Here is a 68,659-nt window from a genome sequence, read left to right on the forward strand (position 1 = left end):
CATTCCCCCGTTCTCTTCCTCTGGAACTTTTCATCCATTCCCTGACCCTGTGCTGCTTTCAGGTGCCCTGTGGCTTGTGCCTCTGAATCCCTTCCCAGGGAATCTGGGCCCTGAGCTGCAACCTGAGAGGACACGGGACCTCCTCCCAGAGGACTCCTGACCCCTCCTAAACACCCTGTGTCTCTCCCCTCCCCCAGCAGGTCACGAGCACCTTCGTTCCCACCCTTAGATTTGGGCTGAGAATGGAGCCCTGTGGGTGGTCACCCAGGGACCTGAGTTACAAGTGATTTTGTTGCTTCCACCTCCCATAATCCATTCCCACCAAATTTCTTGCATTGAAGACTTGCCCTTTCAAGGCCGACTTCCTAGCTTTGGGGCTCTTACCCTAGCAGGAAACCCTCTTGCTAAGGGTTTGCTAACTTCTCTAAGACCTGCTAACTAAGGTCTTGCTAACTTCTATGCCAAGCTAACTTCTCTAACTAGACCTGCTAACTAAGGTCTTGCTAACTTCTATGCCAAGCCAGAGAAGAGAAGCAGGAATGGGGGACTCAGCCCAGGGTCCAGTGCTCACCTGACAATGGGACTCTCCACACAGGCTGTCACCACAGCTGGCCCTCTGGGGGACAGTCTAGGGATGGGATAGTTCTGACTGCTCTACATATGTGGACTCAGCCTCACCATGCCTCCCCCCGAGGCCTGCGGTTTGGCTTCCTGGCTTCCTACACCCTGAGAACCAGGTATCCAGGCTACTTGGTCTGTTCCTTCACAGTTCCTGGATAGGGAGGCTTGACCCCTCCAGGGGCTGAGCATCCTTTTAGACACGAATTCATCAGAACCAACACCACTGAGCATGAGAGCACAAGCGGGAGGGCAGGGGGAGGCTGTCACTTCTTGCATCAGGTCATGGGTCGCAGGAAAGTAGAGACTGCCCAGCCCTGGGTTCCACGGGGCCAATTCAGGCCCCGGCCCAGCGCCATCCCAAGCCAGGAACTGCCCTCAAGCTCTGTCCTGGTGCAGTGTGAGTGCTTTTGCCTGATGGAACCCGAAATGCCAGGGTTCCACACTGAAGCCCGGGAAGTCCCCTTTCTGGCCGGTTTTCTCTGAATTCTGCCATCTGGTGTCTCAGCACTACAAGCCCCCCCCCCCCCCCCCGGGGCATCCTAGAGCAGCCAGCTGGTTTCTAGGCCTTCATCTAAAAGGCTGGTTACCTGGTGGAAGGAGGGCCCCACGTCTCTGGGATTTGTCTACTGGACAGGGGCCTCGACGCAGTTGAACCCAGAAAGCAGAGGTCTGTCAGTCCTGTCTCCATCCCCTTTAGGGCCGTAACAGTTTTTCCCTGGCGGAAGTGCCCCCCCCCCCCCCGCTCCCTTCCCATTCAAGGCCCTTCAAGGTTGAGGGGCAAAGGAGCTTGTGAGTTGTCCCCAGTCTTGTGATGCTGGAAGCGGCTCTAAGCCAGGAGGAGGGGTCAGGCTATTTAGAGATGTGACACCTCCTCCACCCCTCCCACCCCCTCCCTGGCTGTTTTAGACAAATCCAAGCCCTGCTGGGGGAGGGGACCCAAGGGACTCTGCCCTCATCCCTCATGGGCCTATGGGTATGACCTCAGAGGGCTCAGGGTGCAGCAGTGGTAAACTTGCTTCTTTATAAAAAAAAATTTTTTTTTTAACATTTATTTATTTTTGAGAGAGAGCACGAGCAGAGGAGGGGCAGAGAAAGAGGGACACAGAATCTGAAGCAGGCTCTAGGCTCTGAGCTGTCAGCACAGAGCCCGATGAGGGGCTCAAACTCACAGACCGAGAGATGCTTAACTGACTGAGCCACCCAGGCGCCCGCACTTCTTTATTTTTTTAAACCAATATCTTGTTCCGTCTGCTCCAGGGCTCTTCTGTGGCACAAGTTGAAACCTACTCCCAGGTTTCCTCGGCTTTCCCTTCTTAAGACGGGAAGGGAGCTCAGGTTCAAGAGCTTGAGGGAGGAGCCCAGGAAAGCCTAGCCAGGGGAGGGCCTTCAGGGGCACTAAGGCCTGGCGTGGGCTGGGGGACAAGGAGGGGGCCGGACACTCTGGGAGAAGGAGGCTGGGATGGCCTCCCCCTAGGGGGGAGAGGAAGGAGTTCAAGGCTCATGTGTCTTCCTCAAATCTGGCAACGACATGCCTCTCTCTTCACGAGCCACGACGAGGGAGTGGGCCGAGAATCCAAGGAGTGGGGGCCATCTCAAGGCTCCAGGGTTGTAGGAGAAAGCGCTGATGCCTGTTCTCAGGAGGGGCCAAGGCCACCCCCCCGAGCACCCAGTTGAGACTGGAGTCTAGCCAGTGGGCAGGGCGAGCAGGCTGGAGGGGCTGGTCCTCCCACCACCCCTCTACTGCAGAGGAGAGAGCCTCCGCCACGGGGTGTAGACTGGCACCCGAGGAACCCCAGGGTGGGTCAGTCCGGCTCTCAGAAGCGCTGGATGCGGATGTGGACGAAGAGTGTGGCTGGTGACAGTGAGGCCCCGTCCTTGGAAAGCAGGTGGATGTGGCGGTACCCTGTGGGGAGGGGGACATGCCTCAGGTTCTCTGTCCCCGACCCCACCAGGCCTGGGCCGTGGGCTCACGGACCACATCCCACCCCTGGGCTCGGGGGGCAAGCTCTCAGAGGGGATGCAAAGCCCAGGTGAACAGGGCCTTGGAGGCCCAGACCCCCATCCCTGTCCGTCCCCACCAACCTTGCTTCAGGCTGTTGAGAGGCAGTGTAAACTGGCCCACAAAGTCATTGGGGGAGGTGGTGTCATAATCTTCTACCACGAACCGGACCAGGACCAGCTCTGGAGCCCGCAGCTGGAACTGCAGGGTCTGCCCCCAGCGGGGGTTGAAGCCTAGGGTGCAGGCCTGGCAGTCAGGAGCCAGCTGGCCCCCAGGCCCACCCTCCTCCCCCCGGCAGGCCCACCCACCATTGTTGAGCACGTAGTTGGTCTCCTTTCGGGCACAGTCTGCGGGCACCCCGTGGATCTCGACACGCACCAGGGGGTCCACGATGGAGTTTGGCTTCTCGGTGTTCAGCTTGGGCAGCTGCTGCGCAGTCAGAACCTGAAGGGGATGAAGGGGAGCTTCGGTCCAGCCCCCTGCCCCCCGCCAGGGCCCATGGCTGCCTGCCCCCTCTGTTAGGGTGGGAAGCCCCTTGCCCTCGGCACTCACCCTGAGCCTCCCCGCATGGGACTGAGACTCAGACCGCCCTCACACCAAGCCGTTCGGGCCGGCGCCCTGCAGACTAGGACCTCTCCAGAACCAGCTGGGACCCCAGAGTAGGGCTTGGTCCAGGCTGCTGACCTGGATGGTGAGAGTAGTTCTGGGGGGTCCAGGACACTCAGGGTCAAAAGTTGTGTCGGGCTGTCGCAGGCAGGCAGGTTTCAGGATGTAGCCGCACTGCCCGTTGATGAGGAAGCGGCCAGCATTGAGGTCCATCTCGTAGCCTGGTGTCTGGAAGTTCAAGGCCACTGTGGACACAGCAGGGTCAGGGCAGGGGCTCTTAGTGGCCCTCCTCTCACTGCTCAGTTTCAGGGTCTCACAACCCACTCCCATCGTGGCTTAGGGGTGCATCATAGCAGCCAAGGGTCCCAGCCCCCGTTGTCACCGGCCCTTTATCCCTGGTATCTCCCACGGCCAGAGGGTTGGGCTGGGCATAGGCCTGGGCCAGGGCTGGGCCCAAGGAAACCTTGGGTTTCTGTATCTCCATTTCTGCCCTCAAGGGGACCATATCCCCCTCCTTTGCTCCTTTGTTGGGGCTCAGCCTCCAGAGCCCACTCTTGTCAGTGTTGACTTAGTGGGACTGACAGGTGTGTGTGTGTGGGGGGGACACATGGGAATGGAGGTTTTTAACTTTTGCCTTCATGAAAAATGTGAGACTTTACACTGTCAGGAAGAAATGTGTCTGATTTGTGTTTCCCCACCTACTTTCCTGACAATTATTTTAATAACTGTTATTACCAAGAAAACACATTTTTCCACCTTCTGAAAAGCTGTATGGCCCCATCACTGCCTGGGCCTCTCATGGTTCCCTGGAGGCCACTCCCTGCTCCTGCTGCCCCCACTCACCAAGCTGACAGCCTGAGTTCCACATCTCCTGGGGGCTGTAGTTGGCGGAGTTCATCCGCAGCCCCAGTGGGTAGACACGGGTCAGTTGTCGGGTATTGTGCCTGACGAAGCTGTTCCCTGGGGGAGGAAGTCGGCGCAGGATTGTGATGGCCCCTGGGGTGTCCCTCACCCAGCACCAGGGCCTGTAACCTCCCCAGCCCCAACCGCAGGGACAAGCTGGGAACAGAGGCTGAACTACCCCCACCCCGCCGGCTCCCCCTGCCCCAGGGCTGAGAGGACCTCCCAGAGGAGGCTACCGAAACCCAGAGAGAGCCAAGGACCCCTCCCACAACGCAGCACTGCATCCCAGCCCCAATCCCCCAACTCAATGCCTGGAACGCGGGGCCCCAGGCTGACAACCCGGCTCTCATCCCGCCTTGGAGGGGTCTGGGGTGTTCGCAGGCATCACCTGCTCTGGAATTCTCTCTCCTGTCCGCACACCCGCTGTGGGACTCCCCCAGCCCCCACCACGGCCCACTGATCACCCTGCACCATTATCCCTGCCTGTGTCTGGCCCTGCCACCAAGCTTGAGCCCAGTAAAGGCAGGCAGCAGCCTCCCTCCTCCCTGGGCCCTCTTCCCTCCATTCATGCTGGCCCCGGTGCTGCCCACGTGCTGGGTGCTTGTTCCCCGAGCCCCGATCTGGGGGCCTCCTGACCCCTTCACTGCCCTGGAGGCCCTCTCAATCTCCTTTCCAGACACCAACTTCAGGGTACCCCCCACCAGGAGCCTGCAGGCCTCCACGGGGCCTCCTGCCCCCAGATGCCCCACGTCCCAACTCCTACCTGCCTCTCGGATGAGCTTCTTGGCCTTGCGCTCACTGAGGGAGCTGACCTGGCAGGGCTGGGGTGGGACCGGGTTGGGGCGCAGGGTCCGCAGGCGGGTGGCACAGCAGTACACGGCCAGGGCCGACAGCTCAGGGGAGATCTGCTTGGCCTGGGAGATGAGCTTCAGGGCAGGGTTCCGGCCCCCCTGTCCTTCCCCTCCCCATGCAGCCCCTCCCTGCCCAGGCCAGGCCGGCCCAGCCAGGCCCACTCACCCGCCGCCTCTGTTCTGTGGCCTCTGCCTCTTCTTCCTCTTCGTCTTCCTCCTCCTGGTCGGACAGAATTCGACCGTCCTCGCTCCGAGCAACTGGCAGCTTCTTCCCCTTCACCAGGACCCGGCCCTTCAGCTGCTGGAGAGGCCAGTATGGAAGGATGATGCCCTCTTGCCCCTAGGTCAGCCATTCAACCCCCACTATGTGAGGGGCTGACTGGGGGTGGGGAGCAGGAAAGAACATAAGTGATGTTTCTAATAGGGAAAAATGGGCAACGACGTATAGACCCATCATCATGGGACTGGCTAGTGACATCCCTCCAAACAGAAGACCACACGGCAGCCCTTACAATGGTTGAGGCAGCTCAAGACTGAAAGAGAAGGTGCCCTCTTCAGAAAATATCTCACATGAAAGAAGTAACTATAGAACACGAACACGTAATCATATGATCTTCTCTGTGTAACATTTGAAAGGTAGCTATGTACATAGGTATATACACATGGGAAAGTTCTGGAAAGACAGACGAGAAACTTAAAGATGGTTACTTCCTGTGAAATTGGACAGGGGCAGAGAAAAACCCATTTTTCATTGTATATACTTTTGTACAGCTCGATTTTTTTTTTAATTTTTTTTTTCAACGTTTATTTATTTTTGGGACAGAGAGAGACAGAGCATGAACGGGGGAGGGGCAGAGAGAGAGGGAGACACAGAATGGGAAACAGGCTCAAGGCTCTGAGCCATCAGCCCAGAGCCCGACGCGGGGCTCGAACCCACGGACCGCGAGATCGTGACCTGGCTGAAGTCGGACGCTTAACCAACTGCGCCACCCAGGCGCCCCCAGCTCGATTTTTTTAACCATGTTTCATGCTAATAAAAAAATCAAATCTCTCTCTCTCTCTCTCTCTCTCTCACACACACACACACACACACACACACACACACACAAAGGTGAATCAACATTCTCTGCATATTTGGATCGCGAGGAGGAGGAGAGTTTTCTCAAGGAGCAGGGGAGAAAACACAAATGTCCTGAGGGGGCAGAAAAAAGGTTCTGGGGTTCGGGAGGAAAAACCACCTCAGGCCAGAGAGCTGAGGAAATTTCTAAGGCCACGGAAGAGGTGGTTTATCACTGAGCTAGAATTCTAAGCAGGGGCGGTGGGCAAGAGTAGATGGCTGGGGGGCGCCTGGGTGGCGCAGTCGGTTAAGTGTCCGACTTCAGCCAGGTCACGATCTCGCGGTCCGTGAGTTCGAGCCCCGCGTCAGGCTCTAGGCTGATGGCTCGGAGCCTGGAGCCTGTTTCCGATTCTGTGTCTCCCTCTCTCTCTGCCCCTCCCCCGTTCATGCTCTGTCTCTCTCTGTCCCAAAAATAAATAAAAAACGTTGAAAAAAAAAATTAAAAAGCCTTAAAAAAAAAAAAAGAGTAGATGGCTGGGAAGGGAGCTTCAGGTGGAGGGGACATGTCAACCAAGGTTTGGAGGTAGGAATGGCGGAGTCTGCAGGGACTCTGTAGGTAGGGAGGCAGAGTGGGGTGGGGGTGAGGGCATGGAAGGCACTGGGTGCCAGGTGAGGGGGTGGGGTGGCGGTGAGGTAGGGGTGGGGAAGGATGGAGGGGGGAAGCGTGACGAGACCTCGGGGTGGCAGATGGCCACTGAGCGCAGGGGCAGAGGAAGGCTGAGGCAGAGAGAAGTGAGGGGTCCTGACCCAGGGAGGTGGCACAGCAGTGGGGGGTGGTGGACAACAGCCGGGTCCCCGCCCCCTACCCAGCTGGGAGTCTGGGGGGCACTCACTACCTCTGGGGATGGCAACTCTTCGGGGTTCTGGGAGTCCAGCGCTTGTGTCACCAGCACGTCTCCCAGGATGGTGCGAAGATGGCGGGCCATGACAGCCTGCTGCTCCAGCCCGCAGTGGTTCTCAAGGGACAGGATGACAGGGTATGGGGACAGCTGGAGAGGGGGAGGGGGCAGCAGCTCAGAGCCACTTCCCCGTCCCCCTCCCAGGCCCCCCCCACTACACCTGGACCCCAACCCCCTTCAGGACAGGCAGGCACAGGCACACTGGGGGCTGAGGAGGTGGAATGTGGGACATACTCTGGGGCCAGTGTGTCCATGAGGGCACATCTCCGGTCTGTCATGGCTTTCCCTTTGGGAGGGAGATGTGCCCTCCACAGAGGGCAGATCTCCGGTCTCAGGGAAAGGGTGGTATGTCTGGGAAGCTGAGGGCAGCTGCAGAGATGGTTTTGCTTTATTTTTTATTATTTAAAAAAAATTTTTGTTAACGTTTATGTATTATTGAGAGACAGAGCGTGAACAGGGGAGGGGCAGAGAGAGAAGGAGACACAGAATCGGAAGTAGGATCCAGGCTCTGAGCTGTCAGCACAGAGCCCAAGGCGGGGCTCGAACTCACAAACTGCAAGATCATGACCTGAGCCGATGTCAGACACTTAACTGACTGAGCCACCCAGGCGCCCCAAGATGGTTTTGTTTTATAAATGCCCTTTATATGTTAATGACATTGACCATGTTTATGTTACAAACTTTTCCCCCCATGCCAGTCTTTTTTTTTTTTTTTTTCTTTTTAGGTTTACTTTTTTTAGTAACCTCTCTACCCAACATGGGGCTCGAATTCATGACCCTGAGATCAAGAGTTGCACGCTCTTCCCACTGAGCCAGCCAGGCACCCCCAAGCCCATCATTTTTGAGGGTAAGATCTGTGTATAGCTTGACATAAGTTACAATTTTATGCAGATTCCATGCCCAGCTTCTCTGTCATGGCTTTCCCTTTGGGAGTTAGGATTAAAATGTCCTCTCTTGGGGCGCCTGGGTGGCTCAGTCGGTTAAGCGTCTGACTCCTGGTTTTGGCTCAGGTCATGATCTCATGGTTTGCGAGTTTGAGCCCGGTGTTAGGCTCTGTGCTGCCCTGCGGAGCCTGGTTGGGATTTTCTCTCCCTCCCTCTCTCTCTGTCCCTGCCCCCTGCTTGTGCTCTTTCTCTCTCTCTCTCAAAATAAATTAAAAAAAAAAAAAAAAAAAAAAAGGTCCTTTTTACTCCTAAAGTTTTCTGCTAGACGTTTTGTGATTTTAACACATTTAATAAACATGAAAGTAGGGGAAGGGAGCCTCTCAGCTTTCTTCTACCCCACTGGCCAGCTGTCTCAGCAACACTTGGTGAGTGAGTGATTCTCTGGGCAAGGGGGTTTTTTCTGGAAGGACTGAGGATGGCTGGGGTCATCGGGAAGGCTCTGGGGCTGGGCATGGGGGTCCTCGGAGCTCACAGTGAAGGCGTGGTCACGCACAGCCTGGACCACATCTCGGAAGAGGATCTTAGAGGTGAGGGTGTGGCCGTGGTAGATGACGGGCTCCCCTCCTGGCCCCTCCCAGCAGTCTAGCTCCACACAGCGGCACCCCTGCGCAAAGGCCCTGTGGATAGACAGACGGACAGGCAAGGTGTCCTGTGGGTGCCACAGGGCACAGCAACCGGCAGACCGAGCCAGGTAGGCACCCCCCCTCCCCGCCGGAAGCCCACGGTGAGATTCGAGCCCCGTGTCACCCTCAAGCTGGGCTCCCAGATGTGTTCACCCCACCATCCCTGCTATGGTACCTAACATAGGCCTCGGTGCTGCTGGGCCCCCCGATCTGAGAGTCAGTCAGATAGGTATTGTGCGAGGAGGAGATGAAGTAGTGGGAGAGGGGCTGGTCCATGTCCTGGAACACACATGTGTGGGCTGGGTCCAGAGCAGCCCCTTCGGGTGACAACAGGTACATCATGAAGCCATCCAGTGTCATCAGCTCATGCTGCTTGGCTGCGGGGATGGGCAGAAGAGAACGTCAGGCCACAGGGAGGAGCCCCACGTCTGGCCCCATGTGCCCCCAAAGCTCACTCTACTTAGTACTAATGAGCACCTATCTACAGACTGGACTCTACTCAAGCGATGCTACTGACTTCTTTGAAGTAATCTCTACACCCACCGTGGGGCTCGAAATCACAACCCCGAGATCGAGAGTGACATGTTCTACCGACTGAGCCAGCCCAGTGCCCCCTGAAGTCATGCCACTTCATCTTCAGCCAAACCCTGTGAGGAGGGTGCACTACTATGCCATTTTACAGATGTGGCAACTGAGTCTCCAGGAGGCGAGGTAGCCTGCCCAAGATGGCACCCACTGCCAGTAATCGCAGCGCACGCTTAGCTAGAAGCCCAGACCTGTCAGATGCCAAGACAGGGCCGTGTTGACCCCCACCCTGTCTGTCAGACCGCCACCTGTCTCATTGAGCTCATAGGTGTGGATGAGCTGCTGGGCACGGGCCAGCGTGGCGCCATCCTCGCCCTGGTCCTCCAGGAACTCCAACAGCTCAGGGGCGCTCAGCACGCGGTCCTCGCCGGAGTACCGATGGAAGATCTCCTCCAACTCGGGGCGTTTCAGCAGCCGCCTCAGAAATTCTTCAATCTCAGCCCCCTCCAGCCGCTCATTGTTGGAGTGGTCGCACTCCTAGAAGGCAGCAGGGAGGAGCTCAGAGGAGCGGGGGGGGGGGGGGGGGGGACATCCTGGGAAAGCTGGCCTGCATGGACACCTCTGTCACCTACAATGCTAGGAAGGCAGATGTCCCCCATTTCACAGGTAGAGAAACCGGGAGCTATCGAGGCTCTGGGTGTTGCTCAAGCTCACACAGCTGGTAAATTGCAGGGCTGGGATTCTAAGGAAGGTCGCTTGGGTTTATGCCTGTCCCGTATGCCCATGACCTACCCCCCCCAAAAATCCAGATGTGGGAGGAAAAGCAGTGGCCCAAGGGCAGGACGAGCCGTAATTCCCCCTCCCGTGCATGTACATTACCATCCTCACAGTCTCCAATTCACACCCAGGGTCAAAGGGCAACAAATAAGTGCGACTGCACGTGGAGCAGTCCACATGGAGCTGTGGGCCTCCGTGTACAGGGGCCATGGCTCTTCTGTCTTTCAGGGTCTCAGGCTGGTCACATAGGCGTCTGCCACGTGCCCTGGCTGGGCCATCGATTTGGAGCCCACCCCCGTGCACCCCTGTCTGTGCTCCCACATGTGGAGGGGCCACATGGGCCACGGCGGAGGAGGATGCGCGCGTGTGCCTGTGAGCTGACTCCTACTTGCACTCCCATGTGCAAGCCGTGCGTGGTCATCTGTGCAAAGGCTGCCTGCAGACTCCGAGCAATGAAAACTATAGCTCTGCTGCTTCCTTTGGAGGTATGGGAGGACCCTCCCTGCCCGGCGCCCCGCCCCTCCTCCAGCTCTGCCTGAGGGTGAGGAATGTTCTGGGCCGGTACTCCCATCCTGGCCCAGCCGCCTCGGCGGAGGGTAAAAGGCTAACTAGGCCCAGATGGAGCCTTCCCACAGGGAGAGGCCACTCTATCCACAAAGGATGGTGACTCAAAGGTCAGAGTGCGGCAGGAGCCCACCTTAAAGAGGCGGTAGGCATACATGTCGTTCATGTCCACGTTGACCATTCTGAGCAGGCTCTTGATCTCCTTGAAGCTCATCTTACTGTCCTGGTTCGAGTCGGCCCGGTGCAGATAGGAGTGGATCCAGGTGTGGGTGCTCAGGAAATACCAGCAACAGCCTGGGCACCGCCCCCAGCCAACCTGTTACCTGACAGGGTCGCCACCACTGCCTGGCTCTGGGGACTCCCGGGTCTAGGGGCTGTACTTCCCCTCAGCCTGGGGACTCCCTCCCTACACGGGGCCAGGACCGAGCTTCCCAGAGACGGAGGCGGCGTCACCAGCCTCTGTTCTGAAGACTAGGGGCCCCGGGCTCAGCCCACGGGGTCCCCAGACACGTCTCCCCCCTCCCCCACGCCCGGCCCCCGGGGCAGGATATTGATCGAGGCGCTCGCGCTGGCTCATGGCGTCGAGGCGCGCGCGCAGCTTGGCCAGACCGCGCACCCAGCGCTGCGCCTCCTCCGGGGTGGCCGCCGCCAGGTCCAGGTTCTTGCGGCGGCCCTTGAAGGCGATGGTGAGGCAGCGCGCCGGCGGGAAGGCGCCCCCGAAGCGTCGCAGGCCCTCGGACTGGTGGCCCTCGCGGACCGCCTCGATGTGCTGCACGAAGACTGCGGGAGGGCGAGGAAGGGGAGGGGGTGGGGAGGACGGGGCACGCGCAGCCGGGTCAGGGCGGCGGGACCCGGCCGCTGTCCCCAGCCCGCCCCGCGGCCGCGCGCCCCGGCTCACAGATGTGCTGCGACGGCGCGCGCGGGATGCGCCGCTGGAACCACACGCTCAGGCCGTCCTCCTGCAGCCGGTACAGCCGCTCCTTGTGCCACGTCCGTGAGCGGATCTTGCAGAGCCGGGAGCCCCGCAGCATGGCGCGCACGTCCTCGTCCTCCGTCAGGCCTGCGCGGGAGAGAGGCCGGAGGACGTCGGGGCCCGGCCTCGCCCTCGCTCCCTCCACCCTCGTCCCGGCTGGCAGCCGGCCTGCCTTCCTGCGCCTGGAGCCTTGCAAGTCCTCACAGGCCCCTCTTCCTCTCCTTAGCGTAACTCGTCCCCAGTGGTGGGTTTGGCTATAGTCTCTTCCGCCCCAGGAACTCGCTGGCTTGGTGTGTCCCACCCAGCCGCCCTGGGGAGGGTGCCCGTACCTCCACCAAGCAGCTGCCTCCGGAGGCCCTCAGAGCAGAGCAAGCCCTCAGGCAGCGCCTGGGACTCAGGCCTCCCTAAAGGTCACCCTTTCTGCCACTCCCTTCCATCCGGGCCTCCAGACTTCAAGACCAGAATCTGCCACCAGCAACCTTTTCCCTTGACGTGAAACCCTGACCATCAAAAAGGTAGTCTCACTATCTAACTCAGATCTCTCTTGCTGCCGCCCAAGCTGCTCACCTCTGCTGTCCCCCCCAAGACCAGGGAGGACAGCAGAGGCCACCCTAGCTCCACGGTCATAGGCCAAGGACTCCAGGACCAGCCCTGCCCTGCCCAGCCTGCAGCCTCTTTGCATCCATCCTCTTTGTGTCCAGCTGAAAGCATGGTCTGTGCCACTTGGTAGTCCCCCTCGCCCAGCCATTGTCCCAATCCCACCTAACCCCGCACGTGCTCTCCACAGTGTCCGCTTTCCTTAATGAGAAGAAATGCTTACAGAACATGTACTGCACGCCTGCCCCAACTCATGCATTCACTCGGGAGAAAACAAGTATAGAGAAGTTTAAGTGACTTGCCAGAATTCCAAGGCTACGAAGGAAGGGGTGGAAGCAGGCCTCGAACCCTGGAGGTCAAGTTCCAGCACCTTTGCCCATGGCCACGACACTGAATCCCTCTGCTCCTCTGCCCCTTCTCCTTGCTATCATGGGCACCGGGGGTGGGGGGAGCAGAACTCAAATTCAAGGGTCCAGGGAGGCGAATCCCACCTCTGTCACTTCCGAGGTACACAGCCTGGGTGGCAGTAACCTGAGACTGCTCTAAGCCTCATGTTCTCTGTGCACAGAATGAAGGCCACAGTAGTACCTCCTGCAAAATCCAAACTTCAGTCAAGATGCTGCCCTGCTCTGATTTGTCTCATTAGAGGTCAATACCAAGGGTTTACGAGCCAGGGGACAACAGAAAGAGTGGGAATCCGGCATACTGGAAGGAGGAGGGCAGCCAGGAATGGATGAGGGCCCAGAGTTTCCAGAGAACAGGAAGCTGGATTTCTATGGGAAGCCTCCAGATTTTTCAGCGCTGGCAACCAAATCAAATTGAAACAAAAAACCCCCTAAAACACCACGGTATGGGCCAAATGAACAGGACAGTGGGCCTCTCTTCCTCCCTTTATTTTATTTTAATTTTTTTAACATTTATTTATTTTTGAGAGACGGAGCGAGACAGAGCATGAGTGGGAGAGGGGCAGAGAGAGGTGAGTACACAGAATCCAAAGCAGGCTCCAGGCTCTGAGCTGTCAGCACAGAGCCTGACGTGGGGCTCGAACCCGCAAACCACGAGATCATGACCTGAGCCGAAGTCGGACGCTCAACCGACTGAGCCACCTAGGCGCCCCCCTCCCTTTATCTTATCAAGTCCCCAATACTGGCTTTGGCTCTAGGCTTTGTGGCACCAAGACCCCTGCTTGTTGTAAACTCTGGCCTGTGGAACCAAGTCTACATCCCAGGACATTCCTCTCTCATTCTCTTGGAACCTTTGTAGGATCCTTCTTGCTTCTCTTCTTCACACAGGAGTCCTTCAGGGACCAGCTCAGACACCATCTCCTCCAGGGAGCCTTCCTTGGTTTGTCCTCAAATGGGCATTCTCCCTCCCTGATCACCAACAGCACTTTTTACTTAAACTGAAACAAACACCCCACCTAAATTGTAATTTCGGTCAACGTTAATAAACCCAAGGACAGGGATGAAGTCTCATATCTGCACTACAGTGCTCATCCCAGAGCCAGACTCACAGCCAGTGTTTTGATAGGGGAGGCAGATGTACCAGCAATTGGGGGAACTAAATTTATTCTGCCCCCTGCCCTACCCTATCTGTCCTTTCCTTATGGGCCAGGGTTTCTGAACCCTGGCTGTGATCAGAATCAGCTGGAGGGGTTTGCAAAACCCACAGCCCAGAGACTCTTGTCTGGCAGGTGTGGGTTGGGACTTGGGTATCTATGTTTAAAAACCTATCCTGTGACTTTGAGGGTGACTATGACTGAGAATCACGGCCTCAGGGCCAGGAGGAGAAACCTACCATCCAGAGGAGCCTATAGTCCCCCCTTGGGTTAGCCTGTGGCCCTAATGGCTCTCAGGATTTAGACGAGCCCCCTGGGTCAGTGCCCATTTGGTGCCTAGCTAGGAAAGCTGTCCTTTCCAGACAAGGAGCTAGAATGTGGCAGGCACCAAGCCAAGAGACTCACCAGACCCTCAGCCCCCTACACCCACATCTGGGCAGCTTCTGAATTCCTTCAGCCTGAGAAGCAATGGATTGGGGGGCAGGACGTTCAGCAGAACCTGTAATGCCACAGCAACCAAGCCTGCCCCTCCTCTACCTCCTCTCAGTGGGAGAGGAACCCCTATTCCCCTGACAACCAGGCTCTGCAGCTGGGGCCACCTCCCCTGACCCCGCCATCCCTCTGATGCCAAGCCCATAGTTGGGGAGGGTGGGGAGAAGGGGGACTGGTGAATGACTAAGGCCGGAAATGGAGGTGAGTCACTGAGGGCCTGCTTTGTCCTGAGTCTTCCGCAAACAAAACATCGCAAAGGGGAGCCTGAACTTCTGATCAGCCCTCCACTGGGACAGGTTCCCACGTTGAGAGGGCCCTTGCTCCTGACCTTCCTCCCCGGATCCCCAGGAGCCTGTTGGGGGAAAGGGTGACGTTCCAGTCTGCCTGCCCAACTGGCACTGGCCCCTGGACCACACTGCTCCTTGGACCACACTGCCCCCGCCACCCCCACATCCAATGGAAAAGCCAAACAGAATGGGAGTTCAATGCCAGGCCAAGCCAGGTGCTGAGTCCCTGGGTAGGTGACATTATTTCCCCATTGCTTGAGCTTCTGACCCCTGAGAGAGTGAGAGGATTAGGGTGCCAGACAGGAAGGGCAGGACCAACGGAGGTAAGGGGGTGAGGTCAGGCCTCGGGCAGTGAAGCTAGGAGGCACCTGGCTCTCTGCCCAGGCACCCAGTAAACATTTATAGGTCCTGCCAGGCCCCAAACACACAGATGTTTCCTCAACCTCATTCCTACCTGCTTGGAGCAGGTGTGCATCCTGTCTGCCTCTTGTGGTTTCCGTGGGTTATCTATCTAAACATCTCTGCCTTGAACCTGGAGCTGGGCTGGGCCAGTGCTGTGGCCACCTTGACTGAACAGATGGAGTAATAATCATGAAACAACAGCACTAAAAATGATGAACAACAGTCAAAAGATAGAAACAACCCAGAGGTCCGTCAACAGATGAATGGATAAGCAAAACGTGGTACAGACAGACAGTAGAATATTATTCGGCCATAGAAAGGGGGAAATCTGGGGCGCCTGGGTGGCGAAGTCGGTTAAGCGTCCGACTTCAGCCAGGTCACGATCTCGCGGTCCATGAGTTCGAGCCCCGCGTCCGGCTCTGGGCTGATGGCTCAGAGCCTGGAGCCTGTTTCCGATTCTGTGTCTCCCTCTCTCTCTGCCCCTCCCCCGTTCATGCTCTGTCTCTCTCTGTCCCAAAAATAAATAAATGTTGAAAAAAAAAAAAAAAAAAGAAAGGGGGAAATCTGGTCTCACCCTGCAGCCGTAAAAGGACAGTATATGATTCCACTTATATGTGGTACCTAGAGTAGCCAAATTCATAGAAATGGATTATATGTCACATATCCCTCAATAAAAAAAAAAAAAAATTCAGAGACAGAACGTAATTAGAGGTTACTAAGGCCTAGGGGAAGGGAAGAGGGGGGAAATTACTGGTTAACGGCTAGAGTTTTTGTTTAGGGTAATGGAAACATTTTGGAACTAGCCCAACACTGTGAATGCATAACATTGCGAATATAATTAATGCCACTGAATTAGCCACTTCAAAATGGTCAAAGTGGCCAACTTTATTATATATTTTTTGCCACAGTTAAAAAAAAATAACAACGCAATATGCCAGAAACCATTGTATACTTTGAAGGGGTGAATTGTATGATATGTGAATTAATATCTCAATAAAGCTGTTCAAGGGGCACAGAGCAGTTAACTTATCCAGGGTCCTGGGGCGGCAGGTGGTGGAACCAGGATGGATTGAGAGTTGGGGGGTACCTAACCCCCTGAAGGGCTGTGTGTGGCTGGAATGAGCTAATGCACATTGTGCACTCAGTTTAGGGCCCGGCCTACAGTAGGCACTCGATAAATTATAATAAAGGAAAGCGAGGCAGTGGCCCTGGAGGGAAGAGGGAGCCAGGTATTCCCATAAGTCTGTCCTTGTCAGTCTCATGGCCTCCAGATGGGCCCTTCTCCAGCCTCGTTCAGTGTTGTCAGTGGGGCTCAGACACCTTCTCTAGGCCAACCGCTCATCTCAGCCCTCAGAGACGGGCCACGGGGAGGTGAGGAATGGACAGGCCCAGTGTCCCAACTATCACCTTCAGCCCGGGCGGTTTGGTCTGTGTGTGGTCTGAGGCCTGAGCAGTTCTGGGTCAGCGGCCAAGGTCGAGGGCGGGAAACTGTCTCAGTGGCAGAGCTGGAAGGGGCCATGGGAAAGTCAAGTCCATCTCTGATCCTTAATGTCCCTTTTTCATAGATGGGCCACTGGAATTATGAGAGGGTAAGCTGGGTATGCGGACAGGGTAAGTTGTGTATGCGGACAACAGTGTGGGTTACCCAAGGCAAGGGGGGATGCAGGGGCAGTGCAGTGGGTGGGCAGGGGCCAGGGCAGACCAGCAGTGAGGGTGAGGATGGGGCTGCTGTGTGGCTACAGGGTGTGTAGATAAGAGGGGTAATAGGTAGGCAGCAGGGTGTGAAAAGGGTAGGTCTGCAGCAAAGGTGTAGGTTGGTGTGTGCATATAGGGTGTGTGTGTGTGTGTGTGTGTGTGCGTGCGTGTGTGTGTGTGTACGCGTGCTTGCTCCAGTGCACACACAGGAAGGGTACACGGGGCTCCAGCAGGAATGTGAGACATGCAGGGAACAGCAAAGGCCGACAGCTTCATGCCAAGTGGGGGAGGAGAGGAAGAGAAGCTTTTCCTGGTGGCTCTGGGAGGGAGTATCCAAGGCGAGGGGTCCCAAACATCTTCCCGCCCTAATCCTCGGGCCAGCAGGCAGCCCCAGCTCTTCAGGTATCAAGCGTGTCCCCCTGGCCTGGGCTGGCTGCCACACCTGGGGCCAGAGCCCGGTGGAGCTCAGCGCCAGAGTCCATAACATTCCTGGGAGAGTCAACAAAGTCAGGAAAGGCAGGCAGTGCTTTCCCAGTCCCTGGCTAGACGCAGTGCGGCAAAGGTGGCGGCACCCTTCCCGGCAAGGCCAGAACGAGCATGAAGCCCATTTGGGGGCAGAGGTCGTAGGAGGGGGCACAGCATGCCCCCCGGCTCAGACAGAACGGGCCGGGGCCCAGGCCCCACCCCCACCCCCCGCCAGGCCAGGCACCTGCCAGGACCCCCAGCAGCCAGATCCACCCACGGCAGCCCCACTCACCCTGCAGAAGACGTCCTGGGCAGGCCATGGGGAGAGCCCCCTCTTGCCCCTGTGGCAACCAGTGGTGCGTGCAGGCTGGGGAGGAAAGGGAGCAGGATTCTGCCCACTCAGTGCTCTGCTTGCTGGGAGGATTAGGGGCAGGGCGGGGCATCAGGGGCACAGGCACAGACAGGGGCTCTGGGGAGACAGCGTTGTCAAGATAAAATTCAGGGTGCCCAGTTAACATTCGAATTTCAGATGAACAACGAGTCATGTTTCAGTATAAGTTTGTCCCAAATCATTTGTTTGTTTATTTGGAATTCACATTTAACGGAGCATCCTGTATTTTATTTGGCAAGCCTATGAGGACACCTCTAGAGGCTGGCAGGGCCTCTGTGGGGGATGGGAGTAGCAGGCCATCTCCAGGCATCAATCCCTCACTCATTCACTTAGACTCTGTGCCAGGCGCCTGGGTTCAAATCCTCTCGCAGCTACTTCCCAGCTTTGAACTTCTCTGAAACTCAGTTTCTCACTTGTAAAATGAGGCTCAAGGTACCACAAACCTCAGACAATTGTGGGCATTACATGAGCTAATATGTGAAAAGCGCGCTCGGCATAGTGTTATAAATGTGTTAATTAGTATTCATTAATTCTGGCAGTAAAGAGCCACCATCGAAAACTAGGCTTTGGCGGCTGCCTCTCAGCCCTGTGGGCCTTGGCTGGTGACTTCACCCTCTCCACCGGGTCTGCACCAGTGAGGACAGCTGCGACACCTTTCCCCCTCCCGCCCTGCCCCCACCCCCCGGGGTGCCAAGGATTAAGTAGGTTCTGGACTGATGCAAGCTCAGCACTATGTCTGGCCTCACTGAACTCAAGCTCTCTCCAGCTATTCTCTGGCTTCCTGGGGACAGGCTAAGCCCGCAGCACCCCCGACGGGGGGGGGGGGGGGGGGACCGGAGAAGGACCCCAGGCTCCACAGATGATTCGCACTCAGTGTGGGAGTGGTGTTCCCCCCGATGGCCTGAAAAGCCCTTTCTTTTCCTTGGGCCTCTTGGAGCCTTCGACCTCCAGGCCACTCCCTGCCCTGGTCTCTTGAGGGGACCTGAAATCAAATCTGTTCTCTGTTAGCCTAAGGGGTGTGGCCACAGGGGGCCATCCTGGGAGGAGCTGGGGTTGCTGTGAGAGGGGAAGCTACCTAGGTGCTGGGCCTAGGCCTTGATGGCCCGAAGGGCCAGGCCCCAGGACACCTGGGTGTGGTCTCCACCCTGTCCCTGGAGTCAGTAAGGCCCAGGGAAGCTGCATTCCCCAGAAACTGGACATTCCTTTCTTGGCAGTCACTCAGCAGGACAGGGCAGTGGTGGGAAGGGAGGACGGCCCAGGTGACATTCTGACACCCACATAGTTCCTGATGGTGTCACGGTGGGGGATGCCGTGAGCTCCCGTGCCCCTTTACTCAGCCAGTGAGCGCTGAGTCCCGGGCTCGGCGGTAATGATTTGTCTTCAAGTGTCTCTTGCTACTAAACTGTGTGCTCCCCGAGGGCTGAGCGCTGTGCTATTCATCTCTGGCGCCCTGGCCCCTGGCACAGCGCCCGTGGCACACTGATAGGGCTAAGCAGATATGTGTGGAATGAAGAAGCAGGCAGGTATGCAGGGGCATCACCCCAGCCCTCCCAGCAGCCACAGCCCCTGCGGTGGCTGACTCCTGGAACTGCTTCTCTGGCCCAATGCCAGCCCTGGACGTCTCGGTGGCACCTCACCTCCCCACGGCCACCCTCCTCTCGCCAAGGCACCACTGCTCCTCAGCCCAAAGAATGACACTGCCATTCACCGGAGACACCTTTCAGATCCCACCGACTGCAGAGTCCAGCCCAGTCCAACCCCTAGGTGGTTCTGGAATCACATCCGGGCTGCACCGGCCCAAGTCTGAGCACCACCATGGCTTGACCAACTGATTCCCCAGCCTTCCTCCTCTGGGTCTCCCCGATTCCCCCCTACCTATGTACAACATGCCCCTGCTCTGCACAAGCCCTTCCTCCTGCCTGAGGCCCTCTGGGGGCTCCTACTGGCCTTTTAAGGAGGGGCCTTGAGGACACGGCCCCCACCTGCCTCTCCCCTGGGCCTCCCTCCGGCTCTGGGGTGCCGCCGGGGCTCTGGCTGGCTCCCCAGCATCTGACTTCCCTCTCCCTTCCTAGCCTTATTTCTTTGCTTCATTGTCTGGCCTCCTTGCCGAAGGGCCAGAACTGTGTCTATCTTGTTTGTTGCTGAATTCCAGGACAGAGCATACCGTAGGCATCCAATAAATGTCTGCTGAATGCATGAATGATTGGACAGGAGGGCAAAGATCACGTGTCTTAGTCTCCTTAAGGAGAGTGTCAGGCTCTCTCAGACATAGTCAACGCTCTCAATCAATTCCGATCGAATGAGTGACAGGAGGTAGAGTAAAAACAAGTGGGGGCAGTATCTAAGAGAAGGCAAGACGGGCAACTGGCACCCCTGATTCACACTGATCTCTTGGGCAGCCCTGCCCTGTTCCCCCAGCCCCACACCCCACCTCTCCATCATTAACTATTTACTAACAGCCCTTCCAACACACCACTTCAGTTTCGTGGTGCTTTACATTTTTATAAAATATACACACACACCTCATTCAAGCCACTCAACCAGCCAGTCGGTCACACTTTGCTCAGACTCTGAGAGGGTCGCAGGGGCAGCGTGGCTGGGCACAGCCACCATGCCAGCCTTTGCCCTTAGCAAGCTGTGGGGTCATTGGCAAATTCTTCGCCTTCTCCGAATCGGTTTTCTCATCTGTGAAAGGGGAATTATACCGGGTACCTCTCAGGAGGGTGAGGAAAATTGAATGATGCCACCGATGTAACTACCCGGGGCCAGGCCAGTCTCTGGGAGATGCTTAATAAGCCACAGTCACATTTCTTCCCTGCAGTGACTTCCCCCAAACCTGAGCCGGGAACTCTGCCCTTCTGACTCCAAGGGCAGTATTCTCACCAGTTAGACCAGTCCTACCAGTGCTATGTGGCTGCTGCAACCCCTGTGGGGGCTGCAGGGTTGGAGGGCTGGCTTGAGAGGCCGGCCTCCCCCACAGCTCTCCTGCCTTCCTAAGGGCGGCCAAGAACCCGGGATGCCCGGGGGCGCCCGCAGACCCGAGACGGCATAGGGTGTTGGGGAGGCGAGTGAGGGACACCCCAAGCCTGTCTCTCCCACTCTATTCACCAGGTCCTCGGGGACACCCCCCCCCCCCCATCCGTGCCCAAACGCCCATTCCGGCACGCCCCGCGGGCGCCTCCTGGTGGGAAGCAAAGGCTACCCGGGCGCCTCGCTCTTCCCGGGAACGTCGGGTGACCCCAGGTATGACCATCCCCCCCCCCCCCCCGCCGGAACGGTGCTGGCATTCCAACCCTCGCCCGGCTCCACACAGCCCCTCGCAGCTGGGAAACCCGCGACGGCTCGCCCGCACACCCCGCCCCCCCCCCCCAAAACGGACCTCTGGGCAGTCGGCACCCACCCGAGCCGCCCCCGCCGGTCACTGACCCATCTTCTTCAGCGCCCGCAGCCCGGGCCTCTTGGTGTCGCCGTCCGGGGGTGCGAGCAGAAGGGGCGCCGCAACCTGGGCCGCCACCGGGGGCTCCTCGGGCCGCCGGCGGCAGCTCCTCCAGCGGCCGCACAGCATGGCTCGGTGGGGCCGGGGCCGGGCCCGGGGTCTGCGCGCGGGGACAGGGCAGCGGGGAGCGCCGCTCCGGCCCGGCCCCGGCTCTGCGCGCGGTCCCGAGCGGAGAAACTTAGCGGCGCCGGGAGGGAGTCGGGGGGAGGAGGTGTCGGGAGCAGGGAAAGAGGGAGGGACGAGGTCGCGAGAAGGAGGGACGGGGAGGGAAGGGGCGGAGCCGAGGACGGAGCGGGGGAGGCGTGGGGCGGTGGCGGGGAGCTGGGTGGCGACCCCAGGCCGGGAGGTGCCCCTTTGCGAGGTGTGGGAAGGGAAGGGGGCCGGCTCGCGTCCCCTCTTCCTGCCCGAGCCCCGGCTCTTGAGTCCGCCTCCCCATTCTCCTCCCAAATCCTCGGGTCCCGGCCGCACAGATGACGGGAGCCCCTGTTGGGGGGAGGGGGCGGCGGAGGAGGCGAGGATTGCTTTCTGGCACACTCTCCGTTCTCTGCACCCTGACTCGATGTGGACTCAGGACCCCTCCCTCTTCACCTGCCCCTTCCCGGTCCCTCAGGAGGCCTCAGAAGGGAGCCAGACTGGGGGCCAAATCTGCGGGGCGGCTCGTCCTGGGCCAAGGGTCCTCGGACCGGCCCGGAAAGCCGAGAGAACCCCAAGAGCTGAGCCAAGCAGGAGGGCAGCCCCAACTGGAGGAGTGGGAGAGCGGGAGGTGGTGGTTGGGGGTAGGAAGGCTCTGGCTGTGATGTCATTGGATTAACCCTCTCGGCATCAGGTGCCAGCCCCTCGGTCTCAAAGCTGACTGGTCTGGGGGAGATGGGGTGGCACTAAGTCATTAGAATCCCCGGCAGAACTCCGGTTCTGGGTTCGAGGTGTGAAAGCATTAGCGTCCCAGTGGGCGTTCGATTGCCCCGGACGGCCGCCGCACCCTGTGTAGATGTCCGTGACATCAACCCGTGGGTGAGCGTCGAGTGTGGGTCCTGGTGACCGTTTCATGTGTTCACTTACTATATGTGAAACCATCAGAATATTTGTACTCGAAGGGTGGGATGGCAGGAGACTAATCATTTTAGCGTTGTCTGCCGCAATTACCCTAAATTGGGTGCGGAGAGCCGGGCGCACACCGCCACTCGGCGGCGGCCAAGAGCGTGGCATCTCAAAGAGAAAGCTTAGTTTCTCAGGACCTAGATTTGCCACCTACTTGCTCTAGCCCATTCTCAGATATCCTCGACCCAGAGATCTGGCATACTGGTTTGGATACCCACCCCTGTCTGGATATTCTTTCTGTACTTTTGATCCTGCAATTCCTTCCTTCAGGAACTACTTTTCTCATTCTGCTCCTGGTTTACAATTACGTGTTCCAAAACTCAGCTCCAATGTCCCTCCTCCAGAACCCCTCCAGAACCCGCTCTTCCTCCAGGACATAACTCTTTTTTTTTTTTTTTATCCCTAGCGCCTGGCGGGGCGGAGAGGGGAGGGCGGGTCTAAGGAGCTGAATTGGGTTGCTCAGATTTGCAGGACCTGGGTTCGGAGGACAGACGCAGGTTTCCACCAGGGGGCGCGAGGACTCCGCGCTATTTTACTACGTCCACCAGGTGGCGCTGCCTCCCGCCTCTGGTCCTCTACTGATTGGGAGAGCCACAGTTAAACTATTTGCATAACCTTGAAAGGGCCATGCTGAGTGGTTGAGGTATAGAAGCAGAAGCTGAAACGAGCCCTCTCATTGGCCTAAATTTCCCCCCTGCGTCCACATCCCGGTCAGATTGGGCCCGGAGGTCAGTCGGAAGCCTCCGGCTAGTGGCGAGACCGGGACCTTAGTCCGCGTATTAGGCGCTGCAGGGTGAGTGCCGGATGGCCGGGTGGCTGGGGTGGGGGACCCCAGGGCAGAAGGAGTGGAGGACGAAGGTGGGAGAGTGTTGGCCCCGCCCTGACTCCTCTTGGCTTGCCCATTCTCCGGTCTAGGAGTTGGAAATGTGCGTCTAGAGAGGGACAGCGGCTCTTGGCACCTGCCTCCACCCACCCACCGAGGTCCTATCCGCCCGCCTTGGCCCCCACCCGTGCTGCCCTGGGGTAGGAAAAGGAGTCTCAGCTGCAGCTTCTGACCTCCCGGGGCACCTGACTCGGGTGTAGAGCTTAGTCTTCCCCTCTGGAAAGTGGACCAGTGGCTTACAGAGGTGTGTGCCAGGGTGGACCGTGGAGGTCTGCTCATACGGAAGCTTGTTCTTGTAGAGTCGCTCAAAAGTAGGTCCCCAAGGTTCAGAGGCGCGCGGTATGGGTACCGAGAATGAAAGCCCAGAACCGGACTGCCAGAAACAGTTCCAGGCCGCAGTCAGTGTCATTCAGAACCTGCCTAAGAATGGTGAGGGCGCTGGGACCTGCACTTGGGGGTCAAGAAGATTGGGGTTTGCCTGGGGTTTCCCAGGAGGCTCTGATCCTTGCAGTTTTTGACGATAAGTCCCTGCCTGGGCTGCCCTGGGGATCTCCTCTGCCTCCTGTCCCAGTCCAGCTGAGTGGGACCCCTCACCATCTCTGTCCGTTCCAAGGGTGGGTGGTTCTCCCCCCACTTCCACTCTCTTGGAGCTGGGGGTGATGCTCTGCCTTCCACTTCCCCACCCCCTGCCCAGGCTCTTACCGCCCCTCCTACGAAGAGATGCTGAGATTCTATAGCTACTACAAGCAAGCTACCATGGGGCCCTGCCTCGTCCCCCGGCCTGGGTTCTGGGACCCAATAGGACGATATAAGTGGTGAGCCCCCTACCCACCGGGCAAACAAGCCTAGCTGTCAACCAGCCTCTCACAGCGTTCTGCCCCCCAGGGATGCCTGGAACAGCCTGGGCAAGATGAGCAGGGAGGAGGCCATGTCTGCCTACATCACTGAGATGAAGCTGGTGGCACAGAAGGTAGGGAGAGGCTGCAGGCTTCTTTCTGTCCCCAAGGTCCCAGCTAGGTGGCCTATCTTCTACCCTTCCAGGGCTGACCCCCATTAGGTTTCCTGCACATTGACACCCCTGTGGGAATTACTACCTACATGCCATCTCTCTAACCCTGCTTGTCTCTGGTCCCTGACTGGGCACAGGGTGGAGGGGACCCAGTTCAAGTGGGATAGGAGGACAGTGGAAGGAGGGGCAGGCCCCTCTCCAATAGACACCCTGCCCCACAGGTGATCGACACAGTGCCCCTGGGCGAGGTGGCAGAGGACATGTTTGCTTACTTCGAGCCCCTGTACCAGGTGATCCCTGATATGCCGAGGCCCCCGGAAACCTTCCTGAGAAGGGTCACAGGTCAGGCCCCCAGGTTGGGAGCTCCACAAGTGCTGAGTGAACTTTCTTAGGTCCAGGCGGAGGGGGCTGCTCAGGTGGAGGGGGATTTGGGGGTAGAGGGCTCCAGCTGATGTCCCTGTAGACACTCCAACCAGCGCCCCTGGTGGAGTGGGTCTCAGGCAGAGCCCATGGCTCATGAGGAGCAGGGGCTGATCTCACTGGGAAGCTCCAGCCTCTTCCCAGCCCCACCTCTGGGTGCCGTGTCTCAGCAGGTTGGAAAGAGCAGGCACTGAATGGAGATGCCAGGGCTGCCCCAGAGCTTCCCTGCCCCCCCAGGGAACCAGCACTCCCAAATCCAGGTCAGTGCCTGGGGGGAGGGACAGACAGCCAAAGCCAGAGGGTGGGTGGGGAGCTTCCAGTGGGGTGGGTAAGGGGAGAAGGCTGGATGGCACACCTCATTCATGCCCACAGACACTGAGACCTCCTGTGCTTGCAAAGGCCAGGGGGCAGGTTCTGGGACTCTGGTTCCAGGACCTCACTTCTGGGACCCATCTATGCCTCCCATGGCAGTATCTCTTGTGTTCCCAGAGCAGGTGCCTTTACTCCTTGAACACCCCCTCGCCTTTTTCCATAGCCCCCGTCTTGTCACCAGTGTCACCTATCCCCTCCCCAGAGTCCCAGCCACCTAGGGACCTGGACTCCGAGGTTTTCTGTGATTCCCTGGAGCAGCTGGAACCTGAGCTGGTGAGACTACCCCTCATTCCCTGCCTTCCCCACCCCACTGTGCCCTGGCTGCCCTACTCCCACCCTTGGATCTTGTGACTCCTCTCAGCAGGTCTGGACAGAGCAGAAGGGAGCCCCTGGAGGAGAGCCTGACACCAGAAACAGCTCCCCGCTCCCCGCAGAGAAAGGTGAGCCCTCGTCTGACCCTTCACCCGCTTCCGCCATTCCCTGTGATTCTGGTGCCCCCAGGCTTTCCCCTGACTGCCCTCTTGGGGCAGAGGTGAAAGTCCAGCACCGGGCACTTGCCAGACAGCCAGACACCAGCCTGGATGGGCAAAGTCCCTGCCCGGCCCCATCTTTGTAGGCCTCCCACTGGGGACTGTCAAAGGACAATGATTTCGGTCCAATCCCCTTCTAGGATTTCCGTACGTGCCGTGTCCCTTAAGGGCACTTTCATAAATATTATCTCCTTTATTCCTCTGAGTAAGCAGCCCTGTGAAGGCAATGACATTTCCCCCTAACTTTCAGGAGACAAAAATGAGGCTCAGAGAAGCTTCTGACTTGGCCAAAGTCACACAGCTGAGTGGCGGTGCTGGGATTCAAACCCCTGGCAGCCCATTACTCAGCCACATGGATGGATTTTATAGAGATCACAGTTGGCACCAGGGATCGCCCTCTATCTACTATTACTTTTGCCCAGACCTGCCCCAGCCTGCCACCACCCTGTCCCTAGCTGAGCTGCCTCCTGAGTCCCCTTCCCTGTGTGTCTGTGCTCTGCAGAGGGCAGCCCGCTGGGGCCCCAGGAATTGGACACGTGGCTGGTGGGGACAGTTCGGGCGCTGCAGGAGAGCATGCGGGATGTCCAGGGTAGACTGCAGAACCTGGAGAGCCTGCCCAGCGTCGTCGAGCAGGTGAGCCGCCCCCAGGGCCCAGGGCAAGATAGAGGCAGAACTCCAAGGCTCTCTGTTCTGGGCTCCTCGTGGAGCCACTTCTGTCTTTTGTCCTAACTCCCCACCTGCCCACACCTCTGCCTTCTTCAGAGTGGTGTAGTTCTCGTTGGATCAGGGGGACTGAAGTGCTTCCACCCTGGAAGGGAGAATGGGGGAGGCCCTCCTTTCCTGCTCTTGCCGGAACAGAAACTGAACATGAGCACTAATTCCAACAGTTTGGAAGGCCAGGACGTGCCTGCTCTTTGCACTGGGGCTGGGGGGGCCCTGTTGCCAGATTTAGGGTTTGCTCCCAAGGACTCAGCCCTTGTGCCCCTCCCTCCCTCCCCTCTACTCCTAGATCTGCTTGGCCCTCACACCTCTGCTCCCGAGCTCCTGCAGCATCAGTCGCTGCCACCAGTCTCTGAGCCCCAACTGAGTGCCAAACAAACGCGTACTTCATTATCTCATTTAATCCGCACAGCCCTAGGAACTAGTTTTGCTTTTCCTTTCCCTTTTCCAGAAGAGGAAACCAAGTGTCTGAGAGGCTGGGTAATTCACCTGAGGGCACACAGCCCAGAGGAACCTCACAGAGCTGCTGTGAGGCTTAGATGAGGCAATGTCCACCGCACTTCTCCAATTACTATTATTATTATTCACATCCAGTGACGGAGCTGAGAGCAGCCTCAGGTCTGTCTCCCTCCAAAGCTGGGACTCCCCATTGACGGAGTAGGTCTGTTCTTGAGAAGCCTGGGGTGGTGGGGGCAGGAAACGGCTAAATTGCTGGACGTGGGGGATCACCTGGGTGACCCTGAATCCCCTTGACACAGTGGGTGTCAGCCAGGGTGGCAGGAATTTCCTCAGACCCATCTTTCAACGCCCACCCCCACAAGGCTTTATTTATTTATTTTACTTCTAACTCATTTTTATATGCTGAAGATTGTGATTTCCACCCTGAAATAGCTGGGTTTCCATCTCTAAAAATAAGAACATTCCACTACCTAGCCCGAGAGGACAATATTTTAGCACACACTTCGTATCGTCACATCCCCAATCCAAGTCAAAATCTCCCCAGCTGTCCCGAAATTGCCTTTTCCAGCTGCTCTGTCTGTCCAGTCCAGGCACATGTGCTGCGTGTGGCTTCTCCGTCCTTTAAGACTCCTTTAATCTAGACCGGTGCTTTCTCCTTGCTACTGACTTACTGAGACTGGGCCAGTGGTCCAGGAGAAGCTTCCCTAAAGGTCTCTCTGATTACATCCTCCTGGCTCGTTTACATGACCAGATTATGTCACATGTGATGTTCTGCACATCAGGGGACACATATCTGGATGTCCCACAGTTAATGATTCTAGCACGGACCACTGGTGTGGATGAAGGAGGAGTGCCGGTCCGATCTCACTACTGTTAAGTCGTGTTTTCCTCTTGCCAGCCAGGGCATGTCCTGCTCCCCGTGACCCCATTTGCCACGTGATTTTTGACAATTAATGGATAAGCCCTGCCTGGATCAATAATTTATTTGGAAAAAAGAAACGTTGACTTTTAAATGCTCTTATTCTTTCAACATTTATTAGGGTGACACTTTACTGTAGAGTTTCATCTAGGATTTCCCTGAAGTACAGCGCCTTATGGAAAGGCAGAATGAGTGCTTAATTCATTCTCTTTAATTACCTATCTTAAAGTAAGGAGTTGATTGAACAGCCACCTCAACAGTGACAAATTTCCAACTTTCTCTTTGAGTCTCATTATGGACTAATGGATTTTAAAGATTCAGTCTCTCAATCAACTGAAATTATTCTTTGTGATGCTTAGACTGGCACAATTTTGGTCAATGGAGACCCTTTCAAGCGGGGTCCTATGTTCTTATAACATGACCTCATTAATCTTTAAAAGTTTCCTTGTTTTCTGGTACAAAATGGCCCACATTCACCTCTGCCTTCCCTGCTCGGGACCTGGAATTCGCCACTTCTCCAAGGAGCCCTGGCTCCTTTTAGCAGAGAATGAGATTTAGAAGCTAAACTCTGAGCACCATTTGAAATATATGGCACATCCTTTATAATATTGGGTGTTCAGGCCACACCAACGGGGCCACTGCTTTGTGGCCCAGTAGAAACAGCCTAGAAGCCATTCTCTCCACCGCGCAGCCCCTACAGGCCCCTTGGCACCTGGGATTGCCCTCAGAGGAGGAGGCAGGAGGGCACTGGAGGTCAGCTGTCAGGGACACACTGGGAACCCCAGGAGCCTTTCCTTTCTAGTGGTGCAGATTCAGGGGTAGGGCCTTCCCTATCTCAGTTCTTGTGATCTTAGGGAGGCACAACTCCCACTTAGCTCGGGAAGCAGGTTCCTAAGGAATTGCCCGGTCTGTGCCGAAGCCTGGGCCGGCCCCTGACTCCCTCCCTCTCGGCAGCAGAGGACCCCGCCCGGTGCCCGGCCATGGCCCCTCAGGCTCTCGGGTCCCACGCTGCTCTTCTTCCTCCTGTGGCCCTTCATCGTCCAGTGGCTCTTCCGACAGTTTCGGACCCAGAAGAGGTGACTCTCAGTGGAGGGGTCTCTGTAGCCAACTGAGGTGGCTATGAGCCCCCTGTCCTGCTGTGCCCTGAGCCTTCCTAGGGTTTAGGAGAACAGCATTAACTCTGTGTTCCCACCATTCAGTGTTTGCCTCTGCACCGCTCCCTTATCGGGGGGCCATTTAAGAGCCCATCCTTCCCCGCGGCTTCACATGGACACCTTCTCCTCTCCCGCCCAAACACCCAGGCTCCCTGGTGAGGGTGCAGCAGTCGTGCACGTCCCGGGTTCTGAGTTGGCCGTGACTCGGGGGCGGGGCTGCCGGGTCTCAGCCTCCGCCCTCCCCACCCTCTGGGTCACCTGACTCTTCTCCCACCCCAGTCTCTCCCGGTGGAGGCCTAGCTCTTGGGCAAGTTGGGACTTGGGCCGGGGCCTGGAAGAATGATTGGCTGAGAGGCTGCGGGAGGAAGGCCAGGAGGCCCGGCCGAGTTGGGGGCAGGGGAGTGAGCTCCGTTTTGCTGGTCTCCCTCCCCCTGCACATACACACTCAGGACGTCTTCACGGAAGACTCACAAATGTTTCACTAAATAAAATAAGACCTTGATCTTCTGCCTTCTGGGTCCCCACGGAGTGAGGCGGGAAGCCGGGTCCGGGCGCGCAAGGCACAAGTCTTCCCTGCCCCACCCCCAGTACCCCCGAGGACGGTCCCGAGAGGCCGGTGGCTTTCCCTCCTCCCGGGGCAGGAGAGGGGAGCACTGGGGCCCTGGGCCCGAAGGGGGCGGGGCGGCCGAGGGAGGGGAGCGGCGCCTACCGCCGCCACGGCCCGGGGGTGGGGCTATGTCGCGACCTTCCCCCCCTCCCTCGCCCCGTCGGAGGGGGGCGTCTGGCGAGCTAGGGGGTGGTGGGAGGAGAGGAAGCCGGCGCCGGGACCGAAGGGCGGCTGCTCGCTGCCCTGTGCGCGGGCCGCAGGGAAGGGGCTTCGGGTCCCCGGCCCCGGAAATGCCCACCGCCTGCTTCCCCCTCCTTAGCTGCTCGTTCCCGGTGTCCCCGCCCGTGACCTCCGCGCTCGGGCTTTCCCAGGGAACTTTCTGGAAGGCCAAGACCCAGCGGGAGCCTAGTCCCCGCCCCACCCTGAGGAGTGGGGGCGGGGCCGCTCGTTGGGAGCCCCCGTCGGGGTGGGCAGAGCGCCCGCGTGGGCACAGAGCTCCGGGTGACGCCCGCTACTCGGGCCCTGAACTTATTTTTCTCATCGCCGGGCGGCCTTGGCCTCCTTCTGGCCTCCGACAGCCCTGTCGCCCCCGCCCCCACCCCGTGGGGCCGCCCTGGCTCCAGCAGTGGCCTGTATTCGGTGGCGAATCCGCCACCCCGAGCGCCTCCTAGTGTTGGCCCCTGACCAGGGTCCCCATCTGCAGAGGGCCACAGTTGCCACCGCCTGGGCCCCAGGACCTTCCTACCCTGGGTGAGGAAGAGGTAGTTCTGAAGTCTCCTTCTTGGAGACCCTTAAATTCCTAGGTTCCCTCTATCAGCCCCTGGCCTTGACCACTGCCCAAGGTTGGGTATCATTCGACCCACTGGTAGCCTCAGTCACTCTTTGACTGGCAGTCTTTCTTCCAAGGTGGGGACGGTGTCCCTCAAAACAGACACACGGGCCCTGCTGCTCCGCGGTCCAGTCCAGTTTCGCAAGCAGAGGTTGAATAAACCCTTGTGTGAAGGATGGACAACAGCAGGGTAGCGGGAGAAGGAGCAAAGTGGTGCTGGGGATGCCGGCATGGGCACACAACTAGCTGTGTGACTTGGGCAAGATTCTTAACTGCTCTGAACCTGGGCTGCCTTTAAGGATGAAGATCTCTTCATCATAAGGCAGTCCTAGAGTTTAAATGACCGAGACATGGAAAGTGGTTGGCGATGGGTTAAAACTCCGTTAACATCAAGGTGCCTGGCCTCTTGTTTGACAGAATTCTAGAATCCCACAACCTATCCATCTGCCCACCCCTCCCCACATATGACAAATGAGCCCTGCCCAGTAAACTGAGGCTGGCTGGGCTCAGCTATACCTTTCAATCCCCCAAATGAGAGTACCCAGGAGTCCTCTGGAGTCTGAAATTTTAACAATACAAAGGTCTCTGACTCCCATTCAAGTTCTCTGCAAAACCCCTTTCTCAGGGAGCTCTCAGTGTGGGGGGCAGCTCTTGCTTACCGGGAGCCCTGCAGGACTGATTAAGGAGCACAAAGAAGGCCAGGCTTTTCAGATGCACCTGAATTCTTGGAAGCTCAGGGGCTTGTGTGGGCAATTTCAAAACATTTGCTTGTGCCCCAGAGGCAGTCTTGCTTGCCTGTCCCTTGGGGCATACCCATCACCACCTCCCCACGGAACCCACCGAGTTCCCAGACAAGTCCTTTCTTCGGACGCGATGCTTGCTCTTTATAAAATGTTCTTCTTCATGCTACTAGGCCTGAAAACGCTTCATCGTTCAGAGAAAGCCAAGAAGACACCTCCCCCACGCATCCTGTCCATAATTCCCAAGTCCTGAGCAGCTTGGCTCAAAAGATCCTACGAGGATTTTCTTCACTTGCCATTTTGGCTCACTGTGGTTTAATGGTTTCTCTACACTGTCCATGAGCAGCAGAGATGACATTTCATTCATCATAGTTTCTCCTAACAAGTGTTTGCTAAATGAAGAAATGAGGGCCTTAGACTGAAGCTGTTGGAAATGGAAATGGAACATGGGGGTCACAGAGACCTTCGTTCTAGCAAGAAGTGCCCCTTAGTTGTCATGTAACCTTGGACGAGTCACTTCATTTCTCTGAGTCCTAGAGACTTCTTACCTCTAAAACGGAGACAATCATCCCTACCCTAACTCATTGGTCTGTGGTGGGGTCAAGTGGTTCTGTGTGCAAAAACAATGTTATATGTCGAACGTAAGACACTGCTATTAAGGAAGAAATAATAAGAATAGGTCACTGGGTGTGTGTCAAGAGGGAGATGCTGTGATTACGCTGACATTTTAGGCCTAAACGATTAGAGCGGCGAGTTTGGGCTACTCCAGGGCCCTGTCCTCTGGGCCGGAGCCTGGAATCTGGAGAATTTTCTCGAGACTGTGTCACCCTGCCTCCCCCATGAATCTACCCCAGTCCTGGGCCAGAATCCCCCTGTCCCCATTTCCGGGCAAGACCTCCTCCTTGGGGAAGACTCCGGCTCTGTTTCCTCCCAGTGCTGCCCAGCGCCCACTGATGAGGAAGGGCCTCTGTGGATGGTACCCCTTCTCTCTCGGGTAGCCAGGGTTGATTATTTAAACTCAGGATTAATTTTGAGCTCTATCCCTCCCCCGCAATCGAGGTCCACCAACTGGCCCGACTGCCTTGTCAGGCCTCAGGAAATGTTCCCGGTCGGCTCGGCTCGGAAGTGAAGAGATCAAGTCGGCCCCAGGAGGCCATTTTTGTTTGACAGAAGCCAAGGTTGAGGCCCGGGGGCTAGGCCTTCCCGCCCCGGGATCTCCCCGGAGCCTTGGATGCACTCCCCGCGCTTCCCGGATCCCCGCCCAGAAGAGAGGCTCGGTCACGGCCCACCATTTTGCATTGGTCCTGGACGGCGGGGGCCCCGAAAGACCAGACCAGGACTGGGACTCGGCCACTTTCGCCAAACGTCCCAAAACCAGTCCCAGGGTGGAAGTCACCCGGGACTCGAACCTGCCTTCTCATCCTCCGAGGCCTAGTCCGAGGTTGCTGCACTAATGCAGTCACACTGTCCCTTTAAGACGGCACTTTTTATTCTTCATTTGTTTACTTCTTCATACGCTTTTCGTTTTTTTTACAATGTGCTCACAGTATCCTTCCGCAAATGTCAGTCCCAGGCACTAACCACACGCACCTTGAAGCCATTCCTGTAATCTTAAGAATCAAGAGTTATTAGTTGTAGGCCAATATCTCTCTTTATAGAATTTAATCCTCTTTTACACTTTAGGGACTACTTTTTAGGAATATACCATTTTTGCTTTAACTAACAAATGTTTATGACCTTCAGAACCCTTCCGCTGAGGACAGAATATGATAATAGCCTCTAAAACTCACCTTTTCATAAAAATATTCTGTGTAGGCCCTCAGAGGCTATCGAATCTTCTCGTATTCCTGAAGCAGAATGGTATGGTCCAAAGCCCGCCCCATCTTCTCTGTGATTGGCTTTCCTTCTTTGGCGAGACTTGTGACTCCTGACCAATGGTCACTCACGTTTCTCTAGCGAGGCATGTGCGATAGAAGGAGGCGGCCTGGAAATCGCCCCCTACGCGTTCTGGGATTGGCTACGTCGCACGGCGCGCGAGGACGGCGGGCCTGAAGGATGAGAACTACGACTCCCAGCTTCCTGAGATGGGGACTCCGTTACGCATGCGCATGGGAGGGGCGGCCAGGCTTCTATATAAAAGGGGCGCAGAGGGCTGGGAGGCAGCAGTTGGAAGTTGGCAGGTGGAGAGGCAGGTTGGGAGGGGGAGTCGGGGGAGGAGGCGGAAGAGTTGCTGTCGGAAGGGGGAGGAGGGAGGGAGGAAAAGAGGAGGAGGCGGTGGAGATCTGAGCTGAACCGAGCATCGAGCCAAAGGGGAGATGAGTTTGTCTGTCCTCGGCTGAGGCTCCGGCCGGGCCTAGGGAACTGGGAGCTCGGGTTGGAGCGACACCCGTGGAAGTGGGAGGAGGTGGCTCTGGGACTTTAACCCCTTGTGGGCTCTGCGGCAGGGGATTTAACCCTTTGTGGATTCGGCCCCTCGGAGGCAGCGTCATCGGGTAGTTTTAACCCCTTCGGGGCTGGGTTTAACCCGTTGGACTTAACCTCATCTCCTTGGCCACCAACTCCTCGATCGTGGGGGCGCTCTGCGGGGAGGTTTGAGGTCCACCCCCTTTGCACATTACGTACTGTTACTGCTGCTGCACCCCCCCGGACCCGCTTAGCTGGTCGCGTTGTGGGCACTTAACCCTTTATTGACTTGAGCTCTCCCAAGTTGCAATTGGAGTTTGTTGACAGAAGGACTGGCTAAAGGCGTCACTGCAGGAATTACAGACCGAAGAGGACTCTGCTGGACGTTTTTTTAAAAGAAAAGAAAAGCCTCTTTTTTCCTTAAGGACTTACAGCCAAAATTTTTCAAACTTCGAGAAGAGGACTCTATTAGCCATGGCCGAGCCACTCTTGTCAGAATACCAGCACCAGCCTCAAACTAGCAACTGTACAGGTGCTGTTGCTGTTCTTGAAGAGCGGAACCCCGATCGCCCCCCAGGCGCGGAGGAGCGGGTGCCCGAGGAGGACAGTAGGTGGCAATCGAGAGCGTCCCCCCAGTCGGGTGGCCGTCCGGGGCAGGAGGGGGAAGGGAGCTTGGAGTCCCAGCCGCCTCCCCTGCAGACCCCGGTCCGTCCAGAAGCTAACTGCCCGGAGGCAAGCGAGAAGGGCCAGAATAGGGATGATTTGTCCGCTGGCGGAGCCCCCTGCCGGCAGCCGGGGAGAACCGAGGCCCGAGGCCGAGCCGCTCGCACAGCCATGTCACGACTCCGAGGCCAACAAGTTGGGGGCTCCTGCTGCAGGGAGCGAGGAGGCGTGGGGACAGCAGCAGAGGCAACTGGGCAAGAAAAAACATAGGAGACGCCCCTCCAAGAAGAAGCGGCATTGGAAACCGTACTACAAGCTGACCTGGGAGGAGAAGAAAAAGTTCGACGAGAAACAGAGCCTGCGAGCCTCAAGGATTCGAGCTGAGATGTTCGCCAAGGGCCAGCCTGTCGCACCCTATAACACCACGCAGTTTCTCATGGATGATCACGACCAGGAGGAGCCGGATCTCAAAACCGGCCTCTATCCCAAGCGGGCCGCTGCCAAATCCGACGACACCAGCGATGAGGACTTCATGGAAGAAGCGGGCGAGGAGGACGGGGGAAGCGACGGGATGGGAGGAGATGGCAGCGAGTTTCTGCAGCGGGACTTCTCGGAGACGTACGAGCGGTACCACGCGGAGAGTCTGCAGAACATGAGCAAGCAGGAGCTCATCAAGGAGTACCTGGAGCTGGAGAAGTGCCTCTCGCGCATGGAGGACGAGAATAACCGGCTGCGGCTGGAAAGCAAGCGGCTGGGAGGCGACGACGCGCGTGTGCGGGAGCTGGAGCTGGAGCTGGACCGGCTGCGCGCCGAGAACCTCCAGCTGCTGTCGGAGAACGAACTGCACCGGCAGCAGGAGCGAGCGCCTCTGTCCAAGTTTGGAGACTAGACTGAAACTTTTGGGGGGGAGGGGGCAAAGGGGACTTTTTACAGTGATGGAATGTAACATTATACACATGTGTATATACGACAGCGGACCTTTTTATGACACATAATCAGAAGAGAAAATCCCCCCGGCTTTGGTTGGTTTGGTAAATTTAGCTATGATGTAGCTTGCGTGCTTTTTTCCCGTTCTTTAATTATGTGAAACTGAAGGGTTGCTTTTCTTGTTTTCCTTTTTAGTTAGTTTTTTTTTTTTTAATGTGTAAGTAACTTGACCAAATTATGATTGCATTTTTCTGTTAAAAATCCCCTCCTTAAACGGAGCTATAAGGTGGCCAAATCTGAGAACCATTAAATTCATTCTAGTTATAATAAATTTAATATTTGTAAATGTAACGGTTTCAGTGTGATTTCTAGAGCTAATTCAAATAGTGCTGGCTTATTTTAAGTGCATTGTGTGTGTGGGGGGGGGGTAAAGAAATCATTAGTCAGTTTGCAGGAAAAAATCTTTAATGGGACAGTTTTCAATTTGCTGATTTTTCCCTTGAATGGGTTTTAGTGTGCTACAAAATACAGTTCAGGCAAAATATAAAGATTTAATTACCTTCAATACTTAAGTGTGCCTGCTTAGTGCCTTGGTTTTAATTTTTTGATGCTGGAGAAATAATCCAGTGGTGGGTGCTTGGGGAGCAGAAAGTGGCTACAGTCAGAAGCTTAGAATTTAATTCTTCTCAACAGCCAACCTAATTTGGTAGTTTGTTAGGTTAGACAAAGGACAGTCTCATTTCATTCCTACAAATAGGTTTTTAGTAATCCCTTCACCTCCCCAATACGGCTTGAAGAAGCTCCTGCATGTCCGAAAGAGGCTCTTGGTAAACCCCTTGCTTTTTTAGTGCAAGCAATGGTTGAATAAACTTGTGTGGCAGCTCTTTGTTAAGATGTTTAGAGGTAGGGAATATTGGATTTATAGAGGAAATGGCTGTTTGGGGCATTCCAAGGACTTACCCTAATTATCTAATACTTAGGTGCTCCCTATACTAAAAAAAGGAACAGGAGCTGTCCACCTTTTCATGAGGGTCAAGCCAAAATTAGAAATGCCCCCTCACTGCAAATGAAATGTAAAGCTTCTGGTTGGGGAGCTAAATTAAGTCCTTATGGGCCGAGTAGGAACCCTGCACATTCCTTGTGCAGTCGCTATCCACAATCTCCTAATAGCTGCTTAGGTTCTGGAGTAGTTCTGTTCTTGAAAATGCAAGGAGGCCCTCAGAATTAATTTCTGCCCCCAAATCAAAATAGTAAGAAATGATGATTGTTGGCAATCTCTCTTTTGCTATCCTGGCCACCACTCCCTTGCAGTGTATTCAGTAAACTTCCAGCTCCTTAAAAACAACAAAAAAGAAATTACGATTGTTCCTTCCTGTCATCATGGTTAATCCAGCCCATCTCCACCTGGCTGTGTCAGTGTTTTCCTACAGCAGATGTGTTGCTCAAATCATTAGCACAGGGGTTCCTTAACGTGGGGCCTTAGAAACCATAGGGGGTCTTGGGATACATGAACCCCATGAGTTTCTATGTAGACTTGTGTCATATGTACATTATTCTGGGGAGACAGTCAAGACAATCAGGAGATTGTTAAACTTCTTGAAGGTTAAGAACCTCTACAGGGAAAAGGGGACCCTCCCCCACCCCCCCCCCACCCCCCCGCCAAACTCCCACTGGAAAGCTTGCTTTTGTAGCTAAATGGAATGGTGGAGGTGGTAGGAACTTCTAAGAGTGAAACGCACCTTATGATGCATGAGCATTCACAAATCAGTGAATCAAGGGAAATTAATGCTGGTCAAGAACTGACTCAGGGCCTTCAAAGCTGGACTAAGCTGGCCCTATTCTGGCAGATGGTCCACTGAAGACAATGTATGATCAATTTTTCCTTTGGCCTAAAATTACATTAAATGTCTATTTTGAAATAGTTTTCTTCGTGTTTTTAATTTTCCTTCTGCTATGACGTCATGCAGTAGTCCCAGAAACCTGGCTGGCTGCTTGGTGGAAAGGCAGCAACACTGCCCTCTGGCTTTATAGTGCAGAGAAGCCTCATTTTGACTGCACTGTAGGATGCAGCAGTGATAACCTCCGATTGTAGAACTTGTTATGAAGATGAGTGGATTTAAGTTTAATGATCTTGTTTCCCCTACTATTTGTCTTGGAAAGACTCTGTAAATACATTTACCTTCAGAAAAACAACAACTATGTTTTACTCTTAGGAGACAAATTAAGTCCAGTCTTTAAAAATACACAGTTTTAAGTAACTCACAAATTACTTTCATTTACCTGGAGATATGCCACTTTCCAAATTTTGCTTCCAAGGCACTTTATAAAATGTATTACATTATGTTCTTAGAGTGATGAGGTTTGCGGGAAATTTCAGTTTTCTATCAACACTTTCTACACTGAAACACTTGACTAGCATACTGCTCTCAGGATAGAGAAAAGACTCTGAATTACTTATTATAAAAGGGGGCTGTGCTGACAAATGGTCCTCAAGTCATTTGAGGATCTCTAGTCTTTCACTAAAGTCCTTTCTTCCAAACATTTTAACTGAGCTGCTTAAAAGACCAGGCTTACACACTGGCAATTTCAGTTTGTTCCCTTTCTCATAGGGGGCCTGGGTATCCAGCCAGGACAAAGTGCTTCCCCAACTCTGAGAGAGCTGGCTGGAAAGCTTAATCCTCCTCTAAGGAAAACTTTTGGGGGGTTAGCCTATAATACAAAGTGGCCTTCAGGAGACAGGGCCCTTTAGATACCATTTTTTTGGGGAGAGAAAACCAGGGAGGTTCAGATTGGTTTAATTCAGAAAAATATACCAGGCATCTCTAAAGAAAGAAAACATAAAAATTAGACTAGCTTAAAAGGAGTCAAAAAACCAGGGTCCTAGTCATATCTTTAACATATACTGGTAGTGCAACCCTGGACAAAACTCTCTTAAACTCTGAGTCTCATTCTTCATCAGCAAAATGGGCCTGTGCCTACTTTACAAAACTGCTATCAGGATTAAAGGATGAAAACATGTTATACTAAAGTAAGCTAACATTGATATTATTTCTTTTATTTCTTTCTTTCCTTTTTTTTTCCAGTAATCTCTATGCCCAGTGTGGGGCTCGAACCCACAACCCCGAGATCAAGAGTCACATGCTCCACTGACTGAGCCAGCCCCTTGTTTCTTTTTAAGACCAGAGCAGTTGCCCATTTGATCAGTATTTTAATTTTCACTTCATCTAGAGTAAAATTAAAATCCTTTGGGAAAATGTAAATAAATATGACCCTAATCACTTCAAAAGTTAGAGGGGAAAAAAAAATCAAAGAGGGAATCCATAGAAATTAAAAAAACCAAAAACCAAAAAACAACAACAAAAAACCCCACAACCACAAGCAAATAGTTTACCTTCAGAAAATCAAGAGCTGGCTATATTGAGTCAAACATTAGGTAATGCACCACAGAATTCTCCCTGGCCACTTACACCCAGAACAGCTGGCAACAAATATTCACAACATTGTGATAGCAAAGTTAGCTAGAGCTGAGATAGTACTTGTATTAAGTACACTTGAGTTTGTGAGGTTTGTTTTTGAAATTATTTTTTCAAATTTGATAACATTGGAATAAAATACCACTTTACTATTCTTGCTCACACAAAGTATAAATGGCTGATGCTAGAAATGAAAAATAATTTTTAAAAGAAAGAAGATGTCAAATTCAGGCCCTGAACAGTCGGGTGGGCTGACCAAAAGGTAATCGTCATACTTTGCAAATGGGACAGAATATACAGTCTAGGTGGCAAAGGTTCCATTTGAGCCAATGGTCTTTGAATACTGGAAAGTTTACAACCTCATTCCACTTCTTGTTGAAAAAAACAAAGGCTGAGTTTAAACAGATCAATAATTGAGCCCTCACAATTCCTCCTGAATAAACTTTTTCTTGGGTTTTACTCAGAGGTGGTTCAATTATGACAAATGATGTTAACAAGGTCAAGGGCAGAGAATAATCCTAGTTTATTAATAAACCTTTGCACACCAACAAAATTCTTTCAAATGAGTGAGTTGCTGTAGGCAACTGTTGGTAAGTTTTTTGAAAAAGTGCTCTCTCTCAACGTAGCACCAAGAGCAGTTATATTTGGCTTAAAAGTTTTTTCTTTTTTAAAAAAAATTTTTTTTTTAATGTTTATTTATTTCTGAGGCAGAGAGAGACAGAGCATGAGTGGGGGAGGGTCAGAGAGAGAGGGAGACACAGAATCAGAAGCAGGCTCCAGGCTCTGAGCTGGCAGCACAGAGCCCGATGCGGGGCTTGAACTCACAAACCGTGAGATCATGCATGACCTGAGCCAAAGTCGGTCACTCAACCGACTGAGCCACCCAGGCGCCCCTAAAAGTTTTTTCAAGAAGAGCAAAAATTTGGAAGGAAACTGAACTCTCATCCTTCATATTCTATTTGACACATCCACAGACTTCGTGTGAAGTGTTAAAAAGCCCTGGGTTTGCAGTGAGCAAAAAGGATATTCCTGAAGGAAAATGTGGGAACTTGAGTGCCCCAAGCAGAAGCATCTGAAAAAATGACAGCATCGCTGCTCTTGTGAGCTCTCAGAAGAACTTGTGCTAGCCTCCAGAGGGTCAGAAAAGGAGGTTAATTTGAAGTCTGAAGCCTGATTCAACACAGAAGTTCGCATACCTGGATAACTCCAGTACAACTGTTAGGCAAAGGCAGGAGACCAAACTAGAGGATGGAAAGGAATGTCTAAGAGGTTACCTCTCTAGTTATTTCTAAAAGTGTACTTAACAAAACAACAAACATTTGAGCAATTTAAGAAGAGAAAATTCAAAGAGAAAGAGGGTGAGAGCGAAACACAATAAAAAATTGATTATGATTGTGGAAATCCAATCACCCAGAAGCAAGCAGCTTCATGCCAAAGGGGACCTGCTCCAAGAGTCAATCCTACTCATCCATGGATCCTGCTCACACAGAGCCACCAGGCCCCAGGAGCTGGCCATCAGGGTAAAATATCCAGGTCTTCCTAGTAACACCGTTTGGTACCCTGAGAAACTGACCCTCATTCAGCCTAGTTGGATGGCCACCCTTTGTGCCGCCAAGGGCAACCAGGGCCATATTTCTTTAAGGCAGGCCTCCCAAATACCCCAGATAACTTCTGAAGCAGAAGTTCTAGATTCCCAAATAATGAAGTTTTAGTAAGTAAATGTTTACATAGCTACTGAAGAGTAGTTACTCAAGGTATTTATGAGGGAGGCAGCACAGATACTATTTTCAAATCAGGAAACTGAAGCATATAGGGTTTGTAGCCTTTGTCATAAACCCCAAAACAACTCATCTGAAAGGGGAGAGCTGAGAAGGAAGTTGAAGGTCTGGTTGAACATTAGATGAACAATGGACTCAGCAACAAAATGACCAGTTTGGCCTCATCTTCAGGATTTGGCCTCCCGCCAAGCCAATCAAGTCAGTGGTAGCACACACAGAAATAGAACTTGGAGTTCCTAACTTCCAGTCCTGTGTTTTGCTCAGAAGATAACCAAGGGAGCATTATTAAACTGGGTTTATTCCCAACTTTTCTTATCAAGGAATGGAAAAGCTTCCGGGTCAACCTTAAAGATGATAACCTTTCATCTTTCTAAATGAGTAACACATTTCTGCACCTGGCCCAGTACTGTCTACCTAGTAGCATCCAAAGGTTTAACCCTATTACTTCACCATGGAGGATGAATCACAAGAGTCTGGGATCCTCCATTAAATTCTTGACAGAAGAACTACAAAGATAATCTGTAAAGCCCCATTCAGCTCCTATGACTATTTAACTTAACTCCTACCAAGTTAATGTCAGCTTTTCCTAACCCATCTTCTCTTGATCTGAAGAACAGTGTAAAATTAACATGACATAAGCCAAGTCAACCTACAGTATGAATCAAGGATACTTCATTTAGTGGTTCAAATTTTGGATTAAGAAATTAAGTCAATGGTGATCACCTTGTCACCATCCAGTTGTAAGACTTTCTCTGAGAACATCTGGGGAGCAGGGGGAGAATATAAAGTTATGGAACTGTCACTTACAACTTAAAAGATGATTAATAGGAGGAGGGGGAGGGCTTCAGTTATCAAAAACCTTTCAAGGTTCTTGCTTTTCAAGCCAAAGGCTTAGGAATGATGTGACCACGTGTAATTGGCAATGAGATTCATTACAAGATACCCTCAGAGGTAAAGTTCACTACCCAGTCACTCTCATGCTACACATAATTTCTAACTGGTATTTTAGCAACAAAATTATTAAGATATCCCTGAGCTGTATGTAAAGCTCTCTGAACTTGGATCTCGAGCAGGAGGAAACAAGATGGTTTAATCTGTAATTCAACAAAAGAATTTCACATCAAACTTCAATCCTAAGAAGCTGCTATAACTGTCAATGTAAGGTTGAGTATTTATTTTTTTCAAAGCAGGTCTCCCCCCACCCCTCAAACGCTACATATATGAAGTTGCTCAAAACTGCAATTTCTATCTGGGTAGCATCTGGGATTCACAGAGGTGATTTTCAATTAGTGTCCTTGGAAATTCAAAATAGAGGTTCCCTAGTAACAATGCGTCAGTGGCAAAATACTCCCCATTTTGTTCAGTTTGTGGAAGAAAAGTTCTTTAAACTGGAAAGAATTTGTAGTCTTATAAAGATTATGTTGGAATTAGTTCGTTCTTTCCTCTAGGAGGGCAGCCATTTCTCCAAAAGTTTTGGTTAAAACTCATGGCTCGGATTTCAAAACGCAAACAGATGTTCCTGAAGCATCCGAAATGGGCCACTCCACTTTTATTCCCTGAGCCGTGGCCACTCAGTTTTTTTTTTGTGTGTGTCCCAACCCCGTAAAGGGCAAAACCCAACCTTTTTTCGGTGTAAACTTTCAAGAGAAGTGAACAGCACATTTTTAGAGTTTCCCAAACTGGCTGGGGACGTGCAAGGTCAGGTCATTCCGACAATCGGGGCTGGCTAGAAATCTTGAGGGCAAGAGCGCTCAGAGATTTCCAAGCATTGGGCTCGCAAAGCCTTCCACGTGCCTCTATCTACCTAGTTCCAGGAGGAATTGGTGGTTGCTACTGTAAGAAGAGACTTTCCTTCTCGAAGCCGGGCCGCGAGATGGCCTTGGTGTATGGGGGAAGATGGTGGGTGCACCCGGCTCTGCGCCCTCGGGGCCTCCAGCTGCCAGCCACGCCAGGAGGACGCACGGCCAGAGCTGGGACCTCCGCCCTCCCCGGGGGCGCCAGTCTTTGGAATCTGGCGACGCCCCCACCTCGCCCCTCGAAGTGGGGGTCTCGCAACGCAGGGCCCCGCCACCATACCCAGGCCGCATGGGGGTGGGGAAAGTTGGCAGAACTCGGCCTCTGGATCTGCGTCCCCCGTGGGAAGAGCAGAGCGGAGTCGTTTGTTTCACCCGGTCTCTCCCCAACTGGGGTCTCGGGGAACACGCGGTAATTGCCCAAGAACCCCGCCCTCTGTGAGAGGCGAGGCTGCGGGGCTGCCGGGACGGTTTGAGGACCGGGCCCGGCCGGGGAGACTCCAACCTTCACCCCCCCGGTCCCCGGTCCCACTCCCCGCCGTCTCCCGGCGCCACCACTTCAGGCAGCCCACTCGGCCCGGCCTCTCCCCGCGCCCGGACCACCCCCCACGGGGTGCTCTCACTGCGCAGCGAGTCCCTCCGCTGCCTCCTCCCAGCCCAAAATGGCGGCGGCGGCCACCGATCCTTCTCGTCGCCTTCCTCTAGAGCCGAGGATCCCTCCGCACCCACAGCCCCGCCCCTCTCAGCCGGATCTATTTTCTGACCCGTAAAGATTAACGCCATCAATGAACTCTTTAATTGAGCTCGGAAGGCGGGTCCCGTTGTGCTTCCGCACAGCTAATCGTTGACGAAAGTGGAAATATTGGCAGACGACTTGACCAATCAAAGAAGGCATCGGTGAGCGCGGGAGGCCGCTCGCGCAAGGGTATATGGGTTTTGGAGTTCTCGGTCTGACTGTAGACGTGACAGGATCTTGATCCGTGTTCCAAAGCTGGAAAAACTACAATCCCCAATAGGCACCGCGCTGCCAGGCTCCCCCGCCCCCCCCAACTTCCCCAACCTTAGTGCCTGAGCGGCTTGACCAGAGCTGCTGCAATTGCAGCAAGAGGTAGGGCTGAGGCATTGGGAACTGCACAAACAGGAGGTCGGTCGCACAGAAAGACACACAGATATAGTCGTGTGCATAATCCTTGACAGCAAATAGGTCAGTTCTGCCTTTGCAAAATCTCCTTTCTCGGACCACTTCCCCCTTTCCAAGGAATCCATCCTTATTCCAGTTGGGCTTCCCTTCCAGCTGCATGTAGTGTGAAGACTTCTTCCCCTTTCCTCTGTTTCCCGTCCTGAGAGGAAGGAGCCGGGAGGCAGGCCAGGCCCAGGAGATGATAAGGCTTCAGCCCCAGGCTCGGCCCAGGCCACAGCTGTGTTTCTCAGGGCTGGGTTTTGGAGTCCAGCCTGGGGGCAGGCAGGGGGAGGGGGTCCGCTGTCAAGACTGGGGCCTCTGGACACAGTGAGGAAAGGACCCCCTTGTAAAGCCTGCTACATATTTTCTTGTTACAGCCACTGACCCACTCGACTGTCGGCCTCTCCAGGTCATTGCTGTACCTTGCCTCCCAGGACAGCGTCCTTCCCCCTTTTGGTTGTTTTGGGGGTGGGGGGGAGAAGCTCAGGGCGAGCTTCCTAACTGCCAGCCTGGGCCTCAGTGACTTCTAGAAGAACAGTATAGGATGTAAACCCGGGCCTGGGGTCTGAGGAACAGGACTGGGAAGATGGTCCCTTATTCCCCATTTGGCCCTCTTGCTGGCTGGAGGTGTGGAAAACCAGGGTGTGGAGGCAGCCTTCAGGGCCTTCATTTGATAACGACAGTGTGCAGGTCTGGTGCTACAAAATGGCTGCCGCTGCCTTGGGGAAAAATTCCTGGGTAGCCAGTCTTCCTGAAAATTCTCCTTTAAGACTTGGTTTTTCTGTTATTTAAGGCAGGTGTCATTAGTTAAAGGCATCTGCTGAAAGATTTGGAACAGAAGAAGGTGGCTACTACGAACCAGACCAACTGTAATACAGAATCACCCGCAGCCCTGGAGGAGGCCAAGGTAAGCCCCACCTTCCCAACCACCTGAGTGCCCTACCATGGATCCCGCCATCGTGTCTCAGATGTGTTGGCAGATTTGGAAAACCAGTATTTTTAAATGAGTCCCTACTGTGCAGTGGGCAATATGCCAGATGCCAAATCTGTGCTATCTCATAAAATCCTAGGAGCCCTTCAAGGTAGGACTACTACTTCCATTTCAAAGAAGCTAAGGTTCTCAGAGCTGAAATACCTTTTCTAGAATCACGCAGCTAGCAAACAAAAGGTCCAGGTTTAAAGTTTGTTTTGTTTTTGTTTTTTGAGAGAGAGAGAGAGCGCGTGCATGTGAGTGAGCAAGCACGTGCTTGCGCACAAGCACAAGCAGGGGAGGGGCAGAGAGGGAGGGAGGGGAGGGGAGAGGGGGAGAGAGAATACCAAGCAGGCTCCGTGCTGTTAACACAGACTGTCACAGGGCTCAATCCCACGAACTGTGAGATCATGACCTGAGCCGAAATCAAGAGTCGGACGCTTAACCGACTAAGCCACCCAGGCACCCCAAGATTAAATTTAGGGACTTCTGACAACAGAACTCTGCCTTGCAATCTGTCAAGGCTGAGAACGAAGCCTGACACAGGGAAAACAGTTTGAGCAGTTGGCTCATAATTTAGGATGGGGGTTGGGGTGCACACATCATCCGGGAGAGAGGGAGACACAGATTGTGTCAGACTCTCAGAAAACATCACCTTCTGATCTGGCAACAGGAATCCAAACCCGCTCTGCCCATACTCTCTCTTGCTGCCCCCACCTTGCCTATTCTCCCCGAGTTTTTGAGTCCCTGTAGGTGAGGAAGGAACTCAGCTCCTCTGACCCACCCTAGCTGGCCACTTCCAGCGTTTTCTGGAGTTGTTTAATTTGGAGTTCGTGGTAGGTCAGGGTTAGAAGTTCAGAGAGGGCATATGACTCACCCAGATCACACAGCTTATCTGCAGTAGTGGGAATGGTGGTAAAGGGACAAGCCTTCAGGAGGGAGGCAGCACGTGGGGCTGAGGGGCAGGGATGGTTTGGGTGAGGGGAAGGATCATCAGGGGGGACACGTACTGAGGGCTGGGGGCAGGTGAACGATTGTGCACACACAGGCAAACCACCTTGCCTGGGCCTTGCTTCTTCTGGGGTGGGGCAGAAACTCCGTCTCAGGTGGCTCAAGACACTGGTGGAGATAAGGCCTGTTCTTGATCTACGATCTCCCTGCAGGTGAAGTAACAATACAACACGACAAACAACACAACACACGTACTGCGTAGACGCTGTAACACACTCCATCCCAGATGAAGAAGAGAACTCCAGGGCCTCTAAAGCACTCACAGCGCACCTCCAGCTCTCACAGGGCTGCGTACATCCCCCGATGCACACGCTATGCTTGTATGGACCTATGTCAGATGTCTCTGAGCCGTGGTGTACATTATAGAGCAACACGCTAATGGCAGCAGTTATTATTAGAATTCCCCAAACCACAAACGTAGAGCAATTCATTCCCCATCCCCCACCCTGAGTACTCCCACCCTTACCACAACAGAGATAAACACATGCTGTGTACACACGCTCTTGACAGAATCCTTTCCACCTCTTAGATAAGTTCTAGGATTCTGTCGGCTGCACACTGGAGGTTCACCCTTCCTCTCCCTAGTGAGGGCCTCTTTCCTGCCGCTCATGTCAAAGAGTGATAGCAACTTCTGCCTGGAATAAATACACTCCGTCTTCTTTGCCCTAGATCAACAGAAAGGAGAGTCTCATGTCCCTATGTTTTTTGGACCCCCCCTCTCTTATGGGCTTTATGTTATTTAACATATGTTTATTGAGCACTTACCTTGGGCCATGCACGGGGACACAGTGGTGAACTGGACAGACAAGACACATTCTTATAGGAAGAAGACATGGTAAATGGTAATGTGGTAGATGCGACGTGGAATGTTAACTGGGTCCCATGACAATGGGAAGGGAAGATGAGGGGGCAGATCTTTAGATAGGGTGGTCAGGGTGAGCCCCTCTGAAGAGGGCACCAAGCCCTAAAGAGTCAGCTATGCAAATACCTGGAAGCAAGATCGACTACATAATTTGTAGGGCCCAGTGCAAAGGGTTCTTTATCAAAAAATTGTTAAGTTCAAGACAAGGACAGCAGAGCTTTAAGCAAAGCATGGGGCCTTTCTGAACAGAGTGGGGGTGAGAGGCTCTGAGAGACTGCACAGGTTGCTTCCCCACGAAGCCAACTCTGTCTGAAAGACAAGCTTCCTAGGAAGATGACTGATCAAGCAAATGCATCAGGAGCCAGTCCCCGACCTCTATTCTCTTTCTCCTACTTCATTCAAACAATATTTAGTGAATACTGTGCTCTGTGAGGCACAGAACAGGTACTGTTGGAGGCACTGAAATTACAGAGTGAAATATATGGGCAGAATTCCTGCTGTTTTCATGAGTTTGCTCGGGGAGGGCTGGGTGGGGGGGGGCAGACAGTAGACAGGTAAAAACCCACAAACCAACAAATAGTTGCAGAGGGTGAGAGGCTGGAGAGTGACCCCAAGTCAGCTATGGGAAGGTTGGCTTCAGGCCAAGTGGTTATGGAAGGGTTCCACCACCGGGGACAGGCTGTCTGTGATTTATTCTTCCTTGTCCTCTGTCTAGACCCCTGGTGCTCCTGGGAGCCCCCAGACACCCCCTGAGCCTCATGACCCTGGTAGTTCCCTGCCCCTGACACCCCGGATAGAGAGCCACTCGGAGGAGGAAGACCCTACTGGGGCTGGCAGTGGCCTGGGCTGGAACAATAGGGCTTCCCGGACCCAGAGCCCAGGGGGCAGCTCAGTGGAGGCTGTGCTGGGCCGGAAGAAGCACCGCAGGAGGCCTTCAAAGCGCAAAAGGCACTGGCGGCCCTACCTGGAGCTGAGCTGGGCCGAGAAGCAACAGCGGGATGAGAGGCAGAGCCAGAGGGCCTCCCGGGTCCGCGAGGAGATGTTCGCCAAAGGCCAGCCTGTGGCGCCCTACAACACCACCCAATTTCTGATGAATGACCGAGACCCTGAGGAGCCCAACCTGGAAGTGCCCCATGGGGCCTCCCAGCCAGGCTCCAGCGGGGAGAGCGAGGCAGGGGAAGGCGACGGGCGAGGCCCAGCTCACGGTGAGTTCCAGCAGAGGGATTTCTCCGAGGCCTACGAGCGCTACCACACCGAGCGCCTGCAGGACCGCAGCAAGCAGGAGCTGGTTCGAGACTATCTGGATCTGGAGAGGCGGCTGTCGCAGGCCGAGGAGGAGACCAGGAGGCTGCAACAGCTGCGGGGGTGCACCGGCCCGCAGCCCTGCCGCCAGGTGGAGGAGCTGGCTGCTGAGGTCGAGAGGCTCCGGACAGAGAACCAGCGGCTCCGGCAGGAGAACGAGATGTGGAACCGGAAGGGCAGCTGCCCCGGCGGGGAGTCGGGCACCTAGGGGGGCCCCTCACCCAGGCTGACCCAGGGAGAAGGTCCCATTTCATATACACTCAGGCCGCTGGGTCTCAGGGAGGCAGGTGGCAGTTGGAAACCACTCCCAGTACCCCCGTGTCCGCTGAGAACAGCTAGAATCGGTTCAGCCTTCCCACCTTGTCGTTTCCATAATGTGTTCTTTGATGTCTTCGTATTTTTCTCAAAGAGATTAAATAATTTTCGTGAGGTCAGATGGGAGTGGCTAGGATTGATTTCACTAGGGCTGCTCTGAGAGTCAAAGCACATTTGTCCCAGAGAGGTTTGGGACTGGGGTCCTAGACCCACCTTGCCCCAAGCCTGGGAGGCCAGCCGACCTCTGTATTGGGGAACTACCAGGGCCTCCAGGATGTCTGAATGCTGCTCTCTGTGTCCAGGAAGAATCAGACTCCTCTGAAGGTTTTATAGAGGAGGATGCAGGGCTGGGCGGGGGGCTCAGGAACCACCGGTTCAGCCAGAACTTAAGATGCCCGATTGCCGTGAGGAGCTTGGGATGTCCTCTGGAGGAGGGAGGGCTGGGACTTTTGGAGGGGCTCCTTCAGGGTTTCTTCCCAGGCTCCCTGTATCCTCCCTGTCCTCCCCAGAGTTCGGAGGGCTGGGTTGGATGAGGGTCTGGATGGCTTGTGTCTCCTTTACCTTGACAGCCCGCTACCCACCTCCACGTCTCGAAGCCAGTGGTTGGGCAGGAGGTTGGTCATCACCTTTGCCCCCAGACCTCCTGGAAGGGCACTTACAAGTATCCCTCAAGGGAAGTTTTCTCCTGGAAAAAAAAAAAAAAAGCCCAAGAGACAGAGGGGGCAGTGAAGCCGCCCTTAGCAGAGCTGGTGGCCTGGCTTTCCTAGTGCCCACCGCGCATCTGTGTGTGCTGCTCCTCTTGCCCCATCCCCTGTGTGGTCCCTTCCCTCCGAGGTGAGCCCCTCCCCTGTCTGCGTAATAGAAAGCTGAGTCAGCTGGGATAAGGTGCCACCAAGGTGCCAGCAGTATTGGGCTCTGAAACGAGCTCACACACCGGAACACTCAGACCCAGCCTTCTCCAGACACCCGGTCTCACTTCCATCACCCCTTCCAGGCGTCCTTGTTGGCTGCCTAGTGTCAGGCTGGGGTGGTGGAGGGGGAAGTTAGTCAACTCACCAGCGAGCCTGTGTGGTTCTGCCGCCCCGTGCAACGGGGAGGGGCGGAGACCTGGCCAGCCCAACCTAGCTTCCATTCCAGGAAGGCTCATCTTGTCAGGCCACATTGGGCAAGAGAAGGGCTCAGGCCTCTGAGCCGCTGGGATGGAAATGTTGACGAACCCTGTGTGTTGCCAAGACAACTTTCATTTCTGCCCTGCCACACCCAGGCCTGGCCAGCGCCTTCAAGAAGGAAGCAAGGGGAGAACAGATTCTGGGGAGGGATGGGTTTCAAGAAAGAGCAGAATCTCTAGTCCCTGGTGGCAGGTGGGGTGGGGGTGGGGCGTTCTGCCCCTGGAAGCTTCACCAAAGATTTTAGCCCCCTTCTCTTTGATCTTGAACAGTTCAGGAAGGGCCAGAGGAACGCTTGTCCCCACTTTGCAGATGGGAAATCCAAGGCTCTGAGAGGGTGTGGCTTTCCAAATTCCTAGCCTGCCTTCCCCTGTGGGTGCTAGCCTGGATCCAGAGGCCCCCTGGGCAAGGCTCAGGCAGCCTCCCAGCTGCCGCATTCCTCAGCAGGGAGCCCAGAGGGAGAGGGTTGGGCCTGGCCTAAGGTTGTTTACCCAGAGGCATATGTGTGTGTGTGTGTGTGTGTGTGTGTGTGTGTGTGTGTGTAACTAGGAAGGGTGAGAAGATTCCAGAGGGGGCCGCTGGAGTGTTGGGGGAGGGCTGTGGGTGTGGTGTGAGGGAGAGGGTGCTGGGGCTGTGCCCAGGAGGCCGGCTTTGGCCAGCGTGTCCCTGAGTAGGCAAGAGCTCCGTACAGGGGAAGGGACAGGTGAGGAGTTCAGCCCTTTTTGGCCCAGAAGCTGAGGAGCCTAGAGACAGGAAAGCTAGTTGCTGGCCCTCCCCTGTCCAGAGACCCAAACACACAGACACACACACACGCACGCACGCACACGCGTTGAGGGCTCTTGGTCAGGGCCACATCAAGGTGGGTTAATTTCCCCAAGGTTGGTGGAGGACAGGATGGAACAAGAAGAAAACAAAGGAGAAAAGTGTGAGCTGGGAAAGTGTCTTCACTGAGGGGAGTCAGTGAGAAAGAGCCCTTGTCACCTCCTCCAGCCATCTGGTTCCCGACCTCAGTGCCCTGGAGCCCCAGGGTTGAGCTGGAGTGCCTTCTGCAGTACTGGGCCAAGTACTGGGCAGAGGCCGCTCGGCTACAGGTAGTGGCCAGGTGTGGGTTCCTTTTGCCTTTTCCCTCTCTGGCTGCCCTGTCCTGAGGCCTGGGCTTCTCCCGGTCCCCCACAGTGACAGAAGCTCCAATTTTACAGCCTCCCCCCTCCCCTGCAACCTACATATCCCCTTGGCTGGGGAAAGCTGGGCTTAGACACGCTCCCCTTTCCCCCTCCAGGCCTTTCTAGAGCAAATTCTCAGTGTCTTACTTCCCTCATGCCCATTTGCTTTCCAGGATCCTCTTGGTTACCTGGGGTGGGGGGTGGGGGGTGGCGGGGCAGAGGCAGATATTTCACAGGAGTGAAGCTTCCCACCACCCCTGCGTGCCCTGGCCTGGGATTCTTTTTTCCCATCAAGGACTCCCTTCACCTCAGGTGGAAACACCTGTGTCCAGAGGGGACAGGAGGCGTCTGCCAGGAAGTGAAGAAGGGGGTTTGAGGTGAAGAAATCAGTATGAGGGCAGAGGGTGGCCAGTTCTTACTGCTCCCTGTTGGGCTCAAGCAAGCATGGCACTGGCCCTTTAAGTGGGGGTGCCAGTCAGTGCCCTCCCCCAGCCAACCCAATTCGTGGGCACACTGAGCATGTGCAGGAGCCCTGCAAGCACAGGGGAGGGAAGTGGGGGGATAGATTCCGGAGGGAACTCCTCACCCCCCTACTTCCTGTAGCTGCCCCCACTCTCCTTCCTGGGTCTGACAAAGGAGCTCATGGTGTCACCCAGTCCCTTCCCCCACCCCAGACCCCGGTGGGTGCTGCCCTCTCGGGATGCTGGGCGTGCAAGGCAGGCCCTCTGGGCCCCGGGGAAGCTGGGCAAGCCCCCCCTGCTGCCCTGAGTGGCACACACACTTAGCCCAGTGCCATCCTCGCTTCTCTGATGTGGGCGGTGGATAATCTTCCTGCTGCTTAACATGCTTGATGTCATTCCGTTGGTGCCAGGCTTTTTAAAAGAAGCATCTACCTGTGACGAAGCTCTGCTACAAAAATTAAAGTCAGCTAAAAAGATGAGGTCCTTACCCCCTCCCCCAGGAGCTTCCAGTCTAAACTCTGAGAGGAAGCAAACAGCTCAGAGGTTACTAGCGCCTGTCCAACTCCCTCCCTGCTTCTCCCCCTTCCCCTATAGGCAGCTGGCTCCCCAAGTTCCAAAGCGCAAACTGCTGCCTCAACTGGCTGCATCCTCCAGACCACCCTCCCTCTTACCTTCCCCCTACCTCAAGCTGCTCTGTTTTCTGCAACATCAGAATGTACAACATCTCCCCCTCCCCCCATAACTCAGCCCTCCTTCACCTTCCCACCTGCCTCTGCCTCCGCAGGAGAGAGAGAGAACAAGCGGGGGGAAGGGCAGAGCCAGGGGGGACAGAGGATCTGAAGCAGGCTCCCTGCTGATGTCAGAGTACCCAGGAACCATGAGATCGTGACCTGAGCTGAAGTCCCACGCTTAACTGCTTAACTGACTGAGCCACCCAGGCACCCCCCCTCCTTCTTTAATCTCTTAGCTACAGGTACCCTTATTTCTAATCGAGGTGAAATTCACATAACATAAAATTAATCATTTTAAAACGAATGACTCAGTGGCATTTAGTACATTCACAATGTGTGCAAGTGCCACCTCTGTCTAGTTCCAACATTATCACCCCAAAAGGAAACCCGCATCCTCATTAAGCAGTTACTCCCCACTCCCATCTTTCTCTAACCCAGGCAACCACCCATCTGCCTTCTGTCTCTATGGATTTACCTATTCTGCATATTCTGGTGATAAAGCCAAGAGGGAAAGACTGGTCTCCAGGGGCCTGTATCCAAAATGACCTGAGATTACCTGAGGGCCTATTGTAGAGGGAGCACTGTATCAGGAGGTGCTAGAGACCTGTGATCCATCCCATTCTGCTTCTATAACTCAGGGGCCTCCTCTCCTCTGTCCCAGGACACGGGAGACTTCAGGCCAGTCCAGGATCCCGAGCCCTGGGGCCTATCCTTGGCTAGGGGGCTTGTGTCTGGGACTATGCTGCTTGGCCTGAAAAATAGAACATCTCCTTGATCCTCTTGGCTCCTGCCTGCCGGGTCCAGGCAGTGAAGATGGTCCCGGGGGAACAGTGTAATTAATCCTGTGGGGTTTGGGGTCAGATGCATGAGGAAACTGTGGCTCAGAGAGGTTGAGAAGCTAGCAGCCAGTTCTGATTGTGTTTGAGCTGTTGACCACTGTGCTCGCTCCTGTCTTCAAAGAGATAAAGTAAGTTGAGGGTTTAGCAAAGTGCTGGTGGCGTGGGAGGCGCTCTTGGATGGAAGCAGCCATAAATTTTACTACTTGCAGGGTATTGCATAATCAAGAAGTGAAGAGCTCCATTCCCAGGTGGTTCTTGGGAGTTTCCCTCACCATCCCCTTCCCTCATCTTTTGAGAGGGTTTCCTCTTTGCCTTGTCCACCGGCCTCCCTAGGATGATGGCTTTTGTGGAGGCTGAGAGGGGCTGCCTGGACCTTGAGCCCCTAGGGCAGCTGGGAGTGGGAAACATGGTTTCCCTCTCCCCCAGATAAGGAGATGTTATTGTCACCTCACCTGGAGCTCAGCTCACTCTTGTCTCCACGGCTGAACGTCCACCCCTGCCCCCAAACAGAAAGGCCTTTGTGGACCCAGGGAAGGGAGGGGACTGCATCGGCCCGGTCTGGCAGTGGGACAGGGTGAGCAGCTGGTTCCCAGTTGGTCACTATGTGAGCATGGGCATTCCAGAGACCACCTGCCCCAGAGATCCTCCCTGGGCCCTATCCAACATAGGATGCCCAGATCAGCCCTCAAGGCACCTGCTGCCTCCTGCCTCCTGCCCATCAGGATGGGTGCCCTCTCCTGCTTTGTCCTTACCCTAGCCGTTCCCAGAGGAAGTTCCCAGGGAGACTAAGTTGTGAGGGAGAATTATGAGCCACGTGGGCATCCAGAGCCTGCTTTTGCCACAGCCTGTCATTCCAGAGAGAAGGAAGGGAAAAGGGTCTCCATGGGCCCTAATTCTCCTGGCTCTTACTCCTTCCAGCTCTCCTTCTGGGGCCCTCCTCAGGCCCACACCCCCCCCCCTCCCCCCAGCCATTCAGACTCCCTTACCACAGTGTGAGGACCTACCTGGTCACAGGGTTGCAGGCTCCTGCACTGCATGCCCAGAACCAAGCCCTGTGGCTGTTGGACAGGCCGGCTCTCGCCATTGGGTCCTGAGGCCCCACAGTCCCTTCTGGCCAGACCTCCCTTCCTTTGCCTCTCAGTCCTAGCCTCAGTTTTTACCCTCTTGGGCTTTCCTCTGGGTCCCTGGTCCAACTGGCCCCACTTTTAATTCCCATCAGCTGTATTTGTAGTCACAGACATCACCCCTCCCTGGACTCATCCCACTCTGAGGATCCTCTCCTCCTCTCCCCACCACCCCTGCCCCCCAACAACTCCAGCTTCGTGACTTCCCTGGACAGCACTCCTCAGCTGCCTTTCCTCCTCCCTCCCCTGGGCTTCAGATGCTAGAGGCCTCCCCCCTCCTCCCACAGATGGCTACACAAGTGTGGACCTAACACCTGTTTCACCACCATTTGAAATTTCACATGGTTTTTGTTTTTTAATTTTTTAATGTTTATTTATTTTTGAGACAGAGAGAGAGAGCTCAAGTAGGGGAGGGGCAGAGAGAGAGAGAGGGAGGCACAGAATCTGAAGCAGGCTCCAGGCTCCAAGCTCAGAGCTGTCAGCACAGAGCCCCATGCAGGGCTCTAACTCACAAGCCGTGAGATCATGACCTGACCTGAGCCGAAATTCGAAATCTGATGCTTAACCGACTGAGCCACCCAGGTGGCCCTGAAATTTCACATTTATCATAAACTACTTCCACATGTGCATTTGTGAGTTTTCTGTTCTAGTTCTCCATCTGTTTATTGATAAACCAATCACATTAAAAAAATTATGCTGTATAATATGCTTTAATAGCTGATAGCTCTATTCTCTCATTACCTTTTATTTTTAAAATTATTTTTTATTTTATTTTATTTTTACTAAAGATTCCTGGATATCCTTCCTTAGATTAAAAAAATTTTTTTTCTGGAGTACATTTCAAAGCAGCTTGTCCAGATCTCCTCCCCAAAGCATATCTTTTTTTTCCCCCTGAAGCACGTCTATCTATTATCTGCCTATCTACCTATAAAGATATAGATAGACATGCAGATATAGACATAGGTGTAGGTATTTTCAGGAAGTTTCTAGACATTACCTAATTCATTTTTTTTAAGTTTATTTTTGAGAGAGAGAGAGAGAGAGAGAGAGAGAGAGACAGAGCATGAGTGGGGGAGGGGCAGAGAGAGGGGGAGACACAGAATCTGAAGCTGGCTCCAGGCTCTGAGCTATCAGCACAGAGCCCGATGAGAGGCTCGAACTCATAAACTGAGAAATCATGACCTGAGCCAAAGATGGAGACTTAACCATGTGAGCCACCCAGATGCCGCAACATTACCTAATTCAATGCCCTGTCTTTAGGGTGGGTTAAATATCTTTCTAAATCTGTGACTCTGTCTCTCTTATTCTTTTTAAGGGTACTGCCCACCGGCATTAAGTACATTCACACTGTTGTACAGCCCTCACCACCATCCATTTCCAGAACTTTTTTCTTTTCATCTGCCCAAACTGAGACTCTGTGTCCATTAAACAATAACTCCCCATCCCCCCCAACCAGCCCCTGGCAACCACTATTCTTTTCTGGAAGTCTTTTGAGATGATCGCTTCCCTGCTGCTTTCCATCCAGCTGGAGTCCAGTTTCTCTCTCCTTGCAGGGCTCCTTTGTCCAAAATATTGCTTCGCAACTTGACTGCCCACTGGGATCACCTGGGAAAAGATTTTTAAGTTCCCATGTCTGGGTGCCACCCCCGGAAATTCTGATATAATTCTTCCAGGTATGCCTTCCCGGTGTCAGAGTTTTTAAGGTTCTCCGGGGGATTCTCCTGTGCAGTCAGGGCTGAGAGCCACGCTTCTAAGTTCTCTCTGCTCAGCTCTCTGTGGCCGCGAGTCCCACGAGTGAGAGGGGTGTTTCTCACTTGCCCACATCCCTAGGAGGACTCCAAGACGGCATGACCTCCGGTGTGCAGACCAGACAGAGAGTCAGGATGTTTGGAAGGCACAGGGGTGGGCAGAGCTCAATTTAAAGAGGAAGGAGGTATTTCCTATCAATCTCTCTGGAGATTCCTGGCCTCCATGGATGTGCCAGGGCTTATGAGGTAAGACCAGAACACATGCTTGAGGGTCCCTCCGGCAATCAGATTTTGAAATCTGGCCACAGCAGCAAAGCCAAAAGCCACCTGCAGCATGTGAGTGATGATGACTTCTGCCCCATCTGGGCAGGGGGGGCCTCTGGACTGGGGGTTGACCCAGGTCTTCTGCCATTGGCATCCATCCGTGAACAAGTGCTGTGAATGTTTGCCGGGAGTTTCGGAATCAAATGCTATCCTTGCTTCCCTTTTCAGTGCCTTTTGTGATTATCCTCCACCCCATTTCTTCTTGCTCACCCAGAGCAGAGGGAGGGAGGGAGGGAGGAAGGAGGCCACTTGGAGGCTAGGGCAGGGAGGGTTCCCTAGAGCCAGATAGGCTTTTCTAGTGTGGAAATTAAGAGCACAGACTCTGGCCTTGGACTACCCGGGTTCAAATCATGCCTTATTCTACCCACCGCGGCTCCCCGCCCACACACAGAACAGAACAGGCACCTTCTCCATCGCCTGTCTGGACACACAGGCTGGCCAAGAGATGGCACGTCTCACCGGAAGCACCAACAGCAGTGTTTGTTCATCCAACAGATGTTTACTGGCTGTTAGTGTTCTAGAGCTGCCGGAACAAAGTACCATGAACTGGGTGGTTTGGAACAATGGAAATGTACGATTCACAGTTCTGGAGACTAGGAGTCTGGAATCAAGGCGAGGGCGGGACCATGCACCCTCCAAAACCTGCAAGCAAAGAACCTTTCCTTGCCTTCCCTTAATTTCTGGTGGTGTGCTGGCAGTCTTTAGTGGTTTTGGGCCCGGTTACTCCAATCTCTGTTTCCTCTCTCTGTGTGTCTGTCTGTATCCAAACTCCCCCCCTTAAAAAATTTTTTTTTAAGTTTATATGTTTATTTTGAGAGAGAGAGAGAGAGAGAGAGAGAGAGAGAGAGAATCTGCACTGTCAGTGAAGAGCCTGATAGAGGGCTCGAACTCTTGAACCGTGAGATCATGACCTGAGCCAAGATCAAGAGTCAGCACCCCCAAATTCCCCCTTTTTATAAGAACACGAATCATATTGGATTAGAGCCCACCCTAATTACCTCCTGATAACCTATGTAAAGACCCTATTTCCAAAAAAGGGAACATTCTAAGGTATTGAGGATCAGGATTCCAGCATATCTTTTTTTGTGGGGAGGGGGGACTCAATTCAGTCCATAACTCTGGCTGTTCATATTGTGCCTAGCACTGTGCCAGGCACTGGGGATGTCACAGTGAGCTTGATGGACATAGTCTCTGTCCTCATGGACCTTACACTCTCTTGTGTCTTTTTATTTAAAAACTTTTTTTTTCAACGTTTATTTATTTTTGGGACAGAGAGAGACAGAGCATGAACGGGGGAGGGGCAGAGAGAGAGAGGGAGACACAGAATCGGAAACAGGCTCCAGGCTCTGAGCCATCAGCCCAGAGCCTGACGCGGGGCTCGAACTCACGGACTGCGAGATCGTGACCTGACTGAAGTCGGACGCTTAACTGACTGCGCCACCCAGGCGCCCCTCTTGTGTCTTTTTATTGATAGCTTCTTCCTTTTCTTTTCTTTTCCTTTTTATGTATGTATGTATGTATGTATGTATGTATGTATGTTGGAGCCACACCCAACATGGGGCTTGAACTCACAACCCTGAGATCAAGAGTCATGCATTCCACCAACTGAGCCAACCAGGAGCCACCGGCCCCCCGCCCTAAACCTATAGCTTCTTACTTAATTCTAACTCTTGTTCGTGAATCACTCTGGAGTGTTCAAAGTACTTTCTTTCACGTGAGTCTTTTTGGGGAGACCTAGTCTTGGAGGACTGAAGTGACTTGTTCAGGGTCACTTGACTAACAAGTAAGAACACAAGTTAACAGCGAAATTCAGCACTTGTTAGATACCAACCAGTGTGAGCCTCACACACTTCATCTCATTTGATCCCCACAAACATTTTTCAGGATGAGGAGATTGAAGTAAGTTGCCCAGTGCCTTGTGGTTAATGAGAGATTGCACTGGGATTTGAATCTCGATGGTCCAGCTCCTGCGTCCATTCTCTTAGCCACCGCCATATGGTTCTCTACAGTGAGACACAGCCTTGTGCCTTTTTCGCTGCTCTCTGCTCTCGGCTGGCAAGCCAAGCTTGATTATTTATTGTACCCTCCATGCCTAGCAGAGAGCCACCTCTTCGCTCTTCCTGATCCAACTTCCCTGAAGCTCCTTCTCTCTTCCTCTTCCTTCCCGTTCCCTCTCACTCTGCATAGAGTTGCTTTGTCAAATGTTTCATTTATTATATACAATATTTAAGACCTAAAAAAACCACAGCCATGTACCCCCCACCCAGCTTAAGAAATAGCAATATTGCTTTTATTGTTAAAGCCCTAGCATCATGTCACTCCCCAGTTGCATTCTGTACCCTAAGTGGGGGTAGGGGGGACCCAGGATCCTAGATTGGTAATAATCATTTCTGTGCGTCTTTAGAAACACAGAGTTGCTTCTGACGGACAGTAAGGAGTTTTTGAGCTTGCTTCTTGACAAGGAAACGTAGCAGGAGGAGTGGATCAAGGTGGAAGTGTAGCTTGAACTGGATCTCTTTTGAAAATACATTACGATGAAATAGTTCAGACACAGAAAGGCATATAGAATAATAGAATGAACCCCCTGCTTAGGAAAGAAACATTAAAAATGATCCCCAGGGTTTTCCTTCCTGATGGAATCCTCCCAGATGAACCACCCACCTAAATTTGGGGCTTATCGTTTGGATTTGAATCTTGGGGAAGAAGCAGGGCTTTATAGTCAGGTGTGGGTGGGAAAGGACAGCACTAACAGAGAGAACAGCAGGGCAAAGACTCAGAGGAATGAGTTCAGGAAGCGGATGTTGGGCATGGCTGGCAAGCTGGGTACCTCTGGGGGAGGAGAGGTGGGGAGTTTGGGAAGGTAGATAAGCAGCCGTCTTTGCCCTCCTTGGGGACCTCACTTCTGAATTTCCCTCTTTCATTGCCCTCAGCACGTGGAATCCTAATTATTTGTTAGCATGACTTTGAGATCCTAAGGGTAGGGACCCTATTAATCATCTTTGCCACCCCAGCATCTGACACAGTGCACAAATGTTTTTTTTTTTCTTCCAAATATTAAATTGGTTAAATGAGTGAACGAATAGCTGTTGAACTGATTTCAGCCTGCCTTGTGGGGGTGGGGAGCAGCTGGTGGCAAGAGGAGAGTCTGAAAGGGGGAGTCTGAACGGGAGTGTTTTTGAAGGAAATCGTCGTTTTATTACTTAAAATGCAGCCCAGCACTGCCTCCATCAGTGTTGCCACGCAGACACCTTGCTTTTCAATGCCTATCAGTAAGGGTGAAAATCTGCTGTGTAGACAGGTGTGTGATGATGCCACGAATGACCGGATGGGCTCCTGGCGGCTTCAGCGACAACAGTGTTATTTGAAACCCTTTTTTTAAAAAAAAAATTTTTTTTAACGTTTATTTATTTTTGAGACAGAGAGAGACAGAGCATGAATGGGGGAGGGGCAGAGAGAGAGGGAGACACAGAATCAGAAGCAGGCTCCAGGCTCCGAGCCATCAGCCCAGAGCCCGACGCGGGGCCCGAACTCACGGACCGCGAGATCGCGACCTGAGCTGAAGTCGGACGCTTAACCGATTGAGCCACCCAGGCGCCCCTGAAACCCTTTAAACTATCAGCTCTGGTTCGAGGTAAGCGAATAATCTGCCTCCCCCAGAATCGGACCCGTTTCTGTTCCTTAAAAACAATCCTCAAAGCCTGTGAGTCCCCTCCCGTGTGTTCACTGTGCTGTTAACTCTGTTTGTTGCTGCACAGGCAGCCTGTCGTTTGCATTCCTAGAAGCCCCTCTCAGGGCTGGGCATGCTTGGGTGGGTTTTGAGTGGTGAGAAGACCTTTCCTCGGAGGCTGCATTCCACACGGGGCCTAACAGACAGACAGAACGCGCCCGCAATTAGCGTGTCTCTTTGCACGCCAAGAATTAATGTGCCGAAGGCTGTTTGTTTATTCTCTCGCACCAGCCGAATGTGCCCCACGATCCTGTTTGAACCAAACCTTGGCTTAGAGAGCCCCCTTTTCTGTCCCATGGAGAGGACAAATGTGCTCACATAAAAAAGACAAAAGCATCGAGTTTACCGCACAGGTAGGTCTTAAAAGGTTTCGCTGGATAAAGAGCAAATTACTAAGAGATTTTGGCAGTGTGATTCATAGAAATTTAGGCTACCAGACTCGGAGTTCGCTGACTGCCCATTCACGAAGTTGTCTTGTTTCTTCTGTCTCTGTTCTCTGTAATTCAGTTCAGATACACAGAGTGCTGAGTGAGGCGGGGGCCTCCGTTACTGCCGCCCCCCACACAGCCGCCCCCCAACTTGTGGCAGGGTGGGGAGAGGCGTGGTAGGGTGTGCCCTGGACCTGGGATCTGGTGTGGGAACACCTGACATTGAACCCTGGCTCAGAGGCTTTTCCTGGTCCAGTGATCTTCATTCGCCAAACATTTATTGAGTATCAGGCACTAGGTTCGTGGTGGTAACACAAAGATAAATCAGGCACAGTTTCTTCCCTCTCCTGCTTTGGTTTTTTTTTTTGTTTGTTTGTTTGTTTGTTTGTTTTTAACACTGAGGAGGATTTTTAACTATGAAATATGTCAGGCAATCAGAAAAGTATAAAGCAATAAGAATAATCAAATGAATACCCATGACAGGAACCACCAAGCTTAAGAAAATTAGAAAAACATTTTAAGTCCCTCGTACGTACCTCAGGCCCCTCTCTCCCACAAAAATGGCACCGCTGTTCTGCATTTGGCACGTAGCATCCCCTTGAATGTCTGTCTTTTGTACCACCTAGGTATGTGTTCTTTTTTGTTGTTGTTGTTGTTTATTTATCTTGAGAGAGACAGAGACAGCGCTGGTGGAGGAGGGACAGAGAGACAGGGAGACAGAGAATCCCAAGCAGGCTCCGTGCTGTCAGCACAGAGCCCCCAATGCATCAAGCGTTGGATGCTCAAGTGACTGAGCCACCCAGGCGCCCTCCCGCCCCCGACCCAAATCTTTTAATAACTTGATTTTTACTCAGAAACATTTTAAGATTTATTTGTGTGATACACATAGCTCAATTCGTTAGTCTTTTTTTATATTAGTGTAAACTTTTTAAAAATTAAAGTATAACATGTATACAAACAAGTGCATACATCATGCATACAGCTTAATGAATTTTTACCAAGTCAATACATTTGTGTAACCACACGCGCTAAAGAAACAGAACGCTATCAGCATCCCAGAACTCCCTGAGCCTCACTTTTAATCACCAAGAGTACCCTCTGCTCTGACTTTTACCACAGGTTAGTTGGTTGGTTGGCACTTTGTGAGGAAATAAATAGGCTATCTGTACCTCTCTTTTGCTTGGTTTCTTTCCCTCCACATTACGTCTGTGAGATTTATCTATGTTGTTATGAGTAGCAGTAGCTCGTTATTTTTCATTGCTCTAGAGTATTCCATGGCACGAATATACTAAAATGCATTAGCTAATTCTGCTGCTGCTGCTGAACATTGAGCTGTTTCCAGTTTGGGGTTATTATGATTATTGCTGCTATCTCACATGCCTTTTGGTGCTCGTGTGCACATGTTCCTCTTGGTTACATATCTAGGAGTGAAACTGCCAGGTCACACTGAATGCATATATTTTCAGTGGTAACGGGAAATGATAAATGGTTTTCTACCTCTACCACCTGAATATGAGAGTTCCTTTGTTCCATATCCATTCCGGTGGGGATGGGCTTCCCTTTTTAAAAAAAAAATTTTTTTTAATGTTTATTTATTTTTGAGACAGGGAGAGATGGAGCATGAGCGGGGGAGGGTCAGAGAGAGAGGGAGACACAGAATCTGAAACAGGCTCCAGGCTCTGAGCTGTCAGCACAGAGCCTGACACGGGGCTTGAACTCATCGACCATGAGATCATGACCTGAGCCAAAGTCAGATGCTTAACCGACTGAGCCACCCAGGTGCCCCTGGGCTTCCCTTTTTAAAGTTAAACTGTAGGGATGCCTGGGTGGCTCAGTCGGTTGAGCCTCCAACTTCAGCTCAGGTCATGATCTCGTGGTTTGTGAGGTCAAGCCCTGAGTCAGGCTGTCTGTGGACAGCTCAGAGCCTGGAGCCTGCTTCTGATTCTGTGTCTCCCTCTCTCTCTGCCCCTCCCTCACTTGTGCACCAGCTCTCTCTCTCTCTCTCTCAAAACTAAACATTAAAAAAATTAAAAAAAATAAAGTTAAACTGTACTAAGCACTTTATATGCATCTTCTTATTGTACCGTCATGTCAAACCCATGAGGAGGGTATTGCCGTTAACTCTGTTTTACAGATTAGAAAACTGATCTTGAAGAAGTTAAGAAACTTCCTCAAGGCTGCATAGTGAGGGCTAGAGCAAGGCCCCCAGGCTTCCCTGTCTCCAGTTGCTGTGGTCTGGAGCCCAGTCTGGTCAGGGTGGGGGACCCATGAGAGCAAAGCAGTGGAAGCTGGTAAGACAAATACTGTACCTGAGACATTGTGCAAGGTACAGTGGTGGCCTCAAAGCTAAAGCAGGTCAGTCCTACTGGGTGAGTCAGAAGGAGCCACAGCAGAGCACTGGATTGAACTGGACCTTTGGACAAGTCAGCTTAGAATAACAGCACCCATCTCCAGCGGTCTTGGTGAGGATTTAAAGTGCTCGCATCAGGGAAGTTTCCTGGTACCTTGCACAAAGCTGGCTCTCAGTGGAGGGTTGTTGAAGAAATTAGTCAACATGTAGGATTGAGAGACCTTCACACAGTTATAGTCCTTCTTGGGCCCAGGGGGACGGGCAAAATGACCTCTCTAGGCCCCTTTCATCCTGAGTCTGGGAAGGCCGGGAGAGAGCTGGAGTAAAGGGCCAGTTCCACCATCCCAGGCAGGGAAGACTCCCCTTGCCGCCCCACCGCTGTCCCCTCAACTGTAGGGGGGCTGTGCAAGCAACTGTTTTTTTCTTTTTTAAGTTTTTAAAATTCATTTTAGTAATCTCTACACCCCACGTGGGGCTCGAACTCACCACCCCCAGATCAAGAGCCTCACTCTCCTCCCACTGAGTCAGCCAGGCACCCCAAGAGCAACTCCTTTCTACACAGGAAGAAATAACACCACGGGGCCTCTCCTACCCTCCTCAGCACCCTGTTACCCCCTGGCCATCTCCATCCAGATCCCTGGACCCAGCAGAAGGAACTGGAGTCTAGGAGCAACAACTGGAGAAAGGCCCAGGCAGGCTGGGGATGGGCTGGGGAGGGGTGTGTTTGTTTTGAAAGCCTGGGGCTGCTCTAGAGCAGGAGAAGGAGGAAGAAGAGGAGGAGGAGGGGGAGGAGGAGAGGGGGAGGAGTATGAGGAGGGATGGAGGGAGGAGGAGGAGGGGCGAGGGGGAGGAGGAGGAGGAGGGCGTGAATGGGGGAGGGGGAGGAGAAGAGGGAGATGGGGCAGAGAAAAGGGAGGATTCGTTTGCTACTCAGACTCTAGGGCCAAGGACTGAAGCCTCTTCCTACTTATCCCCTCCCCTCCTCCACCAGGCGTCATCCAAGGGAGTTGCCTTGGGGCATCCAAGGTGGGGGAGGGGGTGCGGGGAAGCTGAGGGCCTAGGAGTGGGAAGTTAGACCCGGGCAAAGATGAGCGAGGCTGCTTATAGACCCCGGTGGGCCGAGTTCTGGAAGACACCCCTTGGGCTCACCATCTCCAGGTCCCCGCTGAGCTTCTGCCAGGGTCTGCCAGGGCCGGCTCAACAGCGGCACCTGCTGGCCGGGGTCCTCCCTGCGGGGCGGGGCTCCCCCTCCGCCCAGGGAGCGCCAGTGGGTGAGTCAGTCACCCGGGCTTGGGGCCGCGGCTGCCTCAGCTGTCCGGTCCGAAAACGTCTGGGGCGAGGAATGTCCCCAAGCGGCGGCCTCGGCTCTTCCGGTCACCACCTGTGTTCCTCATTCTGCCCTGTAGACCCATGACCTAGGCCGAGGGTCTGCCCTGCGCCAATCCAGGACCAGCGCTGGGCAAGAGCAGGATCTATGTCCCTAACTTCAGGACGCTTGTGGTTTGGGTAGAGATTTTTTGTTTGTTTTTTGTTTTACCTTTTTATTTGGAAAAATTTCAAGCTTAGAGAAGAGTTGGAAGAACTATACAAAGATCCTGCACATACCACTTACCCAGTTGTTAAAATATACTGTATACCAAAATATCCGTACAGCATCACCAGTTGTTAAAATTTTGTCCCATTTGCTTCCTTTCTCACTGTGTGTGTGTATTTTTTCCCTCCAGAACTGAGAGTTCGTTTGCTCATTATGTTCGTTTGCTCATAAATGCTTCAGTGGGTATTTCCTAAGAACAAGGGCATTCTCTCTATAACCACAGTAGACTTTTCAACTTTGGGAAATTTAACATTGATACAATACTTGTCACTAATCTCCTGTCCATATTACAGTTTTATCAAGGGATTCAGTCAGGGTCCCTGGGAGCATTTTCCCCCTTCAGTGTAGGATCCAGACCAGGATCACATGTTACATTTAATTGTCGTGTTTCTTTAAGCTTCTCTAATCTGAGCAATTCCTTGGCTTTTTCCATCTTTCGTGACATTTTTTCAGAGTAGAGCACCCCCCCCCTTTTCTTTTAATTGAGTGATCCTCACTTTGAGTGTGTCTGGTGTTTCCTTCTGGGCAGATTCAGGCTACCCATCCCTGGTAGAAATACTACATAAGCAATATTATTTTCTTAGGAATGGGGGTCTCCACTTAAGGGGTTTAAGAAACTCCTGAATCTCTAAGGACTGACCCAGAGTTATCGGTAAAAAACTCCAATCAGATTTTCAACACAGGTTAAGAATGACACCATTAATTACATGTGTGTTTTCTTTCTGTGGATGGTAGGCTTAGGCTCTGCCCCTCCCTGTTTCTCCCCTTCTCTCCCTCTTAACTCCACACTTGCCCTTGAAACTCAGCAGTTCCTAATGAAAGCATTATTCTTTTCTGAAGGCCACTAGGGACACCCCAATTGCCCAACTCAACGCCTTCATAGTCCTTACCCTGTTGACCTCCTCCCAGGGCCTGAGACTCACCCTCCTCCCTGAAAACTCCCAGAGTCAAGCTTCCCCAGGCTCCACCCATCCTCCCTCACCAACAAATGACCGAATGCTAGCTGGTGCCTGCTGGCTGATCTAGGAGCCGGCCCTGCTGGAAGTGGTTTATCTGGGGAAAATCTGCAGGTCCTGTTTTTTCCTGTGGCTTCCTGAAACCCCAGTGGAGACATCCTCCCAGTTTTGGTCTGCAGATAGGTCTCCGGACTTGTTCACCTCCGTAGGAGAGCTCAGCCTTCTAGTAGCTTCCACATCCCTTTTTTCTTTACCAACTTGGTGCAGCCCTGAATCTCCACTCTCCTGTCTGGACTGGCCCTGTGGATGCCTTTCAGCTTCTAGGAATCTCATGTGGAACTATTGACTTCTCTCCCAATCTGTAACTTCGCCCCTGTGTTTATTGTGACTCACCCTTTCTCTGACACCTGCACTCCAAGCGTCAGCCATTTTTCACCTTTACATCAAAGCCATGTCTTTCCTCTAGAAGATATCTCTCCCTTCCCTCCCCTCTGCTTCTCTCTCATGGTCTGTTGTTTTGTTTTTAAATCTCTAACTGGTCTTCAATTTTGCCTTTTCTTTTCTGATGTGTCCAGCTGGTCTGGTCCTTCCTGCTCCACCTGATCTCATCAGCTACCAGGCTTGAGTCTCATAACTTTAGCATGGCCCCAGAACCTTGAGGATTGGCAGTGGATCCTTCCAGATTACCATCCTCCTCCCTTCTAGGTCCACACTCTGCATTTCAGTCATATCAAGTCTGTTGTGTTTCTCCCAACAGATCATTGTTGCCACTGGGCCTTTGCATATGCTTTCTCTATTTCACCACCCCCTTTCCACCACTTCCCACATATTTGGCCAAATGCCCAAATGTCATCCTCTCTGTGAAGACTTCCTGACATCCTCTGGCAGTTCTACCTTTCCATCTGGGCAAAAGGGTCTAGCTTGGGCCTCCTCCAGCTGTATCCCTCCCCAGAAGGCAAGGAGCCCAGTAGGAGCATTGCCTCACTTTCTAGACCAGTGCTGTCTGGTAGCATTTTCAGCAATAATGGAAATGTTCTCTGTCTGCACCGTCCAATATGGTGACCACTAGCCACATGTGGCTATTGAGCACTTGGAATGTGGCTCACTGCAACTTAGGGACTTGCTTTTAAATTTTATTTATTTTTAAATTATTTAAATCAAAATTTAAATAGCCATATGTGGCTGGAGGCTACCATATTGAATAGTACAGAACTTGCCCATGCCTTAGGCACCTGCAGTCTTGGGGTTCCCTTCCCAGAGGGCCCCAAGCCCTGTTTCTAGGGCTTGCACAGGCTATGTCCCAGGTTTATTCTCCTAAGGTCAGACTGTACAGTTGGTGTGCACAGGTGCATAAGGGTTCTGTTTATGAGCGTATGGATGGGGGTTGGATATGTAGCCTGGTTGTGTGTGTGTGTGTGTGTGTGTGTGTGTGTGTGTGTGTGATTGTGGCTCCTCTTTATGCAGGACAGAGTCTGAAGTGGGAAGGGAAGGGGCACTCACCCTGAACTGTCATGTTCCAGTGCATAGTCCTAGAATTTTTTTAAAAGTAGTCCCATGTCCAACGTGGGACTTGAACTTACGACCCCCAGATCAAGAGTTGCATGCTCTACTGACTGAGCCAGCTAGGCACCCCAGTCCTGGAATTGTTAAGTTGAATCTGGCTTTCTGGGTCCTCTTGAAGGTATATTTTTCTCACTGGGGTAAGAAGATAAAATTTATCTGTGTTGTCTTGATTTATAACCTAAAAAAATTTTTTAATGTTTATCTTTGAGAGAGAGAGAGAAAGAGAGAGAGAGAGAGCACGCATGAATAGGGGAAGAGCAGAGAGATAGGGAGAAAGAATCAGAAGCAGGCTCCAGGCTCTGAGCTGTCAGCACAGAGCCCGACTCAGGGCTCGAACTCACAAACTGGGAGATCGTGACCTGAGCCCAAGTCAGACGCTCAACTGACCGAGCCACCCAGGTGCCCCTATAACTTTTAAATACATAGATGAATTGGGGCACCTGGGTGGCTCGGTCAGTTGAGCATCCGACTTTGGCTCAGGTCATGATCTCACAGTTAGTGGGTTCGAGCCCCATGTCAGGCTTTGTGCTGACAGCTCAGAGCCTGCTTTGGATTCTCTCTCTCCCTCTCTTTCTGCCCTTCCCTTGCTCCTTGGCACACACACTCTCTCTCAAAAATAAACATCCAAAAATAAACATAAAAAAACCATAAAAATTTAATTCATTTCTATCTATCTATCCATCTATATCTATATCTATATCTATATCTGTATCTATAGCTATAGATAGCTATAGATATAGATAGATAGATAGATAGATAGATAGATAGATATGTAGGGGCACGTGGGTGGCTCAGTCAGTTAAGCATCCACCAAATTCAGCTCAGGTCATGATCACAAACCGGGAGGTTTGTGAGTTTGAGTCTCACATCGGGCTTTCTTCTGTCAGCATAGAGCCCGCTTCGGATCCTCTGTCCCCCTCTCTCTCTGCCCTTCGTGATCTCTCTCTCTAAAAAATAAAACAAAAAGTTATATAATATATATATATATATATATATGAATTAAATACACACACACACATATATATTTATACACACACACACACACACACACACACACACACACACACACACACACATGAATTAAAAGTGGGCTCCAGTTGACTTCTGGCCCTTGACCCACAAATGTCATGAGTGGGTTTAAGATTAGTTTCTTCACTAACTAAGCCTCTGACACACAGAATCTCCCCTCATGTTCCCCGCTGTAGGCCGTCAGCTCTTCCCAGGCAGGCCTGGGTCTAATTCCAATCTCACAGAATTAGAGGATTCTATTCTACTAGTTCTGGTGCCTGGGACACTGTTGGCCCATCATAAATCGTCATTGAGTAATGAGTGAAGAGGTTCAGCTGCTTGCCCAATGCCTTGGCTTTTATCACAGTGGCCCCTGGGTCAGCTGGCTGGCTGAGAGAGGGATCTTCAAAAACTGGCTGTCCTTGCTATAGGGAAAACAGCAGGGGAGCTAGGCCCCCAGACCAGGGTTCTTGTCTCTGCTCAGCTATTTCCTGGACCTTGGACAAGTCACCCTCTGAGTCCCAGTCTCCCTATTTGTAAAAAATGGGGTGGGGCACCTGGGCGACTCAGTTGGCTAAGCATCTGTCTTGGGCTCAGGTCATGATCTCATGGTTCATCTGTTCGAGCCCCGCATTGGGCTCGCTGCTGTCAGCACAGAGCCCGCTTCAGATCCTCTGTCCCCCCGCCTCTCTGGCTCATGCTCTCACTCTCAAAAATGAATAAATATATATATATTTTTAAGTGGGGCTAGTAACACCAACCGCAGTGTGATACCATGGGGATCAAAGTAAAGGATACCAGGTACGATGATTGGTATTCAGCAGGTCTTCCATAAGTGCTCCTTTAGTCAGTATTCATTCAACACTTACTGTGTGCCAGGTACAGGCTCTGTTCCCCATTGTAGATGCCCCCTAGCCCTGATGGGCCTGGGTGCTGCAAGTGGCTCCCTCAGCCCACCCTGTCTCTCAGCTCAGCGTCTCTGGGCACCTGTGCGCCCCATTCCCTTTGGCCGCTGGTTGGATGGGGCCTCATCTGCCCTAGTTTGTGTGGGCTTCAAACATGAAAGTGCACATTTTCACTTTTGGGTGAGCAAGCAGAGCTGGCTGAGACAGAGAGACAGATCGACCAACCAACCAATGAAGGCGACAGTTGTGGTTTGTGGCCTCTCAGCTCACTCCACCAGACACCCCAAAGCTCGAGAGGGGACCAAATACCTTCTTGGCAGACTGGTGTTAACCAAAAAGCTTGTCCCCACCTCCCTCCCTCAGGGGCAGCATGAAAGTAAGACAGCCAACTTGGATTTGAATCCTGGCTGTGCCACTTTCTAACCGGATGACTTGAGTTGCCTCACCGCTGGCAGCCTCATTAGGAAAATGGGACCAGAATAATCCCACTCACAGGTTGTTTGTAACTCATCCTCTGGGACCCTTCTTCCCAGACTCAGTGGTTACCTCCAAACGCAGTCCTTCAGTCTTTACCCCTCCTTTGAACTCAGAATTAACCACTGCCAAGTTTGTCTTACAGACAAAGCCAAGTTTGTCTTACAGACACCTCTCACTCTGTAAACTGTTGTTGCATCTTTAACATCATCATCCTCACTGCCATTTTTAGGGCCCTATGTGTTAAGGGCTTTATACGTAATATTTCTGATCTTCTATTCCAAATATTTTCCGATTTCTGATAGGAGTTCTTCAATCCATGAATTATTTAGAAGTGCATTTTGACATTTGCAAATACATGGGTTTGTCTTTTATGCTGTCTCTTGATTATTGATTTCTAATTTAATTGCTGTCAGATAGTGAGGTCTGTATGATTGTTTGGAATTGGTCAGAACTTGCCTTGTGATCTATTATGTGGTCACTTTTGTAAATGTGTGGCTGAAAGCAAAAGTGTGTTTGCCAATAATTGTTGACTGGAGAATTCAAAGTATTCACTTAAAGTAAGCCTGTCAGTTCAAATCTGCTATGTACTTACTGATCTTTTTTGTCTGCTTAAACTACTAATTCCAGAGGGAGGTCATTTAAATCTTCCTTTATATTGGTGGACTTGTCTATTTTTCCCACTATTTCTGCTTTATGATTTTGAAGATATGTTATTAGGTGCATATAACTGTAGAATGGTTATATATTCTTGATAAATTAAGGCAGGCAAGAATCCTACTATCTCTCTCAGCAGGGTAGGGTTTTTTGTTTTTTTGTTTTTGTTTTTGTTTTGTTTTGTTTTGTTTTGCTTCTCACATTTACCCAAAGATTTTACCTTCTGGGCACCCTTGACT

General features: G+C 53.2%; 4 protein-coding genes across 21 annotated transcripts; 3 read left to right on the forward strand and 1 right to left on the reverse strand.

Moving 5' to 3' along the window:
• Positions 1 to 1,804: 1,804 nt before the first annotated feature.
• PLCD3 (phospholipase C delta 3) lies at positions 1,805 to 20,991 on the reverse strand. 5 transcript variants are annotated; one of them, XM_023243642.2, is made up of 16 exons: positions 20,716 to 20,840; positions 19,812 to 19,974; positions 11,328 to 11,489; positions 10,981 to 11,209; positions 10,563 to 10,692; positions 9,397 to 9,625; positions 8,739 to 8,940; positions 8,413 to 8,557; positions 6,934 to 7,086; positions 5,147 to 5,281; positions 4,893 to 5,055; positions 4,070 to 4,186; positions 3,305 to 3,471; positions 2,929 to 3,064; positions 2,704 to 2,853; positions 1,805 to 2,524 (listed from the first exon to the last, which is right to left on the reverse strand). In XM_023243642.2, exons 3-16 carry the CDS (start codon positions 11,458 to 11,460, stop codon positions 2,436 to 2,438), a joined length of 2,178 nt encoding a protein of 725 aa, XP_023099410.2. In that variant the 5' UTR covers positions 11,461 to 11,489; positions 19,812 to 19,974; positions 20,716 to 20,840; the 3' UTR covers positions 1,805 to 2,435. The 5 variants fall into 5 exon arrangements, with proteins under 5 accessions (XP_023099410.2, XP_023099408.2, XP_023099409.2 ...); XM_023243640.2 differs by lacking the exon at positions 19,812 to 19,974 and having other exon boundaries at positions 20,716 to 20,991; XM_023243641.2 differs by lacking the exon at positions 19,812 to 19,974 and having other exon boundaries at positions 4,893 to 5,043; positions 20,716 to 20,990.
• A 1,529-nt stretch (positions 20,992 to 22,520) lies between these two features.
• On the forward strand, positions 22,521 to 33,320 carry ACBD4 (acyl-CoA binding domain containing 4). Of its 14 annotated transcripts, none has more exons than XM_045044744.1 (10): positions 22,521 to 22,676; positions 22,799 to 23,195; positions 23,461 to 23,581; positions 23,652 to 23,736; positions 23,997 to 24,117; positions 24,366 to 24,455; positions 24,731 to 24,840; positions 24,929 to 25,007; positions 25,600 to 25,730; positions 30,699 to 33,320. In XM_045044744.1, exons 2-10 carry the CDS (start codon positions 23,108 to 23,110, stop codon positions 30,702 to 30,704), a joined length of 831 nt encoding a protein of 276 aa, XP_044900679.1. In that variant the 5' UTR covers positions 22,521 to 22,676; positions 22,799 to 23,107; the 3' UTR covers positions 30,705 to 33,320. The 14 variants fall into 14 exon arrangements, with proteins under 14 accessions (XP_044900679.1, XP_006940496.2, XP_019673570.2 ...); XM_006940434.4 differs by lacking the exon at positions 30,699 to 33,320 and adding an exon at positions 28,150 to 28,851; XM_019818011.3 differs by lacking the exon at positions 30,699 to 33,320 and adding an exon at positions 28,153 to 28,851.
• On the forward strand, positions 32,783 to 34,869 carry HEXIM1 (HEXIM P-TEFb complex subunit 1). Its single transcript, XM_003997000.6, is given in 2 exon segments — positions 32,783 to 33,704; positions 33,706 to 34,869. Coding segments are annotated over 2 exon segments (1,077 nt in total). The 5' UTR covers positions 32,783 to 33,402; the 3' UTR covers positions 34,481 to 34,869.
• Positions 34,870 to 41,665: 6,796 nt separating this feature from the next.
• HEXIM2 (HEXIM P-TEFb complex subunit 2) lies at positions 41,666 to 47,321 on the forward strand. The gene is given in 3 exon segments (XM_011289267.2): positions 41,666 to 41,809; positions 43,536 to 43,649; positions 46,301 to 47,321. Coding segments are annotated over 3 exon segments (1,053 nt in total). The 3' UTR covers positions 47,096 to 47,321.
• The last annotated feature ends 21,338 nt before the right edge of the window (positions 47,322 to 68,659 follow it).

This window comes from Felis catus, chromosome E1, assembly GCF_018350175.1.
Source record: "Felis catus isolate Fca126 chromosome E1, F.catus_Fca126_mat1.0, whole genome shotgun sequence".
NCBI lineage: Eukaryota > Metazoa > Chordata > Mammalia > Carnivora > Felidae > Felis > Felis catus.

Excerpts from the sequence above, each read along its gene's own strand:
- ACBD4 (XM_006940434.4), top strand. The coding sequence starts at position 23,108 with ATGGGTACCGAGAATGAAAGCCCAGAACCGGACTGCCAGAAACAGTTC. Across the intron at positions 23,196-23,460 it reads TCAGAACCTGCCTAAGAATG|GCTCTTACCGCCCCTCCTAC; the intron begins GTGAGGGCGCTG and ends CCCCCTGCCCAG. Across the intron at positions 24,841-24,928 it reads AGCAGCTGGAACCTGAGCTG|CAGGTCTGGACAGAGCAGAA; the intron begins GTGAGACTACCC and ends GACTCCTCTCAG.
- PLCD3 (XM_023243640.2), bottom strand. The coding sequence starts at position 20,854 with ATGCTGTGCGGCCGCTGGAGGAGCTGCCGCCGGCGGCCCGAGGAGCCC. Across the intron at positions 8,941-9,396 it reads CTATGAGCTCAATGAGACAG|CCAAGCAGCATGAGCTGATG; the intron begins GTGGCGGTCTGA and ends CCATCCCCGCAG. Across the intron at positions 3,472-4,069 it reads GAACTCAGGCTGTCAGCTTG|TGGCCTTGAACTTCCAGACA; the intron begins GTGAGTGGGGGC and ends CTGTGTCCACAG.